General features: G+C 40.6%; 3 protein-coding genes across 5 annotated transcripts; 1 reads left to right on the forward strand and 2 right to left on the reverse strand.

Moving 5' to 3' along the window:
- Positions 1-28484: 28484 nt before the first annotated feature.
- On the forward strand, positions 28485-29300 carry H1-7 (H1.7 linker histone). The gene has a single exon (XM_060025959.1). The coding sequence runs from the start codon at positions 28485-28487 to the stop codon at positions 29298-29300; it is 816 nt and encodes a 271-aa protein (XP_059881942.1).
- A 7485-nt stretch (positions 29301-36785) lies between these two features.
- ZNF641 (zinc finger protein 641) lies at positions 36786-47533 on the reverse strand. Of its 3 annotated transcripts, none has more exons than XM_060024675.1 (6): positions 47314-47533; positions 44438-44646; positions 43722-43813; positions 42401-42530; positions 41489-41602; positions 36786-40619 (listed from the first exon to the last, which is right to left on the reverse strand). In XM_060024675.1, exons 2-6 carry the CDS (start codon positions 44619-44621, stop codon positions 39865-39867), a joined length of 1275 nt encoding a protein of 424 aa, XP_059880658.1. In that variant the 5' UTR covers positions 44622-44646; positions 47314-47533; the 3' UTR covers positions 36786-39864. The 3 variants fall into 3 exon arrangements, with proteins under 3 accessions (XP_059880658.1, XP_059880659.1, XP_059880656.1); XM_060024676.1 differs by lacking the exon at positions 47314-47533 and adding an exon at positions 46409-47152; XM_060024673.1 differs by lacking the exon at positions 47314-47533 and adding an exon at positions 46319-47152.
- A 22534-nt stretch (positions 47534-70067) lies between these two features.
- On the reverse strand, positions 70068-70799 carry LOC132434512 (olfactory receptor 8S1-like). The gene has a single exon (XM_060026186.1). The coding sequence runs from the start codon at positions 70797-70799 to the stop codon at positions 70068-70070; it is 732 nt and encodes a 243-aa protein (XP_059882169.1).
- Between the last annotated feature and the right edge of the window lie 1290 nt (positions 70800-72089).

Genomic DNA, 72089 nt, shown 5'->3' on the forward strand with positions numbered 1-72089 from the left:
TATCCTAATAAATAGAATCTACTTAAGTAATTATTAAAATATACTCATGAAAAATATATTCTTAAATAAAATCACGAGAAGTCTTCATATTCCAGAATACATTCTTATTACTCTATTATTTTTATGATCTTTAATCTCTTCCTCTATCTGTCCCTCAAAATCTAGCTATAGTAGCAAGAGATGGGGTAAAGAAAACAAAACATTATTTAAAACACTGTTAGGCAACAAATAATTTTTAAAAAGCTTTAAATAGTAGTATATAGTTAAAATAAAGAGGTAAATTTGTTGAAATGATGATTTGGTGAATTGACAATTTGGCAAACTGGCCATTTGCTTTTGTTGAACTGGCATTCTACATATTGTTAGTGAATTAACTGAGGGCCAACCAGAGAGGTCAAAGTTTATGGGAGCCAGAAGACTGTAATCTGAACACAAACATTTAATTTTGCTCTCTCCTAAACCTTGCATAAACTATAGGAAAGAGGGTTTTGGTTTTTTTTTTTCCAAAAGATACAAACTCCAAAAGAGTAAACAAAAGATAAAACAGCAACAATATATTTTGGAAACTGAAGGTAGATAGATGTGTGGTATCTGATTTTGCAGAGATAAGAAAGATAAATTCCAGGCCAGTAGCTAGGCAGGGGTATGGAACTGAGAATAAACTGATGTCTACTGCAAAATCCTCTGGAATTGGGAGTGAAAGGTATGAGGTAAAGGCTAAAATAGGAAGAACTGGTTGAAAGCTACCTTAAAAACTTTTCAATCCTTTCATCCCTTTCCCCATTGCACACTGTTGTGAGATCATCTCTCACTCACCCTAGCAGAAAATTGGGAGTTTATTCTTTGCAGAGAAGAAGCAGTGATTTGGTCTCAGACACACTAGGTCTACTTGAAAGCATTAATATTATGCTTAAAATAGGAGGGATTAAAGAAACATATGCTTCCTAAATGCTAAGAGGCCCAGATCTCTTTCCCACCTTAACTTCCAGATGCTGACAGCCACGTCTTAAGCCTCCAGGTAGAAGACTGGAAGAGTCTTCTCTGAGGAATCAGAGCAGCCTAAGAGGAAAGGCCTAAATGTATTGACATCAGGGCTTCTTAACCAAAGACCCAACCAAATTAAACAATTAAAAAACCCTCAAAGTTGACAAGTCCCAGCAAAGAACTTGGAATTTCATCCATATTTTCGTCTTCCACTGTAAATATGAACAGGCAACAAAGTATTACTAGGCAAATGGGGAAAGCTTTCAATATGAAAGATAAAGACCAAATCAAACTAATAGAAAAAAAAAGAGCAGCTAGAAGAAACAGACAATATGCAGAGAGAAGAAAACCAAAAGACAACACCCAGAGAGATGAAATGCATCCATGAAGCAAGTATAAAAAGGAATATTTAGAAAACAAAGAAAGGGCTCTTAGCATTAAATATGATAACAGAAATGAAAATTTCAATAGAATTGGAAAACAAAGTTAAAGATATCTCCCAGGAAGTAAGGCAAAGAGCCAAAGAGGCTACCACGTGGGAGAAAACCATCACCATGATAATTTTTTTTCTTAGAACCTAACAGTTTCTTACACTGCATGAATTTTCAGATTGAAGGGTTCTTTATCATTGTGATAAAGAAAATAAAAAAACATTGAAGTACACCACTGTAAAATTATAGTACACCACTGTAAAATTATAGTACACTGGCACAAAGAAAATTCTATAAGCTTCCAGATAGATAGAAATATGGAAAAATAGGATAGAAATAATAAGTTAAAAAGAATCATAAACCGAAAATGTTTTTGTACTTCTCAAAAGTTACTACAGAATCTAGAAAACAATGGATAAATACCAAAGAAAAATAGTATTTCCAAACTAAAATACTGTATCCTGTGAAACTACCAATCAAATGAGAGGGTATAATAAACACATTTTTGACATGCAAGTTCTTACATTTATCTTCTTTGCACTTTTTTCTCAGTAGATACTAGAGGACAGTTTACTTCAGAAAAAGGGAGTAAACTAAGAGGAAGATATGGGATGCAGAAGACAGGAGATCCAGCAGAAGTGAGAGGTGAAAAGAAATCCCCAAGGATGAAGAGATATCCTAAAATGAGAATTTTGTACCAGATTAGAGCAGTGCCACTCAAAAAAATACATATTAAGGGCTGTCATCCCCATTCCCTGTCATTATTCCATTTTTTAATCTTCACAAAGCTACCAGTAAGTGTATTCCCCCCCCCAAAACACAAAGGCATGAGATCCAGGAAACAGGGAATCCAAATCAGAAGAAAGCCAAAGGGAATTCCTAGGATGGCAGTAAAAGGAAGTCCCAGGATCATAGTTTCAGAGCAGGACCAAAAAGCAATCAGGGCAGAATGAATCTCTTGGAAGAGTCTTAAGTAACTGTCTGTGTGTCTGTCTCTCTCTCAATCCCCCATAGACTCACACACACACACACACACACTCTGGAACTGATATATTAGCTGATAAAATTGCTCTTGTGGAAAATTATAGTGAGAGATTATTGGAAGATATGAGAAGAAATAGCAATCAGTAAAAGAAAAATTATGTAAAAACTGCGAAAAAAACAAAGCAATTATTTTTTTAACATCTTTACTGGAGTATAATTTCTTTACAATGTTGTGTTAGTCTCTGCTTAACAAAGTGAATCAGCTATATGTATACATATATCCCCTCCCTCTTGCATCTCCCTCCCACCCTCCCTATCCCACGCCTCTAGGTGGTCACAAAGCACCTACCTGATCTCCCAGCGCTATGTGGCTGCTTCCCACTAGCTATCTATTTTACATTTGGTAGTGTATATATGTCAGTGCTACTCTCTCACTTCGTCCCAGCTTACCCTTCCCCCTCCCCATGTACTTTAGGAAAAGACATAAGAATGTAATCCTAGTACCTTACAATAATATGATAGACATATCTGGACAGACAATAATCATATAAATACTGAATACTGATTAATAAAAAACTATACTATAACTCCACTGGGAGGATGGGGAAGGAAAAGCCAGAGAGGATGGAAGCACACCAGAGCTAAATCCTCTCTCTACCATTCCTATCTACCAAAATAGGATGTCAAAGGACAATGTCAAAAATAAATGAATGAACAAGATTAGAAATTTGGAGATAAGTAAATGGAGATGTATAAAAGCCAGAAGACACAGCTAGAAAAGGAGTCAGAAGTTGTTGCTTCTGAGGAGGAGGACTTGGGGAAGCAAAGAGGAGCGGGGTAGTCACTATATTTACACTAAGTCTTTCAGTACTATTTGATAACTCTTTATACTTAGTGCGTGTATTATGTTAATCAAAATCAAAAGTAATATTTAAAATTCCTGGGTTCCAAGAGAGGCCATAATACCTGATTTTGGCCTATATATAAATTGGATATTCACTCTGAATATCCAGCTTGCTCTCCCCTTGTAAATGCCCACAGCTTACACTCCCCTCTTTATGTCCCAAAATGCACAAAGAAATCTCATGGACATAGAATATGGGTGGGCAAACTATACCCCTTAGGGAAAATCAGTCTGCCACCTGTTTTAGTATGACCTATGAGGTAAGAATGGTTTTTACAATTTTAAGCAGCTGAAAAAAATCAAAAGAAGAATATTTTATGACACATAAAATTATATGAAATTCATATTACGGCGTTCACACTCACTTGTTTATTTTTTGCCCATGGCTTTTTTTTTTTTTTTTTTTTTTTTTTTTTTTTTGCTACTAGTAGAGCTGAGTAGTTATGACAGTGACTGTGGCCAGAAAAGTAAAGAATATTTGCTATCTGGCCCTCTACAGAAAAGGTTTGTATAACCATAACCTGGAAGCTTAGTATCACAGGATGGGTACACATAGGACCATCCTTCCTCTTTTAGCACCTTTCTGAAATCATATTCCAGAAATACATGCACATATAAGCGAACACACACTCTAAACTATCAGAAAATCATCTCCTTTAGCTTCACTACTGAAGCTTTTTGTCAAATTTCATCACCGAAATTTCCTTGCAGTCCCCATTTCCCAGCACTATGATTTTGGAATCATTAACTTAGTCTGTCATCTTCTCAATTAAGAACAGAGAAAAACTGAGGACCTGACTGTAAGAAAACTAGGGATGCCATATTCCAGTCTAGTATTACTGTCAGTAGGAAGAGAGGGAAACTAGGAAGGTGGATGATCCATAAAAGAAAGTAATTAGAAAAAAGCAATATTTTGATTTTTTTCATTACAAGAGGGTCTATCTCCCCAAAGGTACTACTATTAGCGACCCTAAGAAAATGAAAACTGAAATGTAGCTTTTTTTATCATTAATTTGAAATCTAGATCCACTCTCCATAAAATTGATTCTAGAAAGTTAGTTTGGTTGGTCCCAATCTGAATATGCTTCTCAGAAAGTGAGATTAAAAAGTTTTGGGTGGGGACAAAGGATAGACGTCATAAACAGTTCTCTGTCCCATGAGTCCATATCGGGCTTAAACTTCTGAAACTTCCACTCACTTACCTAGGCCTTCCCTCTTCCTCTAATCTGGGATACAGATGTTGTGACTCCTCTTCTTCTTCAGGTTATGGTACAGTTTTCGCTACTGGGGAACTCAGTGATGCTAACTCCACCAAAAGAACTCTCTGATCCTATTTCTGGATTGTGACCTGAACACCATTCCTTGTTTGCTGTAGCATTCAGGATTGAGGCTTCTTGAAAAAAGTGACCTGACTTTTGAATAGAATAAGAGAAGGGAAAACAGAAAATAAAGTCCTGTTTTCAGGGGTTGTTAAGGAGAATAAAGAAATTTCCAAAAACTTCTGGCCTAAAGCTTGAGCTAGGATCTACTAAGATACAGGGTAATGAGAGTTAGCGGGACCTTCCAGTCACTACTCTACTTGCCCTCTAGTTTCATTCATACCTATCATGACCTCTGCTGTGCTTCAATATTTAATAACTTCAAGCAAAGAAACAAGTCAATACTGGGGGCTAATGGGCCTCAGGAAAGAATCACTAACCTCTTCTCTCAAAAGATTAGGGGCCCAAAAGAAATATAAATCTTCGTAACATGAAGGAAGGGTACTGGCCCAAACATAAACTCCTTCCTCTCTGTTCATTGTTTTCCTTTCTGGGAGAAAATTCTCAAAAACATTTACAAGTATTCTTCATACTGTATTTGTATGTGTCCTTACAGAAAACAAAGAGGCAATGAGCTCCATTCCTTTTCTCCAACTCTGCCCTTCTAGCCCCGCACCCCCCCTTAATACGAGTACCCCATTTCATCTACTGTGTGAGCTTCCAGGACTCTTTCTGCAAGTTTTCTCTTATGTCATGGTCACAAATTCTTCACCACATTTTGGATGCTGCTACTGAACCCAGGACTAGATATTCTTGGGCAGAATTGTTCCTTGGTGTGGTTCTGACCTGAACTCAAGGCATAGCTGCCAGAATTGAGTCAGAACTAATCCAAAGAAGCTATGGCAGAAAATATTGGGGCCAAAAGAGATCCCACTTAGGCTGAACTTCTGATTCCATGGGGGCAATGTTCCTGAGTTTCACTGCAGGTACCCTTCTGGCTCCAATGCCTGGCCCTAAAGGCATTACCTAGCTCAGAGAACAACTTCAGGCCAGGGGGAAGCCAGCTTTTTTTTTCAATTATTATTTTTTTTAATTAATTTTTTTGGAGTATAGTTTCTTTACAATGTTGTGTTAGTTTCTACTGTACAGCACAGTGAATCGGCTATACATATAAATGTATCCTCTCCTTTTTGGATTTCCTTCCCATTTAGGTCAGCACAGAGCACAGAAAAGAGCTCCCTGAGCTATACAGTGGGTTCTCATTAGTTATCTATTTTATACATAGTATCAACAGTGTATATATGTCAATCCCAATCTCCCAATTCATCCCACCCCCCTCCCACCGTGGTGTCCATACATTTGTTCTCTACTTGTATGTCTCTATTTCTGCTTTGCAAATAAGTTCATCTGTACCATTTTCTAAATTCCACATACAAGCGATATTATATTTGTTTTTCTCTTTCTGTCTTATGTCACTCTGTATGACAGTCTCTACGTCTATCCATGTCTCTGCAAATGGCACTATTTCTTTCCTTTTTATGACTGAGTAATATTCCATTGTATATATGTACCTCATCTTCTTTACCCATTCCTCTGTTGATGGACATTTAGGTTGCTTCCATGTCCTGGATATTGTAAATAGTGCTGCTATGAACATTGGGGTGCATGTGTCTTTTTGAATTATGGTTTTCTCTGAGTATATGCCCATTGCTGGGTCATATGGTAGTTCTATTTTTAGTTTTTGAAGGAATTTCCATACTATTCTCCATAGTGGCTGTATCAATTTACATTCCCACCAACAGTGCAAGAGGGTTCCCTTTTCTCCACACCCTCTCCAGCATTTATTGTTTGTAGATTTTTTAAATGATGGCCATTCTAACCAGTGTGAGGTGATACCTCATTGTAGTTTTGATTTGTATTTCTCTAATAATTAGTGATGTTGAGCAGCTTTTCATGTGCCTCTTGGCCATCTGTATGTCTTCTTTGGAGAAATGTCCATTTTGGTCTTCTACCCATTTTTTGATTGGGTTGTTTGCTTTTTTAATATTGAGCTGTATGGGCTATTTGTATATTTTGTAGATTAATCCTTTGTCCGTTGCTTCATTTGCAAATATTTTCTCCCATTCTGAGGGTTGTCTTTTGGTCTTGTTTATGGTTTCCTTTGCTGTGCAAAAGCTTTTAAGTTTCATTAGGTCTCATTAGTTTATTTTTGGTTTTGTTTTCATTACTCTAGGAGGTGGGTCAAAAAGGATCTGCTGTGATTTATGTCAAAGAGTGTTCTGCCTATGTTTTCCTCTAAGAGTTTTATAGTGTCTGGTATTACATTTAGGTCTTTAATCCATTTTGAGTTTATTTTTGTGTATGGTGTTAGGTAGTGTTCTAATTTCATTCGTTTACATGTAGCTGTCCAGTTTTCCCAGCACCACTTATTGAAGATACTGTCTTTTCTCCATTGTATATCCTTGCCTCCTTTGTCACAGATTAGTTGACCATAGGTGCGTGTGTTTATCTCTGGGCTTTCTATCCTGTTCCATTGGTCTATATTTCTGTTTTCGTGCCAGTACCATACTGTCTTGATTACTGTCGCTTTGTAATATAGTCTGAAGTTAAGGAGACTGATTCCTCCAGCTCTGTTTTTCTTTCTCAAGATTGCCTTGGCTATCTGGGGTCTTTTGTGTTTCCATACAAATTGTAAAATTTTCTGTTCTAGTTGTGTGAAAACTGCCATTGGTAATTTGATAGGAATTGCATTGAATCTGTAGATTGCTTTGGGTAGTATATTCATTTTCACAATATTGATTCTTCCAATCCAAGAACATGGTATATCTCTCCATCTGTTTGTGTCACCTTTGATTTCTTTCATCAGTATCTTATAGTTTTCTGCATACAGGTCTTTGGCCTCCTTAGGCCTCCTTTATTCCCAGGTGAAAAGAGATACAGGCTTCAGAAGTGCAGCCCTGTGAATACAGGAGCTATATGGAAATTAAACACTATCTCAGTCTATGTGATAGCATTCCAAATTTCTGTCATACACTGTTCCCTCAGGGAGAAAGATCTTCTTCCAGGATTTCCTCTAAAAGCGTTTATTTGTGTATCCTGCTTTTCTAGTTCTTCAACTATAATTCATGGACATTTGGGGACCAGAGAGAAGCCAAGTTCAAAATCCTTGAAACCAGTGTGCTTTCTACCATGTGTTAGTGCTTTACTCTGATAAAAATCTCATTTGTGAGGTTTTTTTTCAAGACTATCTACCACAGCCTTATGAAGTATTTGTATCCCCATTTAGTAGATGAGAAAACTCAGAGAAGTAACTTGATTATGTCAGATTTAATGATAGAGCTGCGATTTGAATCTAGGCTTTTCTAAGACCAAGGCCTCTGTTCTTTCGATTTTCCATGTTGGGGGTCATCACTCAATTAGAAATTCAATTTCTAAAGTTATCTAGGAAAGAAAGAATGAAACCCTCTAAACCCATCATTTCAGAGGTTAGTTTAGAATTGATAAGAATCATTAAGATGAGGAAGAGACAGGAAATGGAAAGGATAATCTAGCTTAGGCCGGACTGTGTGATACAGCTGAATATGTCCACTTTACTAATTTCATGTGTCCCAAGTTCCTTGTCACTGGGGATTCAAACAGTTAATCCTCCTGTCCTGAAGCTCAAAGGAAGGGTAAGCTCTCTTTGTAGAGCCAAGCTACACAACATATTCCCTAAGAGCAGGAGGCTTCCATTTGTCTAGGCAGAAAACCCAGATTCTAACATTACCTTTCCCTGACACTGCCTGCCTGGCCTTTATGCACCTCCGGAGGTGTGAGAAGCTGATTTCCATACTTCATTGGCTCACTTAGAGCTAAGTCATTGGAGGGAGAGCCCTGGGTACTAGTTTCAATATTTTTGCTATACAGTGGTGGAACCCTGGGCGGGACCTTTTATCTCTGTTTTCTCTTCTGTGAAATGAGAGAGCTGGCCAAGACCTACTGTAAGTAGTCAAGCAATGGACAAGGGCAGATCCATGGAGCCTCTGACCCACACCATATATTGCTCCCTTCCAAGGTCCTAACCCATAATGGGTAATACTTTTATTCCCAGAGCCCTTTACCATGTTAGGGTACAAACAAACACCAATATCTACTAGCTTTTTGTGCCAAGCACTGTGCTGAGCACCTTCACATATTTGGGGCTTTCCAATTGGCACTCTCAGGGAGAAACAAAAACTAAACACATCCTCACTTCCACACCTAATGCTTGGGTGAACAAAATAAAAGTCCTAGTCAGATTCTGGAACACTCCGCGGTTCCAAGGCAAGAGACTGAAGGAGAGTAGGGCCTGTTCAGGAGGGTGAAACTTAGGAGGCTGCCAAATTCTACTCCAGATTGTCTATAGCTATCTTTCTACCTATTTCTTATTCTTCTCTGTCTCATTAATAAGGAGCACAGCAGCCTTTTTCCTTCAGAGGCAAATGACCACGACAGCATCTTGAGGCTTAGCGGCCTCTCAGGCTCCACATCAGCCCCAGGCTACAGGAGGCTCTGAGACTACATTTCCCAGAAACCACCGCTCCGCTTGTGGTCTCAGAACAGCTTTTTGAGGGGGCGCGCATGCTCTGACCATTAGCACCAGATTCTCCTCCGCCCCCTATCTCCCCCAACCCCGCGATTGGAGTATTGACAAGTTAGACCCACCCAGCCTTCAGAGTACCGGAAAGGGGTGAGCAACAAGACCGGAGCTTTTGGCTTTCACCCACTCCAGGCGCCCAGTCTTTCTCCACCTCTTTTGGTAGTCCCGGGACCCCACATCGTCCCTCTTTTCGATGCCCGTCGTCCTTTGAGGACGGGAGTCCGCTGCGTGCGTCCCCTCAGCCTTAAGACAAGAAGGAGGAGCCAAAGCCCCACAAAAGGGGCTTTGGCGAATCTTCATGGAAATTATTCCTGCAGCTTGCATAATTTTAGTTTTAAGTGTAGTAGGTGGGGAGAAAATTGTTAACAAGAATGAGATAAGCAGTCAATTTTTTATCCAATTGTAATGCACAAGTGCAGTTGCAGGCCTGAAAGGCCCGCCCCGTTACCAAGGCAACATAAATAGCCCAGGGACAAAAATTTCTCTTTTCTTTCATTCTCAGATCAACAAACACCGGTAGAGGCCCATCAAATAAGATCTGGCCCTTGTTCTCTAGGAGACGAAGTAAAGATGACAGTCAATCGATAAATATTTATTAAACTCCTATGTTGGCAACACATTAGACACGGAGGTAAAACAATAAATAAAGTGCTGCCCTTGCTCCCCTGCAAACTATTCTAAGACAGAAGCGATGATTGTTGTGACGTGTGGTATGGGAACAAAAGGCAAAGATTCCTAACCACCATTAAAATGGAGGGGGAGAGAGTCAAGGAAAGCCGTCCAGAGAAAGTGATGGATGTGAATTAAGTTCTGAAGTGACCTATATTTGTAAAGAACTTCAATCCTCATTATCTGTACACAAAATTAAAGTCCAAAAAAGAAATTGAAGTCCAGATGATTAAAGAGCTAAACATTAAAAAAAATAAAGTAAAAGTATTAAAAGAAAATATAGGATACTAATACTCTTTCTATGATCTAAGGCAGGGAAACAAGTCACAAAACTAAGAAGTCATCAAGGAGAAGACTGATAAAACTGGCAACATAGAACATACTGTATGGCACAAGGAACTCTACTTAATGCAATGTGGTGACCAAAATGGGAAGGAAATCCAAAAGAAAAGGGGATATATGTATATGTATAGCTGATTCATTTTGCTGTACAGTAGAAACTAACACAACATTGTAAAGCAACTATGCTCCAATAAAAATTAATTAAAAAAACTGACAACATAAAATTAGAAACTTATCAATAACAGAAAATACCACAAACAAGGTTAAGAGACAAGAGACAGACAAGGAAAAAAATATCTGTGTCATGCACGAGAGCAATCAACATCCAGATGTTTGTGCCCACCAGCCAAAAGTACCAGGAAACACAACAGTAGGCAAGCAGAGTTGAGTCTAATACTTACTGCAGCAAGGAAGACTGCACACCATGGGCAACAAGGGGGACATTTCCGTAAGATGGGGTTAAGAGGGGATTGTTTTGTGATTTGGGCTTGTGTTACATTTGCGGAGAGTCTTTCAGAAATCGGGGCAATTCTATGATTGGATATCTTCATTTTTATCTAGGATGTGACAGAAACCGAATGGAGCTGAAGCTGTAATTGGTAAAGCAGCAGCAGGCCCTCCTGTTCCCTGGGAGAAGGGGATGTTTGGTCAATTTTTGTGATTTGTACAGTGTTCTTCTTTTTATCTGTGCTCAGATAATTTCCGAACGGTTGTATTGTTGTCCTGCTCCATTGGAATCACAGAATAACCTTGTCTGACACTGGTTATTCTCTGTAGTTGTTTATATTAAGTAGGGAACGCCTGGGCCTAGGTACTAGTTGCAGGCTAGCTCCTTCTATCTGACACCTGTCATTTTTGTTTCTCATAGAAGTCAGTAACAAAACAATAGACAACACAATAAAACATTAGGGAAGTATAAGAACAATAATTCACAAAAGAAAAAATAAAAATGCATAATTAAACACATGAAAAGATGCTCAACTGCACCAATAGAAAAATGCAAATTAAAACAGTAAAACACTGTTGGTGTTCATTTAAATTGGTCCAGGCTTTTTGGATGGCAATTTGACAATATCTACCAAAATATTATACGCAAGTACCTTTCAACCAGGAATTCCATTTCTTGAAATCTCTCCTAGAGAATTATATGCACATGTACACAAAGAGGAGTATAAAAGGATATTTATTGTAGCATGTTTATAATAGTAAAAACTGGAAAACCTAAATAACTGGCAAAAAGGAATAATTCACAGTAGTTTAAGTTTGATCTTATTTAACTTTGTTATTTAATTTAAAAAAAAACACTTGAAAGTCAATATTTATGGCTCTAAGTAGCAACATAGGAACACAATTATGACATAACATTTAATAAGGAAAGCAGCACTCATAGTTATACATCAGTATGATTCTATTTTAAAAAAAATTTCCAAAGGAAAAAAAAAAGATTTAGGAAATACTCCTAAATACGAATAGTATATTTAGATGGAGGGGCTATGGGAAATTTTTTCCCTTCTTTCTAATTTTCAGTATTTCCAAACTGTGATTAATTAGTATGCATTTCTTTTAGAAATGAATAGGAACATTTAAAAAATGTAGCAGCCTACAACACGTCAGCAAGTACTAATCCAGACTAGCTGGACTGGCTAAACGATTGTCAAAAAATAGTCCCTATGCAGAGAAGAGTTCACAAGGAAAAACAAGATTTTCCAAAAGTACCCACACTCCATGACCCATTTTAAAATCTGGTTGCTCTTATGCACAGGTGCTGCCATGTTCCAAACTGATTTAGTGACCCTGGTGACATGTTAATACTGATTTATAAAGTTTTTGTTATTTTTAATTACCAAGCATCAGGCCCTATTATTTTTATCACTAAGCCTTACCCAAATCCTTGGCTTTATTCCAATTCTGAGCTTTGCCAAATAGGGTCAAGGACTGGGTGAGATTTCAGGAATGAGGTTAGGGAAAAATTTGTAATATACTAATAGGATATAAATCTATTCATGATAAAATATTTAAAACTGTTTCTATATGCTTAACTTTCACTGAAGCTTAATTTTCATATTTTCACTTCCTTCTGGAATATCTCCTTTTATTAACTCAAATGCAAAATGCTCAAAACCAAATATATCATTTCCTCTCACCATGAGCCATTATTTAATAATTAACACAGAACTTGGAGAAGAATATGATCAAACTCCAGGCCTTTTAAAATTTTGACAAAAGTGTATCCCACGGTTGCAGATATCATCTGAGCTTATGGAAGTAATTCCACCATAAATAAGAAGAGAATAGAAAATGTAACCAAGAAGCAAGTCTAAGGAAGTCCAACTGGTAAAGAGGCGTAAGAGCAGGGCTCACACATATTTCAGGGTTATGGTGTGGTAAGGGTCAGGCTCCAAGTGAAACTGCCACATAGACTTTGAAATGGTTTTATAGAGAGGGGTAAGAATAAGGGCTTCAGTGGGTTTGCTGAAGGAGTTCACTATAGAACACTGTGATGGCAGGTTAAACTTGATGGTAGAAAGCTTATGAGCATAATCAAAAGTTTAGACCCATTTAAAAGATATAAGCAAGGTACAGCTGCTGTAATATGACTGGATCCAAACAGTATTATACCTCATTGCTGGTATAGCTCTAGAGAATGAGATGAATGGGTAATTTCATTTGGGTAAAAGGATATTCTCATATCCTTATGAGAATAATAATAGTGATAACAATAAATATAATAACCAACAGTTTTGAATGCTAAATATGTTGTAAGGCCATGATAAGTGCTTTACATTCAATCATTTAACCAATATTTATTGAGCACCTGGTATGTGCTAGTAGGCACTGTGCTAGTGAGAATAGGGTGGTTAACAACTTGGACAAGATTCTTGCTTTCACTGGGCTTATTTTCTAGTAGAGTTCATGAGTTATCTTATATAATCCTTCCAACAATGTCTCATAGGTATTATTAAACCTATTTTATAGATAAGGAAACCTGACGAACAGAGAAATTAAACAACTTTCTAAAAATCACAAAGCCAGCAAGTGTCAGAGTTGAGAAATAAACCTAGATGGCCTGACTCCAAGGTCACTTTAAAACCTTTATGTTATGACCATGGTTAATTAATCAAGGGTAATAAAATATTTCTATCTACATGTATATCAAGGAGTTCTTATACTGCTCAAAATGCAAAACTTTTGAGGGGAGAAGAAAGTTCCCAAAAGGAAAAATTTTTCTTAGTTCCAAGACCAATTAGAGAGTCCTCCAACACTTATTTGTGATAGCCTAAATTTTAGAGTTCAACAACAAGAGCAAAGCAAAACTACCTTTTATAATTTTTGAATTAGAAACATCAAATGAGGTTTTTATAAGTGAAATGTGGTGAGAAAGAAAAAAAAAACTACCCTTAATATCCAGGAACCGATTTGATACAGCTAGGCTATGTTGTCCCTGGACATAAACAATCTCACAAGAACATCCACTTCAGATAAGATTATTCAACAACCCCACAAAATACCAAATATTTCCCTGTCACCTAAATGAATGATTGCTTCTTCTTTACCATTATAGTAAATGTTATATATATACCTTTGCTCTAGTTTCCTCTCCCTATAGATAAAATTTATTGATATATCCAATCACAGTGTTGTCCCTGCTTTTTGACACCACCAAATCTAGAATGTCCGCTTCCTTAGACTCTCCCCAAAATTATCAAAGTCAAAATCCCAGAATAAGTTTTTGCTAACATTCTCTTACTGAGACACCGCACAGCTTCCCATGGTGTGTGTCTACCTTGCTACAATGAGTAATAGATTCAACTAATTTAACTGCAGGTGTTCCTGTAGCTTTTGGCTGAAGAGCGTAGACAGCATAAATATAAAAGTAACTGGTGATAAATTCCACTAGACATGTATTGACCCTATATTATATGCAAGGTAATGTGTTAGGTTCTAGGAAGCATTTGTGCCAAGGAGCTTATAATCTACTGAGGGACAAAAGGAGCACACTAATGAGGCACAAAATGCTTGAATTTTAAGCAGAAGCAAAGGTTATATTATATTGAGGGAAATCAGAACAACTTCATGAAGAGGTATATTTTGAAACTGGTCTCAAAGTAGAGGAGAATTTATGATTTCCACATGTTGAATGAGATGGAGGATATTAAGAGCTAAGGTAAAAGACTACTGTATTTGCTTTCTTAAATGATAACAACACTGTCTATAAAGCACTGAGCGCTCTAGAAATATTAGCCTTATTTATTCCTCAAAATATCTACATTTTGTAGATGAAATTGAGAGGTTTAAGTCCCTTCCCCAAGGTCACACAGCAAATAAGTGACAGAGCTATGATTCAAACCCAAGTCGGCCCAACTCCAAAGTCTATGCTTTTAAACATGACAACAGTGCAAGCCAGGCTTTGTGGCTGAAGTTTGTGCTCTGACTCTTGGAACTGGGCTCCAGATCCCAAGCAAGGTGTTGATATAAACTGAATTTCATTTTTCTGAACTCCATTTTCACTTCTCATTCCTATTTCATCTCTGGGCCAAAGTAAAGAAACAGAGATATCTATGGAATTATCCTACAGACTCAAGCCTTGGTCAAGCCAATTATAATTGATGTAGTACAAGTTTCCATAACCTTATGTCAGCACTAAGCCTATAGGAAGCCAGACCTTCAGAGAATCATAGTATTAGGAAGAATAACCTTGAAAATCAAACATTTCTGGGATGTCAAGCCTGTGGTCTCCAAATCTGTAGGAATTCATAAACAATTTTCAATATTTCAAATGTTCTCATAGAAATCACATAGCTACCTAAGTCTGTGCATGCTAAATCAAACCTTGTTTTTTGGTTTTGACTGACATAGCAACTCAGGGTGGCAATCATGTTTATCTTATGCTAATCAGAAACAAAAATTTCTTTAATTAATAAGAAATAGAAAACAGTTTCTTAATAAATATGGTATGTACCTTACAAGACAGAATCTTTCAAAGCATGAGACCCAAGGAGGAAAAATAGTAACAAGTTAGGGTTCCTGATGGTCTCACTGCTGTAGTCAACCTGCCCATTTTGAGGATACCTAGGCTTGGAGAGGTGAAATAATTTGCCCAAAGCTACTCTCCTAGGGAACACAGTTCAACAAAGGTATGTAAACAAATGTTTTTTACTGTGTTAAAATATACATAACATAAAGTTTACCATCTTAACCATTTTTAAGTGTACAGTTGAGTGGTATTATATATACATTCATTCACATTACTGTGCAGCCATCACCACCATCCAACCCCATAACTTTTTCATCTTGTAAAACTGAAACTCTATACCTATAAACAATAACTCCCCATTCTCCCCTCCCACTCACCCCTGGCAACCACCATTCTACTTTCTGTCTATGATTTTGACAACTCTAATAAGTACCTCAAATAAGCGGAATCATATGGTATTTGTCTTTTTGTTACTGGCTTATTCCATTTAGCATAATGTCCTCAAGGTTCATCCATGTTGCAGCATATGTCAGAATTGCCTTCCTGTTTATGGGTGAAAAATATTCATTAGATATATATACCACATTTTGCTTATCCATTTATTATCAATGAACATTTGGATTGCTTCCATGTTTTAGCTATTATGAATAATGCTGCTATGAACACGGGTATACAACTATCTCTTTGAGACCCTGCTTTCAATTCTTTTGGATATATACACAAAAGTGGAATTGCTGGATCATATGGTAATTCTATTTTTAATTTTTTGAAGAACAATACGGTTTTCCATAGCAGCTATACCATTTTATATTCCCACTAACAGAGCACAAGGGCTCCAATTTTTCCACATCACTTGTTTTCTGTTTGTTTGTTTTCAGCAGTAGCCACCCTAATGGGTGTGAGGCTGTATCTCATTGCAGTTTTGATTTGCATTTCCCCAATTCTTAGTGTTGTTGACCATCTTTTCATGTGCTTATTGGCCATTCCTATATCTTCTATGAAGAAAAGTCTATTCAAGTCCTTTGCCCATTTTTGAATCAGGTTGTTTGCTTTTTTGTTGTTGAATTTTAGGAGTTCTCTGTATATTCTGGATATTAATCCTTTATCAGATATACGATTTGAAAATATTTTGTCCCATTCTGTAGGTTGCCTTTTTACTCTGTGGATAGTGGTTTTTGATGTACAAATTTAAAAAATTTTTGTAAGTCCAATTTGTCTATTTTTTCTTTTGTTACATGCCTTTGGTGTCATATCCAATAAATCATTACCAAGTCCAATGTTGTGAAGCTTTGGTCCTATGTTTTCTTCTAAGAGTTTTATTATTTGAGGTCTTACATCTGGGTCCTTGATCCATTTTGAATTAATTTTTGTATATGGTATTAGGTAAAGGTCCACCTTCATTCTTTTGCATGTAGATATACAGTTTTACCGGCACTATTTGTTTAAAGACTATCCTTCTCTAGTCAATGATCTTGGCACCCTTATCAAAAATCATTTGACTGGGGCTTCCCTGGTGGCGCAGTGGCTGAGAGTCCGCCTGCCGATGCAGGGGACACGGGTTCGTGCCCCGGTCTGGGAGGATCCCACATGCCGCGGGGCGGCTGGGCCCGTGAGCCATGGCGGCTGAGCCTGTGCGTCTGGAGCCTGCATATCCGGAGCCTGTGCTCCGCAACGGGAGAGGCCACAACAGTGAGAGGCCCATGTACCGCAAAAAAAAAAAAAAAATCATTTGACTGTATGGGAGGGTTTATTTCTGGGCTCTCTATTCTGTCCCAGTAGTGTATATGCCTGTCTTTATCTGCACAGGTATTTTAAACCATAGGGCAATAGTGTTCTGTGACTGTTTATTCTTTAGATCAGAGAAGAATGTGAAGCTGGTGGCTGGCCTGAAGGTGGAGAGGTGTGTTTTTTGTAAACTCCAGTAGCCTTCTCTGAGAATGAATAATATCAGTCATTATGTTCAGTCAGGTTTCTTCTGCTGTTAGAGAAATATTAACCCCTATCTGTTACAGTTTTTTTGTTTGTTTTTTTTGTTTTGTTTTTTTGCGGTACGCGGGCCTCTCACTGCCGTGGCCTCTCCCGTTGCGGAGCACAGGCTCCGGACGCGCAGGCTCAGTGGCCATGGCTCACGGGCCCAGCCGCTCCGCGGCATGTGGGATCTTCCCAGACCGGGGCACGAACCCGTGTCCCCTGCAACGGCAGGCGGACCCTCAACCACTGCGCCACCAGGGAAGCCCTCTGTTACAGTTTTTATAAGAATTTCATGTAAAATAAACCACTCATTTAGTAGAATGCCTGAAATTCAATAAATTTTACCAATTAGATATGCTAGACAAGTAGTTCTCAAAATGTGGTTCCCAGAACAGCAACAGCATCAGCTGGGAATTTATTAAAAATGCAAATTATTAAGACATAAAGATGGCTAACAGGTACAGAAAAAATGCCCAACATCACTAATCATCAGGGAAATACAACTCAAAACCACAATGAGCTATCACCTCACACCTGTCAGAGTGGCTATTACCAAAAACAGAAGAAATAATGAGTATTGGCAAGGACATGGAGAAAAGGGAACCCTCGTGCACTGCTGTTGGTATTGTAAATTGGTGCAGCCACTATGGAAAACAGTATGGAGGTTCCTCAAAAATTAAAACTAGAACTACCATATGTTCCAGCAATACCACTCCTAGAAATTAATCTGAAGAAAGCGAAAACACTAATTAGAAAAGATATATGCACCTCTAATTTCATCACAGCTTTATTTACAATAGCCAAGATATGGAAGCAACCTAAGTGCCCATCAACAGGTGAATGGATAAAGAAGATGAGGTATGTACATGTGTACACACACACACACACACACACACACACAATGGCATATTACTCAGCCTTTTATGGCTGAGTAATGAAATGAAATCTTGCCATTTGCGACAACAAGCATGGATGTGGAAGTATTATGCTCAGACAGAGAAAGATAAACACCATATGAGCTCACTTATCTGTGGAATCTAAAAAAAAAAGCACAAGCTCATAGATACAGAGAACAGACTGGTGGTTGCCAGAAGTGGGGGGTGTGGGTGGGTGAAATAAGTGAAGGGGGTCAAAATGTGCAAATTTCCAGTTATAAAATAGCTAAGTCATGGGGTTGTAATGTACAGCATGGTGACTAGAGTTAATTATACTGCATTGCATATTTGAAAGTTGCTAAGAGTAGATCTTAAAAGTTCTCATTATAAGAAAAACAATTTTGTAACTATATAGATGGTAACTAGACAATATATACAAATATAGAATCACTATGTTGTACACCTGAAACTCATATAATGCTATATGTTAATGATATAAAAACAAACAAAATGCAAATTCTTGGGCCTAACCCTAAATGTACTAAACTAGAAACTTCTGGAGTAGGACCCAGCAATGTTTTTTTAACAGGCTCTTCAAGTGATTCTAATATATATAGTTTGAGAATTAGTTCCCAGCATGACAAAAAACCCGAAATTCTCCTGAAGATATATTTACAAGTACCTTGTTTATCATTTATACATTCTCAAAGGCATAAACTAGCAGTAATACGGGAGTTAATTTTAATAACACTGCTTGTCAAAACTTGCTGATGGGCAGGAGAATGAGGTAAAGAGAAAGCCTGCGTGCTCAAGGCCACTACAAGCACGCTAGATGGAGAGCCTGTAGTGGGAAAGAACATCAAAAGGCGGAGGAAACGCAGGAAGGGAAAGGGTATTTTCGTTAATTATTCAGAAATCTCTAAGCGCTGGGGAAAGGCCGTCTCCTGGCTCTGCCCACGCCATTCATTCTGACTAAATGCCTTGTTTCCTTTTCTCTGCCCAGCCTAGTCCTTTGATAAGCAACTCTTCCTCACCTCAGGAGTCTCCTGAGCTGTCCACTTGGCCAGCGTGTTCCTCTCCCCGGCCTAGCGAAGTAACCTTTGTTCTCTGCGTTCCTTTTGCTCTTTGGCCTTACCCTAATAGAGACTTTTCACGCCTTAACTGTTCGTCTTTTTTTTTGCTCCGGGTATCCCTCTCGGCACGTGCTCTTCGCCAGCGGTTACCAATTCCCTTCACAATTCCCGTTCTAGGCTCTGAGGCGCCTCCTACCTACCGCCTCGGAGCAAAGGGTGGGAACACAGCAGGGGCGGGGCCAGGGGAAAGCTGCTCTCATTGGCCAACGTTTGCTTCCCTGCCCCCCCACCTTTGGGGAGGGGGTGGTTCCTGGGAGGGGAAGCACTGCCCTAATTACTGGACTTCACTGCTATTGGGCGCATGGTTTCCCGGTCCTCAAGGCACTGGGTTACCTTCCTCTGTGGGCGGGGCAGCTCCGGGAGGTTCTACCCTCTCTCTGAAGGAGGTTTTCTGGAAACCATCGTTTTAATGTGGATTACTCTGAGCTCCTGAGCGCCCCGCAACCTCCCTGGCAAGCCTTCTGCCTACATCACTCACAGGACTTCCTGTTGTGACCCCTCGCTTCTGGAGGTGAGAAAGATTAAGAATTTTTGAAACCGGGTTTTAGAAGACCCGTTAATGGAGGTTTTCTGACGGTTTTTTGATGTTCTTTCCCACTACAGGCTCTCCATTTAGCGTGCTTGTAGTGGCCTTGAGCACTCACGCTTTCTCTTTACCTCATTCTCCTGCCCATCAGCAAGTTTTGACAAGTAGTGTTATTAAAATTAACTCCCAGTGTTACTGCTAGTTTATGCCTTTGAGAATGTATAAATGATAAACAACTGTGGAAGGAATGGAAGAGGCAGATGGAGATTCATTATGTAATCAGTGCGGGTAAAGCGAACAGGAGGAAGATTCACTTTTTTGAGAAAATTTCTCAAATTTTCTTTGAGAAAATTTCCCTGTCTTTTATGGATTGAAAACCCCTACATCTTTGTGACCACGGGAGGAGCAGTCCTCCTTGGAGTCTTAATTTATTTGGGCATTCTTTCCCTGTCCTTAATTTTCTCTTTCTAAAAAAGGCCTACCCTAACTTCTTCAGAGTAGATGCTTTCATTTTTAAGGCTCCTTTAGGAATACTCTTATTTATTTATCTATTTTTATAAATTTATTTATTTTTTATTTTTATTTTTGTCTGCATTGGGTCCTCGTTGCTGCGCACAGGCTTTCTCTGGTTGCGGCGAGCAGGGGCTACTCTTCGTTGCGGTGCGCGGGCTTCTGATTGCGGTGACTTCTCTTGTTGCGGAGCACGGGCTCTAGGCGTGCGGGCTTCAGTAGTTGTGACACGTGGGCTCAGTAGTTGTGGCATGCGAGCTGTAGAGCGCAGGCTCAGTAGTTGTGGCGCACAGGCTTAGTTGCTCTGCAGCATGTGGGATCTTCCTGGACCAGGGCTTGAACCTGTGTCACCTGCATTGGCAGGCGGATTCTTAACCACTGCGCCACCAGGGAAGCCCCTATTTATTTATTTATCTGTAGCACTTTTTGTATTTTCCACATTCTTAATAATGCACCTATATGAATCAGAAAAATAGGATATAAATATTATTTGAAAAGAAAAATAACTGTTGAAGTTCAGAGGCTGCAGACAGGGCAGAATTAGTTTATCTAACATATTGTTTCAATTTTTTAGGACTCAAGGTGCCTTCTTCAACCTTATCCAGCTACAGGCACAAAGAGACTTGGTACTGTATCTTAAGGATCTTAAGGCAACTGAATCCTGGCGAAAGGACACAGGTGAGGAACATATGAAGAATCGCTTGATAAAAGCAACTAGTAGATTAGGAAAAAGGAGCAGCTGTATCTGAAAGTTCTTAAAGTGCCGAAATAATAGTTCTCAGCAGACTAGGTATTTTATCTGTAGCCTGGTCCTTTTCTTCTGGAAAGTCATATTTTAGAATTCTGATATATGAAATGAATGTGATTTTACCCTCTTTTGGATAATTAAGGGCTTTGGATACTAATCTTGAAACCTAATTTTTTTGCTAATGTTTAAACATACTTTATTGACAGAGACCCTAGAGGCTTTTTCCCTATTGGTTTTAAAAATAGTTAAAAAATAAGTTTAAACCATAACTTTTACTCTTTTGATGGTTGAAGGAGGAAGCATGTAAGAAAGTGGGACAGGAACTATAAAGGGGAATGTTTCCCAAGCATCCAATAAGGGAAATTGGAAATGAGTGGCAAAGAAAGAGTATCTCGGTTTTCCTGAAATCTATGAAAGGTGGAATCTGATAGGCCAACAGGAATCCAGTGTAAGAGGAAAAGCTTGCCAAGTATTTTATATATGAAAACTTTGGGTTGATTTCAAGTTGGAGTTATCCTTGAGTGTTGGACCATCATATCTGTTGTTTTAGAAGAGCAGTGTAGTTGTTGAAGGATAAAACTACTTCTGGTGGTGATGAGGGTGGGGATTGAAATATGTGGGATTTGTTTCCAACATGTGCTGTTTTGTGTCAGTTTATGCTAGATAAATGATTCTCTAGCACATAATATGAATAGTAGAATTCTATGTTTTTAATAGTATAACTTCTGAATCAGTTTAAGTGCTTTGTAAAGTTAGTTCTTTAATCTGTTAAGTTTGTAGCCGTCTTGCAGTTGTAGTATTGGTAGATAATCCAGATTTCTAGCCTAGGTCCACAGGTCCATGTATTTATTTCTTTTAGTATTTGTAGAGAAAGTTGCACCTCTTTTTGGCATAGTTTTTGTATATTAGTGTCAAAGGAGACTTTTTTGTATAATACTTAGCTGTAAAAATAATTTCAGAACTCTCATATATATATTGATATAGAGAATTTGTCCCCAAGAGGCAGGGGGTGGTATGAGGCAAGACCATGCATGAGCTTCCAGGCTTCCAGCTCATGCTTAATTGTCCCATACAATTTCACTTACCAGACACAAATTAAAAAATAAAGTTATTAAGAATTTTAAGATAGCAACCTCAGTATTAAACTTCACACATGGAGCCCTGTGTGACTGCACTAGTCACATGCCCAAGAACCTGGCCCTGCTAATTACATTAAAGAAATTTTCTCCAGTGTAAAAGATGAGGGATACGCATTCCTTATGTATTCCTGTTGTGTTATTTATCTTGTGCAAAATAGAAGGCTCATTCACACTGATGACATTCAAAGTGTTTCTCCATGGTGTGACTGCTCATCCATTACCTAAGGATAGAGAAATTGCCCCCTACTCATTGGTAACATTCATAAGATTTCTGTCCAATGTGAATTCTCTTAGATTGTCTAAGGGATGAAAGATCAATAAGTGCTTTTCAACACTCATTGCATTCATAGGAATTCTCCCTACTGAGTACTCTCTTATGCACAGTGAACAAAGAACTTCAGTGGAAGGATTTTCTCTACTGATTACATTCATAGGGCTTTTCTCTGATGTGGTTTGTCGTGTTTCCTAGGGGATAAAGTAGCACTGAAGGCTTTCCCACAGTCAGTGAATTCCATTTTGTGTTCTGTTTTACACAATAAGGGAAAAGCTACTCCTGAAGGATTTTTCATATTGATTATAAGCATAGGGTTTTCTCAGGTGTGAGTTCTCATGAGTGCTTCCTGAATATTGTTTCACAATCATGGCATTCATAGAGTTTCTCACCAGTCTTTTGTGTGCAGTGTAGGTAGAATTTACACTGAAAGCCTTTCCATATCAATTACATATATAGGGATTGTACCCAGTATGAATTCTCATGCCCTCCAGGGACAGATCTAATGCTAAAGACTCAAAAACACACTTATGTTCATAGTGTTCTATTCTAGTGTGAATTCTCATATGTATCCAAAGGGATGAGTGATAACCAAAGGCCTTCCTATAGTTCTTACACTCTTAGGGTTTCCCTTCATTATGTATTCCCATATGCATAGAAAGTTAAGAGTAGTACTGAAACATCTTCCACATTAATTACATTCACAGCATTTCTCACCAGTAGGAATTTTCTTGTGTTGAGTAAAGGAGGAAAAACCCTTTCCTCCTGCAGTGTCTCTCCAGTGCCCTCTACTGACAAGGCTTAACATCATGTCAGCTGGAAAGGGAAAAGTATTTAAAAGGCCCAGATCCATTTTCACATATCCCACAACAAAGGGTGAATTTGGTGGAGAGGCAATAAACTGGTAACTGGAATAGCTAGTATGGTAGAAATTATGGTAGGAAAAGGAGAATATGTATTGCTTGTTCAAAGCTTTGGTTAGTGAAATGATATAAGAAAAGAGAGATGGTGCTGCAATTTCTCTTCCCTAGGTGGAAGAGGAAAATTTGAGATCCTTGTTGGGTTTACTTGTGAGATGTGGAGAATTCTCATTCTGAAATTTTTCTTTTATACACCATTTACCTTCTCATCTGTAAATGTGAATAATATTATCCACTTGTCAGTGTTGTTGAAAGAATTAGTGATAATTTATAACTAATTGTAATGCCTGGTCCATAGGCCTTCAATAAATAGTAGCTCTTCTTCCCTAGATGGATCAAAGGCTGACAAAAATCCATGGGAGAGTAGTTGTGTTAAAATTTTAAAATGGGTATTATTTTCCCAGGAAATGGAGAATTGTTTTTTTGGTTTGTTTTGTGGTACGCGGGCCTCTCACTCTTGTGGCCTCTCCCCTTGCGGAGCACAGGCTCCCGATGCGCAGGCTCAGCAGCCATGGCTCACGGGCCCAGCCACTCTGCGGCATGTGGGATCTTCCCAGACCGGGCCACGAACCCATGTCCCCTGCATCGGCAGGCGGACTCTCAACCACTGCGCCACCAGGGAAGCCCGAGAATTGTTTTTTGAATTGAAATATTTAGAACTGGAATTTTGAAGAAAAAATTGGGGGAAGTTATACAGTATAATACAAGAATGTGTATTGTTAAATGGGAATGCAAATAAAGCCTGCTTTTGGCTGTATTCTTTAGCATGGAAAAAAAAAGCAATTTTTAATAAGTGAATTCAGTTTTGTGGAACTTTAGGTGTTTAGAGATTAGGATAGAAATAAAGTTCTTCATGGTGGGATTGGTATATCAAATTGGGCATGTAGGTATGAGATGTTTTAATTCTCGGACTATAGGAGTTAACATATACATGGTAAATGATTGCTACTTTGCAAATTTCTGTTTCTGCTTTGGCTTCATTTGTACAATATTCTGGGAATCTGAAAAGGGGTGGATGGCTGGGAATTATGATAACAGAATTGAATGATCCCCAGGATGTAGTGTTATTGGGGGGCTGCAGTATGACTGTGTCTTACGATTTCCCAAGCCTCATGTTGAAAGTATAAATCCTCAGAGAAATGGGTTTTCAGCTTGAGATGTAACTGACTGTAGTAGAACAGTTCTTAGATGTCCCATATTTTAGACTCATGGAAAGACTTAACTATTAATAAGCCTTGGATGAAAGACTTAATTTGTATAGCATATCTTTGTTTGGGTTAGATTTCAGTAATACCAAAGCCCATATTTCTTTCTTGCTGTCATTTTTTGGGGGGATATAGATTTTATGTATGTGGGGATGGGTATTCTTAGAGCTTCTTGGGAGGGGTTAGGGAGACCAGATCTTCATATCTGCAGGCTAATTGCTGAGAGGTTTGCCTGGCCCTCCAGTAAGATCACCTGGATCTAGATTCTCTGTACTCACTTCTGAACAGTTGGGCTGAGGATTAAAATGATGATGTCCAATTGCCAGACTGTCTCCATGCTTTTAAGGAATCTTGATATTTTATCTTTGCATTCCTTTTTGTGAAACCACTTTAGTCCTCCCGAAAGCCATGAGTGGACTAGTGGGCTTATTTGCTCAGATAACTGTTGTGGGGTTCTTTGCATTAAAGTGGAAGGCACAATAGTTCAGGAGAGGAAAAGGGTTTTAGAATATAAAACAAAATGAGATGGCAAGTTACTTTTGCAAAAAAAGAGCTAGCAGTTTAAGGTCAGTTGTAATAGATTGTTGAACAGGTTTCTGTCATTCAGTTTGGGGAGAGATAAATCAAATCAGTGCAAGATAACTGAGTCAGAAAGACCTAGCCCCTGGGAACCCCAGGCCTGTGGATCAGGGAAGGGCAGTGAGATATAGATTGAGGTTAGATCAGAGTGTGCTACTAAATTTTGCTGTGCTCTGACATGGAGTTATCCTTGGTGACGTTAGAGTTATATAACTCTGTATGAGGGAATGAGATTAATAAAACCTTGATGTTCTTAGAATTTAGTATAGTAATTAAAGGTTGCTTATTGTCTAAATCAACGAAGATACTCTATAGACACCTCATAGAGGCATGACTACCCTAGAGGAAGGGTCTTGTTTCCAACCAAGGACAAAACGATCTTGCTCTGGAACTTGAAGCAGAAGGATTACGACCAGACATTATTCCCAAGTATACTTTTTCCTCTCCCCCCACCCCCTGCCACCTCCAGCCCCCAGGACTTCCAGAAATTAAGAGCTATTGTTCTTTCTCACAACAGGGTGGTGCTGTCCTCTCTAGGTGATAAATTCTAGTTTGTAATCATAGACTATTAAAATTGGAAGGGATAGTTCAGTCTTATATTTCTGCAGCTGGGGTTGGTAATTCCTGATTGGGGGTATGATGTTGGTTTGCACTGACTGTTTTCCTGAAGAAATCATTTTTTCCTGAAGTATCTTTTCCTTTTGGGGTGTCAGATAATGGGGGTTAGCAAGTAGATTTATTCTAAAGAGGGAGGGATTGGTGCTATGGAAAATGTCAACTGGCTTTCTTGCCCTCTGAACCAGCTGAGTGGTGGTGGGGCATTTGTTTCCTACCTCCCATTTTTGGTTATTCCTCTATTACTTACAGCATATTTATACAGAAATCTATGTGAAATGAATGGTTATATATAAATCAAAATGTTTGCTCTTTTTTGCCATAGGTGTTTTTGATATTTTTTTCATGTATTTCTTTTCCTTTGATTTCAACCTCTCCCAAAGGTTTCCAGTTGGCCTCCTTTCTAATCACAGGGGTATCAATAAACATGGTTGTTTGATCTGGTTCTTGTCTTTCTTTTGTGATGATACCATTATGTGCAGCCAACCTGTTTTTACCTGGAGTCAGCTGATTTGAAGGTCAGACTTCATTGACTTTCCTCCTATTCTCAAAGCAAACGCTTTTGTTTCTTTTTTTCTCTGGTGGTTGCCCCATCCTGTGACCACTGGCCTATGCAGCCATGAAGAATAGCCACAAATGGGAGAAATCAGCACCATGTGGTTCTGCCTCTACATCTGGCAACTCTTCCTTGATGCACTGTCCCTGTGCTGATGTGTTAGCCCCTGCCCCTGGAGATCCTCAGCGTCACAGTACTCTGCCCTGATTAAAAGATTGGGAGAAGGTACAGTGAGTGCTTATAGATACTCTTGATTCTGAGCTGTGATTATAAACTTCCCTCTAGTCTATAATGGAGATGTATAAGGGGGTGGGGAGGGTCAACCTTGGAGAAAAGGAAACCTAGCATAGTAGTTTTAAGAGCTCAGGCCTTAGAATTAAGTAGACTTAGGTTTAAATCCAAACTCTGCCATATACTACTGTGTGACCACTGACATCTGTGTCATTATTATTGTATCTGTCCTTCACACCTTGGCCCTAACCCACCTTTCCAGCCTCATCTCCTGCCACTTCCCTTCTCATTGTCTACTCTCCCCCACCCCCCAACACTTGTGTTTTAACCAGGAACTACCTGGGAGCTTGTTGGAAAGGTAAAATCTCTGGATCCATCCCAGATCTAATGTATTGGAATCTGTACTTTATGAAGTAAGTGCACATTAAAGTTTAAGAAGCACTGGTCTAAGCAACTTCCTGGAACTCTGATTCCTGGAAGAAACAATGCCACAGTCTAGCCTATGACTGCAGATTATATGTGAATGTTCTCTGGAAAAGTATGATATGCTTTGCAATTTGACGTATTCTTTGAATTATTCCCAGCTAAACTGTGTCCAGAATAAGAGGTCCTTGAGCAACTGGCTTCCTTGGTTGCCTTCATTTCCAGTCCTTTGAAATTCATCCTGCTCTTTTCTCCTGATTTTCTGGGAGTTTCCTTCTGAATCCAGAGAAAGCCTCCTCACCAGCAAGGAACTTAAGCAGACTCAATCAAATGCCTGCTATATATAATGAAGGATAGTGTTAGGTACAGCATGGGGCATAGAAATTCAAAGACTGTCTGACTCTCAAGGACCTTTTTATTTAGTTGGAAAGACATTAACATTCAGAGTAAAATAACTTTATGCTAATTTTATGCTTTATATTTGAGTAGCCCTTTGTTATCTACCATCACCTCTTTTGAATCTTTGCAATAATTCTGTGATATTGGTAGGAAGGGATTATTAAGCCTTTTTATTTTATTTTTTTAGATAAACAAGTAGGATTCAAAAATATTAAGGGATTATTAATGTCATATGGCTATTAAAGAGCTAGGATATGTATCCATATCTTCCAGGTGCAGGTTTTTTTCTTTTTTTAAATATTGTGCCACATTGTACCATCTAATACCAAATTAATTTAAGATAAAGAAAAAACAGTATAGGATTGCAGAAGTAATTGTGGGAGTTAAAAGGAGAGAAATTATTTGACTGAAAGAGTCTGAGGAGGCTTCAGTGAAGGAAGCATTTAGTAGGACTTTGAAAGATGAGCAGGATTTATCTGGACAGGGAAGGGATAGGCAATCAGGACAAGAAGCAGAAAAGCACAAAGTCTGTTCAGAGAATAATGATTAGACCAATGTTCTTAGGCTATTTGGAATCTGGATTGTTCCAATCCAATTAAATGAAGCATCTGAACTTCCTAGGTGTGGGAATTATGTTTAGGATAGAGGGACCACAGTGGGTTCTTCCTTTGTTTCATAGTCTTGCAAAAAATCGACCGTGCAGAGAGTCAGGGAGATATGACTGCATGTATCTATCTGGTGGGACCTAAAGGTGGGAGTTTCTCGGCCGGGTTGTGTTTTATAGACTACTACACCTACTTTCTGAAGGCATCGTATTACTTGTGGGTGGTTGGGAGCAACTTCTCTCACTTTGGAGAATGTGGGTAGATGGCGTGCAGGACCACAGGAAAAATAGTGACCTTCAGAAAGCAGCTGAGATCAAGATCAATGAGAAGTATGAACATAAGAGCAGGAAACAAAACCCTGGACATTATGAAGGTGATTCTTTAGGTCTGCATAGGCTCTGAAAATCCGGATTGGTTTAGACCTAGAAGGAAGTGGCGTCTGGTTGGCTATTCAAAGTGAGAAAGACCCGCTACCTGGTTGGAATCTGCCGCCCTCTTACTAGGACGTGACGTACCTGCCTTTGTGACGTGGCCCAGCCAGCCTCAGCCTTAGCTCACACCTTGGTGAGTGAGGTCCAAAGCCAGCGGCCCCGCGGAAGTGGGAGCGGGGCCATGGCTGAGGGGGCCGAGACCATGGGCGAATCCCAAGGTGCTGACGTTAAAACCCAGCAGACCACGGAAAACGTCCTCGGGGGACCGCCGAGGCGGGGCCCGCTCTCCGTGCTCAAAGTGTCCCAGCTGTTGCTCCAAGCCATCGCTGCACACAAAGGGCTGACTCTGGCAGCTCTCAAAAAGGAGCTCAGAAATGCCGGCTACAGAGTGAGCAGGAACTGCGGCCACCACTTGCACGAAGGGTCCGGGTCTCGTGTGAAGGGCACCCTCCTCCGGGTCAGCGGCAGCGACGCCGCCGGCTGCTTCAGGGTCTGGAAGATTACGAAGTCGAAGAGAAAGCCGGGACGCCAGAGTTTGGAGGAGGGTGTCCGCTCGCCCAGGAGAACCCTTCTCTGGACGCGGAGCCCACACAGGCGCTGCGGGAGACGCAGGGCGGCCAAGAAGGCTCAGGAAGTGTGGAGACAGAGCTTGAGGGCAGACATGAGGATGAGGAGGCTAAGGCCAAGGGCCAGGGAACTGGTGAGTTCCAGAGCCAAGGAGGAAGGGAGGGCCAAGGCAGTGGACGAGGGGAGAGGACGGACCGAGAAGGAAGACATAAGGCCCAGGACCCCAGACAAGAAGAGGCCACGCTCGAAGCCCAGGGAAGCAAAGAAACAGGCCCCGGAGAAGCCGGTGAAATGTACCATCCAGAAGCCAACCTCCGTTAAAACCGACAGGGCTTCGAATAGGCGGGGGAGGACTCGTGACCCAAGGGCTGCTCGCACAAAGACTTCCGTTAAATCTGAAGGTCCTCAGAATGCAGCCAGGAATCCATAGTGCGGGAGCAACTTCCCTTCCTCCGGGCACAGATGCCTTTCCCCGCAGGCTCCAATGAGAGCAGCTCCATACTCACTGAAATGGGCAAAACTATTTACAAGACCTTTCCACCACATTGTGTCTGTTTCCTCTCTGCCGCACCTGGAAGGGAAAGGGTGGGTATTGAGGTGAGACCTGTAGCAGAAGCTTGACGGGTGAAGAGAGAAAAAGGAGTTGAGATTCGGTTCCTGTTGCAGGAGCCAAGAAAACGCCTTTCAGAAGGAAAGAAAACAGGTAGAAGAAAGCCAGCAACTTCATGGGATTAGACGAAGTGTTGAATTAATGTTAGATACCCTAGCAAATACATATTGAGTTCTGGGGGGACGGGCATGTAAGCAGAGAAGTGTGGGGATCACTGGGGCAAGAGAAGAATAGACAGCCTTTAGGCTAAGTGGTCCCACTGATCCAAAGTGTTCTTACCTGAAATTCCTTTTAGGAAAAAATCCCTTCTCCCAAAATTGATTGTAATGGGTTGGTAGTTTTTGCCCTGATTTGATAATTGTTTTAACTTAGAAAATATGTCTCATATGTTAATCCTTCGTTAAGTAACAGTGTGTGTGAAAGCTAGCACAAGGCTTGACACATGGTAGGTGCTTATCACAGAGAGTTAAATATGAGTATAACTAATTTGTGATGGAGTGATAATGTGCTATAGCAGAAAACTACACTGGATCAGTACTTAATGAGACCAGGATTCTAGTCAGAGTTCTGCCACTCTGACCTTAGCTGAGTTATTCACTTAATCATTCATGGTCTTGGTTTCCTTCTCTGTAAAAAAAAGTTGGAATTGGACTAGGATTATTTTAGGTGATATTAAGTGTCAGCAAAATGATAAGAGGGACTTAGACATCATGGTATATGCTTTGATTGACAAAATGCATTAAGGGAATTATCAACTGGGAAAGTAATAGCTCCTAGAGAGGAAACTATTAAGATATACAGAATGCATATCAGAAATATAAGACGGAGAAGGCTAAATAATGAATAGCTAGGTCTTTGCTCTTCTTAAAAAAACAACATGTACTAAGCATTATATACCAAATTGGAGCAAATGTACGATTTCTTTGGGTTCTGAAAGCAGGGCTTAAGCACAGTGCGAGAGTAGTTCTCAGGCCATAGGCCATGACAGGACACAGAAATGATGCCTAGGGAAGTAAACATCAGTGTTTTTTTAGAGTATACCTGACCAGTCTTTCCCCAGGAAAGTCTGATATCTTCTACAAGGGGGAACAGGATTTGTATTTAAAACAAACAGACTTAAGTGATGCTGATATTCACTCTCACACCCTTAAATGGAATCACTGCTTTAAGCCTATACAGTGTAACAGCAAAATGCTTGCAGTGTATCTCATCAATAGATGATTTGAACTTTGAAATCTGCCCCTGCTGTAGTTAGGTTTATTGTGCACTTGAATTGTCTGTGAGTGGCAGAATGAAGCAAACAGTCAGAAAATAGACACCTGAAAAGAGGTAATGAGAAACATTGTCTATTGAACACAGAACAAAATTAATCAAATGCTCTTGTGATAGCCAGATGTATTGCTCCTTTATAGTCCCAGGATGTTTTTACCTAAAGAACAAGATGGTCTGGAATTAGAAATCCTTTTCCCCTAAGTTAGGATGGGAAGGACACTGACAACAATTTGTTTTCTAGATTTCCTAAGAATCTTCATGCTTCTGTTTGTATTATGATGATTTCTTCATTTAAGCAAACTTCATTCACTCAGTAAACTTATCAAATTTATTAAGTGCCAGACTTATATAACTTACATAGCTAACAATGGTCATTTCAGATTATTTTTCATTGATAAGCTTTAGGGTGGTTCTGATGAAATATGAGAAATGACCTTAACTCATAGGTAGGCTATCCAGATTATCTAGACCATACTTCTGTGGAAGAAATTCCTAAGAATAACTCATCTCATCCCTATTGTTCACAAATGACTAAGTGTCTGCGAGAGTCTAAACCCTTTGCTGGGACTAAAGATGGATAAAACATAATCCCCACTTTTCAGTGCTCACATTCTAGTGGCATATTCGGGTATTTAACCTTGGTCAGAGCAAATAGGACATCCCTGACATCAATTCTTTGCTCTTCTTTTATCTCAACTGCCTAGTGTAACGATGATCAGAAAATTGTTGGACCTTAGAGTTGTAATGTCCTCTAGCATCAAATATTCAATAGTTGTTGAAAAAAAATACAAATGGCCTTTAAAAATGTGAAAAAAGTGGGCTTCCCTGGTGGCGCAGTGGTTGAGAGTCTGCCTGCCGATGCAGGGGACGCGGGTTCATGCCCCGGTCTGGGAGGATCCCACGTGCCGCCGAGCCGCCGGGCCCGTGAGCCATGGCCACTGAGCCTGCGCGTCCGGAGCCTGTGCTCCGCAACGGGAGAGGGCACAACAGTGAGAGGCCCGCGTATACCACACACACACACACACACACACACACACACACACACACACACAAAAAATATATATATATATATATATATATATGAAAAAAGTGTAACTTTACTCATAAGGGAAATGCACATTAAAACAATAAGACAGCATTTTTAATCTAAAATGTTTAAGAACCTACTCCATTGGTGAGGCTGTGGGGAAACAGGCACTCACATACAATGCTAGTGGGAGTGTAAATCTCCATGACCCCAGTGGAAGAAATTTGGCTTTCAGAATTACAAATTCAGATGTCCTTTGACCCAGTGGAACCACTTTTAGGAATTTACCTTTTAGATATTAATGCATTTGTGAAAAGACTTATGTCCAAGGTATTTCCTGCAGCATTGCACTAAATGATATTAATGGAAATATCACTAGGGGACTGGTTAAACTGTGAACCTTCAATACAGTGAAACAGCATACAGCTACAAAAAGGGGGAGATTCTCTATGTATTGTTATGACAAGCTCCCCAAGATAAATTAAGTGGAAAAAATTCAAGACATTGAGTATACAGACTACCTTTTGTGTAAAATGAAGGAAAACATATCTCTTTGCAATTGTATAAAGAAACTCTGGAAGATTACACACAAAAAATCTAAGTGGTTCTCTATTGTGAGGGAAGGTGATGGGAATTGTAGGAAACACATAGAAATGTGTTTCATTTAACACATTTTCAGATTCGTATAAATTGTAACTTGTTCAAAAAGAAGGTAGAAATTTCCACATAATTGTCAGTTATAGCTTTTTCGTTTATAAGGTGGTTTATACTTTCGCATGCACTATTTCATTTTACTTCACTACAATCTCTTAGATTTTAAATTAAAAAGCTAATGTTTAGAAAATGTACAATTTAGAAATTGACTTTTAACTGCAAACCCAGTGCTCTCTTCACTACAGTTATAGATGTTGAGTGGGGCCTCACCATCTACTCATTAGCTCTACATCTTTTTTTATGTAGGGAAAGGTCAGAAGTTTAGAATTCATTTATACACTTGAGTGTTTTAATAATTTAGCGGTTTCTTGTAGGGAAAAGTGTTCTCCAACACATTGGGGGGAGTGTGTTTTCAGAACATGAAAATATTTCCATTTGTCAGTGGTCTCAAAGCAATAGATTTCTCCTATTCTTCTTTCTCCTCTGAGGACTTCTAACATGGCAAGGCTGTCTGGTTGGGCTGCAGATCCAGCCAAAACCTAAGGGCCTAGCAAGGACAGGAAGACAGGTTGCTTGGGGAATTAATTGATGGACACCATGCTGGAAAGGACTTTAAAAAAGCCAAAGAATTTGGAAGAGAGGAACTGCAGACTGACGGAGTGTCAGCATGAGTCCTGTCAATGCTAGGAAAGACACTGATAGGAGAGTAAGTAGAAGGAAGTCAGGATTTCAGTCGACCACTGGAACTGGCTGAGAGAACAGGCCCATCAATGAACAATCACAGTTGTGTTTCTCCTCCCTCTGTCAGTTCCTTCCCTCTTCCCCTTTTTGGTTAGGGGAAAGATCAGACATGTCAAACGTTTTACTCCAAGTGCCTGGCGGGGGGGAAGTAAGAGTGAACGCAAGAAAATAATGAAACATATGCTGTACGAGGCAGGTAGCAAAACAGCCTGGCTGGTGTTAAGAAAGCTGCAGAGGCAGATCACCCCCTAAGCAGTAGGACTGAAGCTCTTGAAGGCAACTCCCATGAAGAAGAGCAAAGCCTTTGGGCTGCACCCAATGCCTGCAAAGTGATTCCCTCTCCCCACCCCAGTGAAGCTCCATGGGTGAGAGGCCATGTCAGTGGGTCACAGGATGGTGGTTTTACCCAGGCCAGGTTTCCATGTTTCTTCCCCACACTGTTTCTTACCCTGTCCTCTTGATACCCTCTACCAGATGCCCATCCTCTTCACCCTCAAAGGTGAATGCATCTGGTGGACCCAGTTCCTGTCTAACCCCATCTGTGCAGGTTTCCTCTGGCTCCCCCCAAACCTCCAATAATTGCAAATTTGTCTAGGGGGTCAGTTCAGTCACCACCACCACCTCAGGCTCCAGACTCAGGCTCAGCACTCTAAGGGTCTCTCAAGAGTGGATCAGCCCTTAAACGACCCTGAGATGGAAGGCGTCCTTAAATTCATGTGCTAGGCCCTCACTCAGCTCACCCTTGGCCCGGCCTGCTCAGCACTCTGCTCCCTGAGGCTCCAGAATGGGTTGCCTCCCTAGCTGTTGGGAGTGACATCTGGGAGCCAAGACACTAGGAGGGAGGTGGGGAGACCTAACTTGTGGTATCTTGAGGTGTGTGTTTTGGGAGGGGCAGCGAGGGGGCTCCTGCATGGCTGCGTGACTCCCCCTGGAGCCATCTGGTGTTTCCCACTCTGCTGCAGCCTTTTTATCAGGAGAGAAGAGCTGAGAATGGAAGGGAGAGGAGAGGATGGAGAAAGGAAGTCAGCGACACAGCCAATACATCCTTTATTCAACTGACAGGGATCATACTGTATTATAGATCTCTAAAGATACAGATGAAGGTCCCTGGTTGGGTAATCAATGGGAAGTTCACTGTCCATCAGAGGGAACCAAGTCAGACAATAGCTAGAAATCTGGCAGGCACTAGGCTGTTGGGCTGGATGGCCAGTGGGCATACACCCCCAGAGTTGCCTGGAAGAGGGTCCCTTGGCGCACAGTGTCCTGAGGTGTGGCAGGAAAGTGGTGGCAGTGGAGGGGTCGGCTGAGGAACATGCTAAGTACAGGGGCCATCACCATACTCAGTCTCCCAGGCCTGGGACCGCCAGTGCCTGGGACGTAGTAAGCACGCCAAAAATGGAAACTTCATCAAGGGCAGAAGAGCCTGTAGGGAGGGAGTAAAGAGCCTGGATTTGGCAGTACAGGCAACCTTGGCCAAGCCCAGATGTGCGGAGATGTGTATGAGAGAGAGAGGTAGAGTGGGGAGATGGCAGCTGAGATGCTACAGCCAAGCCAAGAATCTGAGGGAAGAAAGTGGGAAATAGGAGCAATGGACTCTACTTAGGCTTGAAGATGACAGAAAAGAAACGCGACAATAGGCAGAGGGACAGGTAGCAAGTGGGCTCACGATGGAATGGAATTGGCTAGAAACGTGAAGTGAGAAACTATAATGGAAGAAGGAGAGGAATTGGGAAGAACAAATACCCTTGGAAAGGTGTGGCATTCCCCAGGCAAAACAAAACAGAAAGCCAAACCAAACCAAACCAACTGAAAAACAGAAGTGGGAGTGAAGAGTGGAGGAAGAGCTCTGCTTACTGGATGGAGGCTGTGGCAGGAAAGGAGAGAGGGAGAGCCTGAGGCCTGGAATTGAAGAAAGCTGTAGCCACCCTTCTCTGCCTTAGGAGACAGGGGTTGATTGCCTCCCCTAAAGAAACCTGGGTTCACTCTAACCTTCTGACGCTGCAGAGCCCCACAGAGGTGGCAGGTTTGCAACTATCTTCATGGGTATGTCTAGGAGAGGGGGTGGAGGAGGTATCAGGGCCAGGGCCTGCAAGACAGATCCCTTCCTGTAGCCTGAACTGGACAGAATCTTCAAAGCAGGAGGAAGCAGTTTTGACATAGGTACCATGGCTTAATTGGTTACAACCTCTACCTAGTAAACAGAGTCTAGGTTCAAATCTTGCTTGTGTCATATCTTACTAAATGACCCTGGTTTCCTCTTATGTCCTGGGGGCTCTCTAATACTCCTGCTGCCCTTGCCCATGATTTGGGTTGGCCAAATCATGGTTAGGAATCCTCTGCATGGCCCCTTATTGGTCTCCAGTGCAATTGTGGGGTAGGAATACGTGGGTCCTTAGGGGCTTGGGACAGATGGCCTTACTCTCTACCTTTGTGCTAAATGCCCACCCCGCCTACCTCCAGGGCAACTTATTAGGCCTGAAAAAGGACCAGATAACTAACAAAGGAGGACCATTTCTTTGGATTTTTCGGTTTTACATTGGATTTACCTTCTTTGAGGTGTCTGCTCCTTTTTGTCTTTTCAGATTTCTAGACCCATGAATTCTCAATACCCATTTAAGAAGCTCCAGCCCCAACCAATTACAACAGCTTGGTAGTTACCCCACCACAGTTTCTGAAATTGGTGACTAACCCAGTTCTTTCACTGACTTAAGGGTGGGGGAATAACTTGGGACTCGAGAGGAATTGAACTGAGGAGCAACTAGCCTAGGATTTTGCAGAAAATAAATCTGAGAACAGGGGTGTGAAGATTCCATCTCTCCCTATTTGAAGACGGTGAGGAACCACTGATTAAAATGGAATTTGAATCTCCTAGCCAGTGGTTCTTAAACTTAAGCCTACATCAAATACCCTGGTTAAAAGGCATGTTAAAAGACCGATTCCTGGGTTCCATCCCCAAAGTTTCTGATTCAGTTTGTCCAGGGTGAGAATTTGCATTTCTAAGACAAGTTTCAGGTGATATTGATGCTTCTGGTCCGAAGATTGCATTTTGAGATCCATGGCCTAGTACAGCACTCTGAGGAATAGAAGTAAACTTTGCCATCTCAGGATCTCTAAGGGGCCTAAGGGAATAGATTTCACTTTTCCGTTGTTGCCCAACCCCACTCACCCCCATCCAGTGTACTCAACTTAACAGAGATGGAAAGAACTTGTCTTCTGGAACCTCTGGTTCTGAGTCAGGGCTCACCTTGCCCTTGATGGAAATAGGAAACAGTGGTTTGACTGTAGGAGTGCTGGAAAAGGGAGGATTTTGTCCCCAGTCATCACCCCTTTGCTCCCTGAAGGCGTAACATCACTTTAACAAGGGAAAATCTTTTCCCTTTTCCACTTCCACTATCAGAACTACAGTTTAAAATGTAGATAGTTCTGAGAAAGCTAACCCTTTGGTTACAATCTCCATTGTAAGGGATTCTTTGCAGAGATACTCTGATGGGGTGGAAAGGCAAGGATACTTGGGCTCTGAATAGGGTAGAGGCACCACACAGAGGGAAAAAGGTGACAGGTCCCTAAAGATGGACTTCCCTATTTTACATTTTGCTCAGAGAGAACACGGAGATATTTTTTATTTAAAGGGGATAGGATAGGGTAGACATGTGGCAGAGGCAGTTGGGAGGAAGATGGGAGTGTTCCCTGTGGGAAAAACCACTCAAATCTCTTTGCCCAGCTGATGGCTGTTGCTTATTTTATTTTTCGTCCAAGGGAAGTGGTGTTGGACGGAGGTAGAGAAGACAGCAGTACAGCAGAAATGACCTAAAGGGATGCCCCTTCTGCAGAATGCCCTTAGACGCCATGCTGCCTTTCAGTTGGGTGCTATGAGTGCACCTACACTTTGGGGGCTTCACTTTCTCACCTTACAATTACTAAAACAGATCAAAGGCTGGAGGTTAACACCTGGTCGTTAAGAGGCATGATCCGATGGTACGGACAGTCACCTCATACAAGTCTTTAAAACAAGGTTCGTGAGGAGCTGGATTTGTCAGCATGTCATATGAATTTTTTAAAAAACATAGAGTAGAATGTAAGCACTACCCTTCAAGTCATTAAAGACTAGACACTCCTTATATCCTATTGCCTCTGGTATCTTAGTCCTTAAAATGTTTAGTGATCCTTGCCTTGTAATTCTTGACACAAATATATAATGACCATATTGGGTCAGGGTGACTCCCTTTCTGTGACCCCTGTTTAGTGACTCCATGGATGAGCTCTGAACCTGTTAAATGTGTATGCAAAACTAAGTGAATTACTAAGATCTTTTTTTCCTCAAAAGTGAGTTTCTGGTTTTTATCAGATTCTCAAAAGGGCCTGTGATCCAAAACAGGTACTGAACCATTGCTCACAAAGAGCTGATGTGTATTAATGAATGAGGCATAGTGGGAGGGTAAAAGAAATGGCATAGTCCAGTTTTGCCAGTGGAACCCAATATTTTCCTGTGCCCTGGGGCATCTCCTAATACTGATCCTAAAATGCTCCTGTCTCTGAGGACCTGGGACAAGGATGCCTTACAAAGGGCTGGCCACTTTGCTCTATTCATAGGAACATAAGCAAGAGAAGTACATTCTGGGCAAAGAGGGAAGGTTGCTCTGAGTAGAAGGGAGGTAGGGGCTGGGTTGCTCAAGTCATATCCACTCTAAGAAGCCCAGTGAGCAAAATGACCCTATTTTTGGCTCCATTTGGGCCCAGGACTCTAAGGAGCTATGATTCACCCAGTTTTTCCTAAGCAAGTGGAAGAGTCATTAAACTAGACTGTTGCAGCTAACTTCCTCTTGCCTCTCTGGTTAATTCCACCAACTGTGGTTGAGAAACGTGTGTTAAGGAAAAACCGGAATCTAAGCATTAAAGAGAAAATATCCCACTTCCATCCTCTTTGCTTTTCTCCCTCCCTAACCCCAAACTGTTCTTACATACAAGGTAATTTTTAAATGATAAGATTGGTATTAACACATCATCAACAAAGAGAAACAATGACCAACTCATCAACTAATGGATGCTAGAATACTTATGCAAGTTCTGGAGTTAAGAGTCTTAGTGCAGATACCTTTCCAGAATTGGGAGGAAAATCAACCAGAAATCTCATTACCCTGCATCAGCTGAATAGCTAAGCCACAGCCATTTCCCCTAAAGTTCTGTTTAGGGGAATGAGATCCACAAGAATAACTCTGCCCCCTTGATGAGGCAGTCAAGGTCAAACAAGAGTGATGATAACAACCTGCAGGCACTGTGACTCCTGCCTTAATTTCGCAGCACTTCAAACAAGACCAAAAAATCCACTAAGCACAAAGCTTCTATATGTACCTTGCTTAAAATCAATTAAGAAACAGCTCACCTCACTGAGGATGTCTCTTTCTCTCTCCACTTTGGCAAAAAGAATCTGTGGCCCAGAGATTCAGACCTAGACTTAAATATCCACAGTTGTCTTGATCTCAGTGATACTGGGGAAGGCTTTATATCTCAACTCCCACAACTTAACCCTTTCCACTAGGGCTCCCTTGATCACTCAGCTTACTTACTATCTTGAAACAAAACAAAAAAATCCTTACAATCCCCACTACCCTCATCCCCAGAACACAGCCCCTAGAAAATCTAGCTTATACAGTTTGCACTTTGCATGCTCTCTTCAAAGACCCTGCACACAGATACACAGACACATAAAGACACTGTCAAGAGGAAAGGGGTCTGTTCAAGGGGATAAAGTATTTTTCTTCTGTGTGGGCCTGGGTTACTTGGGGGTATGAGGTCCACCTCTTAGCACTGTAGTGTGGTCGCTCAGCTGGATATATGTAAACGCAGGGTGAAGGGAGCAGGAATAGGGGTGAGAAGGTTATTGTTTCTGTTTTTCAGCAGGTTGGGTGAGAGGTGTGGATGTATGTTCAGATGATCGGTGTAAGGATGATGGGCCCACACAATAAGAAGGTCGGCCCCTCAGCTTTCATCTGGATAAAAAAGGGGGCTCTGGGTGCCTGATCACTATCTCTTTCCTGTTTCCTCGTTACTCTCTAACCCAGTGTTCACCAGTATGTTTCATGGAGTCACCAGTTCTGTGGGATGTGAGATAAAAAGGATACTGAAGTCAAATAAATTTAGGAAACACTGCATTAAAAGAGGCTTAACCATCTGCTCTACTGCATAAATTTTCAGAGCCTTTAATATGCCAATATGGTCTTTCTCTTCATATATATATATATATATGTATATATATAGATAGATAGATATAGATATAGAGAGAGAGAGAAAGAGAAAGAGAGAGAGAGAGAGAGAATAGTTATGTTACGGAAGGGTGATACTCAAAATATTTAACGACTGGTATGGCATAAGCTCCAACCAACCAATCCAAGCAGTTTGGGCCTTAGCCAAAAACTGCTGGTACCACTGTACCCTGCAGAATGGGCTCAGGCTGAATATCAGCCCATGCAGTAGGCACTGTTTCCCAAAAGTTTTGCCCAAAGAACTCTACTTTATGTGGCATCTCATAGAACTGGTGAGAAATACTCTGGCCAATGCTGGAACCTCATCTTTCTAGGGATGGACTGGGACTCATGACTCTGGCCACGGGGGTGCAGGAGAGGGTCAGCTCTGGCAGAGACTCCTGGTAGCACCGGTTGAAAGATGTGACCACAGCTGCAACAGAAACAGATTTTAAAAGACAGATGTCCCTCTGTCCCAGCTGCTCCGGGGACTCTGTCCCTGGTGGGTCAGCAGGTGCCTGTCCAGGTGATGTTTACGGCCGAAGCTCTTCTCACAGCGCGGGCACTGGAAGGGCTTCTCCCCGGTGTGCGTCAGCCAGTGTCTCACGAGGTGGTGCCGTCGGCCAAAGCTCTTCCCACACTCAGTGCACACGTGGCACTTCGGCACTGGGGGAGCGCGCTGCCGCTTCCGAGCCCCAGGGCTCTCTCCAACCTCTTGGCCCTTGCAGGACTTGCCTTCTGCATGTACTCTCTGGTGGCTGGCCAGATGGGAGTTGCATCGGAAATTCTTGCCACACTCAGAGCACTTGCTGGGTTTGTCATGTAGGTGGGTTTTCTGGTGTCGGATCAGGTGATGTCTTCTCCCAAAGCTCTTCTCACACTTGAGGCAGCTGTAGGGCCTCTCCCCAGTGTGTGTTTGCTGGTGCCTGGCAAGGTGGGAGCCCCACACAAACTGTTTCCCACACTGGGGGCACGTGTGCGGTCTTAACAGGGAATCCATTTCTGTGCTACACAGAAGGTTTGAGAAGCTATCTTCCTGAAGAAATGGTGGGCCAAGGAGCATGCCTCTGGAGCTCCTGGGCATGGAATCCCAGCTCTCATCCTGCTCTGGGTTCCAGAGAACGGTATCTTCAGACACACTAGATAACATTCTGGGAGGTTCTGCTTCTAGTTCAGGGGTATCCCCTTCGTGCTCACTTCCATCTCCTGTGGAAAAGGGAAAATACCGACCCCAAGAGGGGAGTCACAAGGGAGTACCCCAGGACCTGAGTCAGAGGTGAGGTTGTATGATGCCTATTAGGGCCTAAACCTCACCCCATAAAGGCTGAGAGAACAGATTTTAATGTTGTATAAGACAGTGCAAGAGGTACAGAGGTTAAAAGCCTAGGCTTAGGAGACAGATACCCAATTTCGAATCTCAGCTTTCCCACTTAACTTCTGTAGGCTTTCATTTCTTCTTCTGTAAAATGGGAATCATTATAAGATAGATGTTATAAGACAGATAGTACCTGCATATAGTAAGCACTAGTAAATGGTCTATGCTATTGTTGTTACTTATTTATTACTGTTATTTATTTAGCACTTAAAAAAAAACTATTAATCACCATCTTCCTGCCTAAGCATAGATGGAGAGAGTTAAGAAACGTGCTACAATCATCACTGGCTGGGTGACCACCTGTCAGCACTAGAGACGCTGTGGAAGGCATTTCCACAATGGGTGGCAGGTTGAACAACCACAACAATTAACATTTACTGAGTGCTTATTATGTGGCTGGTACTGTTCTACTACGGTTACATATTTAAATCTCACGATAATTTATAGATGAGGAACCCAAAGATAAGTTAATTACTTTTCCAAGGTTCCACAGGTATGGTCCTGGATTCAGATCCACAAAGTTTAGCTCCAGAGCCTGCCCTCTAAACCACTGTGTTACACCGTCTTGCTTTTGAAGAAAAAGATCTCTAAACCTTTCAGTACTGTAACTCTCTGAGGCAGAGGACGGATTAGAGGGCCGTGTAATGATGAAACTCCAAAAGGGGTGAAGGCCGTGGCTGAGTGTGTTCTACGTCATTACCTGTATATGTGACCTTCAGAATGTCCCTCTCTTCTAAGTCCTGGGGGTCAGGAACCCATTGCTCTTCCCCTCCTTCTAGTTGAGAAAGCATGTCCAGTTTGGGGATTGGAAATCCTGCCCATGGGAAAGGAAAACAGAGATGTCAATTAGTTCAACCGTAATTCTCATTTCTGAAAAAAGCTGTTTCCTAGATTATTCCCTGGAACTCTATAGATAAAAGAAAGGCCAGGGGACTTCCCTGGTGGTACAGCGGTTAAGACTCCATGCTCCCAAGGCAGGGGGCCCCGGTTCGATCCCTGGTCAGGGAACTAGATCCCGTGTGCCGCAGCTAAGACACAGCGCAACCACATCAGCAGAGAAATATTAAAACATGAAAAGATAGAAGGCCAGATACAAGCCTTTCCCTCTTCCCCCCTCCCGTTTCTGTTCAGTCCCTCTTCTTTCTTTCAGAAAATCATACTTTCTTCCCAATGAGTGCTCTCTTCCACTCAAATTTCAAATACTTCCAGTCCCACTGTCTTTTCTGGTCATAACTTCACTTAATTAGCCCTACTGCAGCTGTCTCACCACCTACACTCCCATCTTTCCCTAGGTGGTTTCTGAGTTTCCAAGGACTCAGTTCCATCTCTTAGATGTCCTTCTCTCTGCTTTGAAAGAACCTCCCAATTCCCAACCAAGAAGAGCCTAAAGTTCTCTTCTCTAATAATTCACATCATTTTGTTGTTTTTAAAAATATGACACTTTACTTCCATTCCCTTTGAATTAACTCTAGCATTCTTTCTCTAGTGGAAGCTTAGACAGATTCTCTGCCTAGAAAAGAACCCCAAATAGACGCTCTCCAACAGCCCTGGAGCAGACGACTCCATTCTCCCAGAGCACAGTCATTTAGTGGCTGGGGAAGGTCATGCTTACTTAGAGAGACTACTATCCCACAGTTTTCCTGCATGACGTATTCTCCATAAAAGTCTGTCTGAGAAGGGTCCAGGCTCCGCCACTCCTCCTGAGAGAAACACAGTGACACATCCTTGATGGTTACCAGGCCCTGAAACAAAATGTAGCATCATCTGTCAGCAGCTGTTCCTTAAGGGAAATGGGTTCTCAGTATAAAAGGCTGAGGTAGTAGTAGAGGGGAGAGGGCAAGAGAGTGTCTAGAAAAAGAACTGCCCAGAGGTCCCTGGGCAGGGCACATGGTTTTGGTGAAGAGGAAATGAGGAAAGGGGTAAAGGTAATGGTCTGTGAATGAGTGAGGAAAACGGCTGTAGAGGATTTTCCCAAATTGGGACCATGAGAAGTTGGAGGCACCACAAACTCTTTGGTCCCTCTGTTTAGTTACAGGTGTCTGCCCAGTCTCTTCTCACCGGCCTTATTCTTTTCCTTGTAGAAATTGTGTCCTAGCTCCTCCTTTCTCCACTTGACCTTTCCTTTCCTATCAGCACAAAAGAATATAGAGAAAATATTCTTTCTTGCCCCCTTCCCCTATTATGCCATATCCTTGTCTTTTAAGGCAGCATAGTGTGGCAGTTAGGAGCCCAGATTCTGGAGCCAAATGACTCCTAGCTCTGCCACTTATTAGCAGTATGACCTTACACAAGTGCCTTAATCTTTTCCTGTCCAATTTTCTCATCTGTAAAATGGGGATAACTGAGTTTCTCTCAGGGTAAAATGAATTAATATACATAAAGCACTCAGAGAACAGCAAGCATGGTAAGCACTTTGGGAGTATGGATACTACTACTACTATTATTACTGTCTTCCCACGGCTCTCCCCTTGCCTTCTGAGTCTAAACCTGTTTTCTCTCTCTGGCTCTGCCCCTTTTTACATCTTTCTATCTTCTATTCTTTTCCATAAATGCTCTATCATCCACCCAATCCTGTCTACTTTATGTTCTTCTAAGCTTCCTTCAGGTCCTCTTTTCCTAATATTTCCAGATTCATTTCTTAAAGGACATTAATGAATTATTCTTAAATTCCCCCTGTGGATAGCACAGCCATCCATTAAAAAAAAAAAAAAAAACACCTAACCTCTAGGAATTCCCTTCTTCTCATCATGCCTCCATTCATTTTTTAAAAGGGTATTATGAGCCCCTTGGAAAGGGACAGAATCTGTTCAGACATAAAATGGACATACCATTAGTGGTCATGTGAAATGACAAATCAATGGAATGATGCAAAGGCTGTAGAAAGGCAGCGTTGAGAAAACCCTGAGAGAGGCCAAAGGAAGAACACAGCCCACCTGTGATCCAGCTGCAAGCAGTGCAGCTGCCATCTCCCAATCTCCAGTGCTCCCTTCCTGGGGAATGGCAGGAACCCAGGGAGCCGACTGAGCTGGTGAGGGGAGAGAGGAACCATTAGACATGGAGCATCCATCTTTCCCAGTTAGAGTCTGGGCCCTATTTTAGAGGGGCTTAAGGGTCACTTTTTTTTTTCTATATTTATACCCATTGGTAAGACTCCAATGCATAAATGTAGTAGAAAAGACCCTCCCTCAAAATATCCTGAAAGGGTACTGAGTGGTTGTTAGTAGAGTATTTATCTCATCCATTTCTACTCGACTAGCTGTGGTTTGAACTTATATTATTTGAATGTAATTTTCATCTTGTAAAGTGCATTTTACTGAGTGTGTTTTCCAACAGCAGTCAGTGTTTCTGTCACTTCCTTTGTCTCCCATATTTGTTACCACTAACCATGTAGCACGTGGAGGGAGTGATTATGCAAGAAACGGGAGAAGCCCAGTTACATGGTTTGCAGAATCCAGGTGTTCATTATATTAGTATTTCTGTGACCAGAGTCCAGAAGTTCCTTATATTTCTGTGACCTAGTCCTGGTACTGACTATGCTGTGCAGTCAGTCCATGGCGATTTGGGGATTTTTAACTCTACTTTTTCAACAGAGATTAGAAGACTATTCTCTGCACTGTGCTTCCCACACACACCCCCTCCGGGCTCTCACCCTTCTCCTGAAGCGACTGTGGCTCCTCTTCAAGGTCACAGCACAGGTGCTCCAGTGGCCCTGGTGCTGTCCTCCATGGCCCCTCTTCCTGGCTTCCCCTTTCCACCTGGGGCTCTGCTCCATCCAGCTGAACACTCATTGACTCCCATCCTGTCCCCAAGGCTGCAGTCTGTTCTGAAAGCATCTTTGCTACAAACCCAAATTGTGACCTGGAACAAATTCATATCAGTTATGCCCATGAAAATGGAAAGGGGTGATATTCCTAAGGGAGTTATGGAGAACAGCCCAGGGATAAAAGATGACACTGGATAGGAGGAGCTTGATGAAAGATGAACTTTAAAAGCTTGATGTGTTCCAATCAATTGAAGCTGAGCCAGAAAAGAGCAGGTGCTACATAGCAAAGTCACAAATGGTTATTTTGGGGCTGGAAGAACTTCATTTTAAAAAAAAAGAACAATTCTGGAAATTCAAAAGCTATCAATTAATTTCAACAACTGAAAATACTTAACTGGAAATTTCAACCACTGAGTGTAAGCAATCTGGAAATATGCAGGACAGGATGCAAACAGACTTGCACTCAACAAAAACAGATGTAATTACACATAAGATTTTCTGCCACAAATCCCATTCTCATCAGTTAGTTTAGAATGAAATGATTACTATAGGTAGAAATCCTAGTCAAAGGGTGTATTTTTTATGAGGCTGTACCAAATGGTGCCTTACTTAGGACAAGCCTCAACAGACAGACATATAACTTGTCACTCTGTTGCAGAAAATGAGAACTGGTAGTAAATATGGTAGAAAGATCAATAACTTGGAAAGCAAGTATAAGACTCTAAAGCAACCCTAAAAGATAAGAGAAACTGTTGGTCAGTGAGGAGCTAATGTCTGATTGGGAAAAGAAAAAAAGAAAGGGTTTGGACTAGGTAGAAAAGGGGAAGCAGGTGCTGCTAGCATGACCCTGGGGTGAATTAACAGCCCTGTGATTTAAGACACAGGAAAGAACCTGAGACACAGGATAGAACCAGTCAGATCTCATTATAAAAATGTACTCAATTTTAAAGAAGCGTATGGTCAAGCCAGAGTGTGTTCCATCAGAAGAAACAAAAGTGAAGAAAGGGATGGGAAATATGTACACTGGGGGAAAGTTCAAAACAGTGGACATAGTCTTCTCTTGACTAGGGAAGAAGGCTGATGAATGATGCTGCCAATGAATAAAAAGAGATGTTTTCTATCTGTATGTAGATCTCTTCTCTTGATTGCAAGAGAAGAGATTTAGGTTAGATTAAAAAAACATTCCTAATAATCCTGCAGTGCATAGGACCTGGTTGAAGGCTTTTTGCTCTGGACATCTTTGGAGCAGGACAGGTTGTGTTGTGATAGCGGTCTCCCTGCCTTACAGCAGGGAAATAGTCTATGAGACTGTGAAGAGTCCCTTTTTGCTTGGCAACGTCATATTTTTGTGATTCTTACTCACTGCCCAAGCAGTCAGAGCCAGTGAAAGTCTTCCAAAAACAGGTCAGAACCTTGGTAACTGTTCTGGCTCACTCATATCCACCCAAAAACATTTGCAAGAATCCAGGAGCCCAGGATTGGTAATGACAACTGTCAAGTTGTTTATTTTCTTGCCTATTTGTCTTCGACAAAAGAGGTAGGTGGGAACTCTAAGCTCAATGCACAGGAAGGGAACAAATTTCCCTTTCATCTCAGAAGTCCAGAGATGTCTCAGGGCCTCATGGGAGCATCCTGGACTGATTCCCAGCTTACAAGGTTTCCTTTTCAGAGAATTCTCATGAGAAAGGACAATTCCCAATAAAGCAATAAAGGAAAAGTTCCATTTTAGCTTTTTCCTCTGAATTCCAGCCCCTGTATTCACTTAACTTTTAACATGTAAAGCATGGATTCCCTCTCTTCACCAGATGTCTTCCTCATTCTCTAGCTCCGTTTGAAAGTCCTCTTTCAGGACGTTACCTCTAGGTAAATATCTGGACACCTCTGAGACCCACTTCTCCATCTCTCCAGCAGCAGAGTCCCTTGATAGGAAGCCTCTTTCACAGGCCAGATGTGAGCCTCTCCAGACCACTGACAGAAAACCTGTGGAAGTGCTAGCAGAAATATCAGCAAAGGAGGGGGCAGGTACTTGTCCTCAAACTGCATTTGCTAAAATATTTGCTCTCTCAGAGCCAGCATCTGGGCAGTTAAGGTGTCAGCCCTAACCCGGTTTCTCCCGGCTCCAGGATGATCCCAGGCCTACTGGAGTCGGGGTTCTAAGACTTTCACTTCCCCCTTTTCCTCACATATCTGGGGGGCATAGCACCTGCAGAAGTTGGTTTCTGCAGCAAGTGTTGTTGGATAGAGAAAGGGCCATGCTACCGAAATGAGTAGTCCAAGGACACAGGGACAGTCGCGCTGTCAGAGAAGCCTGGCCCCTGTCCCGGGCGGGGCGTGGGCGGGACGGGCGCCCGCTCCAGAGTAAGGTTGCTTCTGCCCTCCTTGTCACAGTGCCCCTGGAGAGGGTCAGATTTCAGAGAACCCGAGAGAGGCAGAGCTGGAGCAGGGGAAGTGAGGTCAGAAAACAGGTTTCTCGTGAACTGGGGCATGAGCAAGTGAAGAAAAAGGAGCCGCGGGGTAACCTGCGAGCGGTGACAGCGGTGCGAACCCGCGGGGCCTGACAGCGACGATGGGGGGACGGGGAGACGGGAGGGGCGAGCACAGAGTGTCAGTGTGGCCGACCCACATCCCCCCAGAATGGCAGCGACCCAGAGGCCGCGACGACCCTCCTCCCCGCCCCCACGGGTGACCGGCCCCACTCACCGCCCCGGGAAGCCAGGCGTCCCTCCCTCCAGCCGCGACTCCCTCCGCCCGGCCCCACTCACCCCGGTCGTCTTGGCCTGTGGCCCGGTGCCTCCCTCCCGGACGCCGCCTGCCCCTCCCCTCTGCCCTCGCTTCCTCGGAGCCGGCGGCCGCGGAGCCAGCGACAGGCGGAGACGGCGGCCCAGCGGGCGCGGGCGGGGCGGGCACAGGAAATCCCCGCCCGCTTCCGGGGCTCGGCGGCCGCGGCGGCGCCGAGGGGCGTGGGGGCCGGGGCGGGGTACGGGCTGCGCCTCCAGGGCCCCCAGGCGGCCCGGACCCGCATCTCGGCGCCCGACGCCCCTGGACGCCGTGGGCCCAGGCGCCAGGATCCCGGCCGACCTTGGCGGCTCGACCCCGCCTTCTCCCTGACTGACCATCTTCCGTCCTGGCCACGCGGCCTCCCGTGGGGTCCTTTGCACACAGGTTCATTAATTACCTCGACATTTAACAACCTATCCTCACATGCCAACGATCGATGTGAGAGAGATTTCTCGAGACAACGGTCTGGAATTCCTCAAGGAGCTCACCTTCTAGGTTTCAGGATAGCCAGGGTGATGATAAGGGGCTGGAGAGAGCGTTGAGGAGGAGTCACTAATTCTGAACGAGGTTGACTTCACCAAGACGTGTGTCTGAAGTCGGCCTTGCGCCTGCATTGTCCAATTTGCGGGAGCCACCAGCCTCCGGATTGAGGTGTGTTGTAACATACACACCAGATTTAGAAGACTTAATTAACAAAATGTACAATAGCTAATAAGCAATATTTTGAATATGTTCGGCTAAAATGTATTGTTGATATTCACTTCACCTACTTCTTTCAACTTTTTTTTTAATACTTTATTTTTTTAACATCTTTATTGGGGTATAATTGCTTTACAATGGTGTGTTAATTTCTGCTTTATAACAAAGTGAATCAGTTATACATATACATATGTTCCCATATCTCTTCCCTCTTGCATCTCCCTCCCTCCCACCCTCCCTATCCCACCCCTCCAGGCGGTCACAAAGCACCGAGCTGATATCCCTGTGCCATGCGGCTGCTTCCCACTAGCTATCTACCTTACGTTTGGTACTGTATATATGTCCATGCCTCTCTCGCGCTTTGTCACAGCTCACCCTTCCACCTCCCCATATCCTCAAGTCCGTTCTCCAGTACGTCTGTGTCTTTATTCCTGTCTTACCCCTAGGTTTTTCATGACGTTTTTTTCTTAAATTCCATATATATGTGTTAACATACCGTATTTGTCTTTCTCTTTCTGACTTACTTCACTCTGTGTGACAGACTCTGGGTCTATCCACCTCATTACAAATAGCTCGATTTCATTTCTTTTTATGGCTGAGTAATATTCCATTGTATATATGTGCCACATCTTCTTTATCCATTCATCTGATGATGGGCACTTAGGTTGTTTCCATCTCTGGGCTATTGTAAATAGAGCTGCAATGAACATTTTGGTACATGACTCTTTTTGAATTATGGTTTTCTCAGGGTATATGCCCAGTAATGGGATTGCTGGGTCATATGGTAGTTCTATTTGTAGCTTTTTAAGGAACCTCCATACTGTTCTCCATAGTGGTTGTATCAATTCACATTCCCACCAGCAGTGCAGAAGTGTTCCCTTTTCTCCACACCCTATCCAGCATTTATTGTTTCTAGATTTTTTGATGATGGCCATTCTGACTGGTGTGAGATGATATCTCATTGTAGTTTTGATTTGCATTTCTCTAATGATTAATGATGTTGAGCATTCTTTCATGTGTTTGTTGGCAGTCTGTATATCTTCTTTGGAGAAATGTCTATTTAGGTATTCTGCCCATTTTTGGATTGGGTTGTTTGTTTTTTTGTTATTGAGCTGCATGAGCTGCTTGTAAATTTTGGAAATTAATCCTTTGTCAGTTGCTTCATTTGAAAATATTTTCTCCCATTCTGAGGGCTGTCTTTTGGTCTTGTTTATGGTTTCCTTTGCTGTGCAGAAGCTTTTACGTTTCATTAAGCTTCATACGTTTCATTGTTTATTTTTGTTTTTATTTCCATTTCTGTAGGAGGAGGTGGGTCAAAAAGGATCTTTGCTGTGATTTATGTCATAGAGTGTTCTTCCTATGTTTTCCTCTAAGAGTTTGATAGTTTCTGGCCTTACATTTAGGTCTTTAATCCATTTTGAGCTTATTTTTGTGTATGGTGTTAGGGAGTGATCTAATCTCATACTTTTTTTTTTTAACATCTTTATTGGGTAATCTCATACTTTTACATGTACCTGTCCAGTTTTCCCAGCACCACTTATTGAAGAGGCTGTCCTTTCTCCACTGTACATTCGTGCCTCCTTTATCAAAGATAAGGTGACCATATGTGCGTGGGTTTATCTCTGGGCTTTCTATTCTGTTCCATTGATCTTTCTGTTTTTGTGCCAGTACCATACTGTCTTGATTACTGTAGCTTTGTAGTGTAGTCTGAAGTCAGGGAGCCTGATTCCTCCAGCTAGGTTTTTCGTTCTCAAGATTGCTTTGTCTATTCGGGGTCTTTTGTGTTTCCATACAAATTGTGAAATTTTTTGTTCTAGTTCTGTGAAAAATGACAGTGGTAGTTTGATAGGGATTGCATTCAATTTGTAGATTGCTTTGGGTAGTAGAGTCATTTTCACAATGTTGATTCTTTCTTTCAACTTTTAAAATTATGGGTACTAAGGTGTTTATATTTGCCGCTTACATTTTATTTCTACTGGACAAAGCTACCTCGAAGCATTAGACAGATTTGACTGGAAAAGATGAGAAAGGGCCTACAAAACAGAATAAACAGATTACTGTTAGAATCTGTTTATAATCTACAAATCACATTCATTACTTCATCATCTGAACAATTCTGTACAATTTTATTTTATAGACTTAAAAAATAAGTGACTCACTTAAGGTCATAGGTGACAAACATTCCTTTAATATATATTTATTTTTTGCTATGTGCCAGGCACTGTAACTAAATCCTGGAAGTCAAAGGTCCCAAAGGAATTGTCTGTCTGTGGATTCAAGAACTCAGTCTGTGGAAACACATGTCAACAAATATTTGCAATAAAATGTGACAAATGCTGAAGTAGAGGAATATACTTTGCACTAGGAGCAAAGAAGTAAACATGTATGGGTGGGAGGTCAGAGATAGGCCTGACAGAAGTCTTGAGGGAGAGAAGAGTGGGGATGTCTCCATTAATGAAAAAGAGGAGAATGTGGGCTTCCCTGGTGGCGCAGTGGTTGAGAGTCCAATGCAGGGGAGACAGGTTCGTGCCCCGGTCCGGGAAGATCCCACATGCCACGGAGCGGCTGGGCCCGTGATCCATGGCAGCTGAGCCTGCGCCTCTGGAGCCTGTGCTCCGCAACAGGAGAGGCCACAACAGTGAGAGGCCCGCGTACCAGAAAAAAAAAAAAAAAAGAGGAGAATGTGCTAGACATGCAGTTGAGGAAGGGTATAGACCATGTTGTAGAGCAGATCATAGGGTATTTGGGGGAGGTGTTAAGCCAGGATTTGTATCTCAGGTCCTGGAACTAAGTCCAGGGGTTCTTTGCATTTATGTTTCCACAGGTGAGAAATACAAGGTATGTTAATCTGGGTATGTTAACAATACCAGTGTCTCAATGGTTTAACATAATAAAAGCTTATGTTTCACATAAGTCACAGTGTGTAGCAGGCTTGTTGGAGCCAGTGGGTGGGGTGTCTGCTCCTTGCAATCATGGAAAGACCAGGTTTCTTCTATCTTGTGGTTCTACCATCCCCTGTTGCCTTGGAATCATCCAATCTGTGGGCCTCAGATAAAGGAGGAAAGCTGTGGCTGACATATTGGAGATATCAGGGACAAGCCCTGGAAGTGCTCTCCATCATTTTCACACATTTCCTTAGCCAGAATTCATGACTAAGGTGCATGCTCATATGGTTCCACCTAACTGCAGGGTGGCTGTACAGTGTGTGCACCCCAGTAGAAAAGGAAATGGGGTTTGATGAACAATTAGCATTGCCTCTGTCACACATATAATTAAATTAAGTTAAATAACCAAGCTGTCTTTACTTGAAAGAGAGATTTGGGGAGAGCTGGCAGATTATATCAAAAGAGGAAAGAAAAAGGAGGCAAAATAGTCATCTTTGGCCTGATGGCCCAATAATGGGTCATTAATATTTAATAAACATCTACTTTATGCCAGAACTTTGTTTTTTAACATCACAGGGAAAAAAATATAAAATACCTTTATATTTAGCTTATTAGCTTTAATGTGCCATCTCTTTAGCTTTCAGTCAGCAAACTGCAGATATTATCTCAGCGTGGGTTTAGGAGCATCCAGTGAGCCAAAAGGCAAAATTAGGACTTGAACCCTGGCCTTAGACTTATAATCTGGTGCACCTGTCACCAGAGTGGCACTTTACCTTTCACAGTAATATATGGACAAGTCCAAACTCCTGTGTAAGGTGGGGTAATTAAATATGCAGTGAGTAGCAGGCAGGTGATTCCATCTTTTTAAGACTTTCTGGTGGAAGAGTTTCAAGATCAGCTTTGAGGGCAAAATGTAGGAACAGCATCTTGGGTAGAATCAGAAGGCAGAAGTGTACCTGCTGTGGGGTGAAGAACACACAGGTGTGGACATGCCTATCTAGAGTAGAGAAGAAATGGGGAAATTGATAGAAAGATTAGAATAGTGGGTCAAGGATTTTTAATTTGCCATATCAAGTAATAGAGAGTCACTATATTTAGTGTTATAAGGAAGCGATATACCTGGTGGGTCCAATTATATCATTCTAAGGAAACTTGGTCATCCAGGGCTGCCCTGTTGATAGAGTTCCGAACGACTGAATGGGATGAGTTGGAGCCAAAGCCAGATTCTAGTGTGTGCAGTACAGTTCCTCAGGACACAGCTGTGTTCTTCCTGGGGCTCAGGGAGAGGTCACAATCATTTAAGGTTCCAAGTTCTCCTTTGGACTTCAAAAGACCTTAAGAGACTCAGTCTCTTGCCTGTCAGCCTTAGCTCCTTCATTTCTGAACTCTTGTTCTGCTGTGGTTTGAATAAAAACATATAATGCAGGTGTTCACCAGTTTAGGATTGTGTTATAAGAGTTTCTTTATTAGTCAGTTGATTGCAATGAATTAGCAGCTTGGCTTACAAAAACCTTTTCCGCTATAATAAACCATACCTCCAGTTGCTAATTAGAGTCTAATCACCATTTATAACACTGCTTTTCTTCCATTCAAAGTTTTGAAGCTTGATGTCAGAGATGAGTTTTCTACCAACAGGGCAGTGCAGCTGTTTGTGTCCACTATGTCTAGGACTATAAAAGAAAGAGGAAGGTTGAGGGAAGTGTCAGGTTAGGATTCCTGTGGAAAGAAAGGGTAAGGGTCCCCTAGTCAGTAGTCGATAATTAAAACTGGTATTTGTAGAGCACTTCACAATTTACAAAATGCTTTTTTGTACATGTGATCTTCACAACTCAGGGAGATAGATAAATTATCTTTATCCCTAGTTTATTTTTAAGGAAATAGTGGTTCAGACATTTAAAATCGTAGAATCTCACTTTTTATTTTTATAATCCTGGGCAGATTTATGTAGATATACCTATTTCCTAATTAATAAAATGAAAATCATTATACCTACTTTGTAGGGTTGTTGTGAAGAGTAAATGAGATGATGTAAATTGCCACCTTAAAATTGTCACTCGTTGGGCTTCCCTGGTGGCGCAGTGGTTGAGAGTCCGCTTGCCGATGCAGGGGACATGGGTTCGTGCCCCGGTCTGGGAAGATCCCACATGCCGCGGAGTGGCTGGGCCCGTGAGCCATGGCCACTGAGCCTGCGCGTCTGGAGCCTGTGCTCCGCAACGGGAGAGGCCACAGCAGTGAGAGGCCCACATACTGCAAAAAAAAAAAAAAAAAAAAAATTGTCACTCGCCATCTGCCTCTACAAGGATTAGGTCACTAGCCACTGTAGTTGCTGACCTTCAACACACCCTAAAAGGAGTTCAGGGTGGAGGTCAGGAATGAGGCACTCTGTGCTCTGGGAAAAACTGACAGAACAGGCCTTCAGATAGATATTTTTAGGAGAAGGTTTTAATGAGCCCAATTTTTTGCATCTTCTCATATCTAGGAAAGCACTAAAATCATTAATGGAGACATCTACTCCTTGTGACTATCAGCAACCTTCTTGTGACCAGCAGTAACCTTCTGCCAAAATGTGTGCTTGATTGCACGTATCGCCCTTCAGCAAAATCACATATATACTGACCTCCCCCACACACACCTCTTTGAAGCAATTCCTCAGAGCTATCTGAGCGGCTGTCTCCCAGGCTATAGTCCTCATTTTGCCCCAAATAAAACTTAACTCGCAACTTTCACATTGTGCACTTTTTTTCAGTTGACAAAATAGACAATTTAATACATAGTAAGAATAGAGTAAATGATAAGACTTAGGAATTGAAGCTGCATAATGGGTGAAAAGAAGACTTCAGTAGCGTGGGACAGAGCAAAGATGGGATGAAAGATAAATTTTATTCCTGAGTCACAGTGAGGTAGACAAATTGGTTGAAGCTGAAGGTGTAGGTGGCAGAGTAGGATGCTTTAACTGGAGATTAGGATGGGGGTTGCAGTTGTTGGTACTAACTAGATATAGGATATGATTGTGAAAGTGGGTGACTGAGGTGGTAGACAAGATCATTTAAGGTAAGAAAAAGTCAAAGAACTGGGAGGCTTGGTATTAGCAGGGATAGTAATCAAAATATTTAACTGCCAGTACTAGGGGTAGGCATGGATCCATCAAAATGAATGTAGGCTATCGTGCTATGCAGGGTCTTGGAGGCACTAGTGGCTATGAAAATGTTTCAGTATTTTAATGATCATACTTGTGCAGTTGAACCCAGGCCATAAGATGGATCGTCCACATGGATATTACCAGGAATGATGATGGGGTTATGGAGAGTGAGATAGCAAGCTAGTTGAGGGAGTCTTTAATGAAAGAAGGAGAATGACCAGGACTATGGTAGGTGATAATAACAAGGAAGGGTAGTGTGTGGTATGGCTTGATGTCTCAAAGGATCAGGACATTATTTAGGGAGGAAGGAGGAAAGTGGTACTTGAGGCAGCAATGAAGAGCAAAGAGAATATTTACTTGATTTTACTGATGACAAATCCTGAATTCCAGAGGTCACAGTGGAAGGAGTTAGATGTTATTTGGGGGGTTAGAGTCTAATTCAAATTAGGCAGTGTAGAGGACTATGATAGGGTAAGAATCTCTATGATGAGGAATGATCTGGAGGCCAAGGATTCTTGTGTTGTAAGCAGAGATATAGGACATGAGGGGATTAGTACTCTCAGGGGTAGGTGGATAATCAGTTCTAATTATAGCCCCCTTCTTGGGACTGGTCTAGTCATCTTGTCAGTGGTGAGGTAAGGTATAAGGGTTGGCTGGGAGTGAGTAGATGAGGTGTGTGTGGTAGAATGAGGATCTCATTAGAAGTGTGCTGCACTTGTGGACCCTCTTCCAATCCTATTGTGGACAGAGTTAAGGCTAGAGGGGCTGTCTTTCCAGAAGTGCCAGAGTTCCGAGGTCCCTTAAATCATGCTTGGCAATGGTGGTGATGGTGTCAAGGCTTAGGGAGTTCTGTGGCTTACCCTTAAGTCCTATTGTCCTTGATATTGAGGGGGAGGAAAGGAGTGGCCTTACAAGGAGTTAACAGTTTCTTGTGTACTCTTTAAATAGGAAAATTTTAATTTAAAAGATAGTGCTAAATTGAATGGTGGGCACAAAGTTGTGCTAGAAATAGCACTAAACTAAGAACCAGAAGATTTGTTTTTAGTTCTGGCTTTGCCTCTGGGTGACAGATTAGAGCCTTAACCTCATCAATCAAATTGGTGTAATATCATGCCATTTTTTCCTTAAAAGCTGTTGTGAGGACTAAATTAAGGAAAAATATAGGCATATGGTATAAAACTTATAAAGCACTATTTAAAGGCAAGAAGTTGGCAATTGGCACTACTTGGCAGAAATAATTTGTAGTCAGTGTAAATAGTGAACCAAGTACAGGCAGCTGTCAGTTAGTGACAGCTGGTGTTGCAGTCAGGGTAAGACTAGATGTTTCATAAGATTTAAAGTTTTTTTGATGATGGGACACAACTCAAAGACAGATAGATGAAAGGCAGAACTCTTTGTTACTTATAGCTCCAAACTAGACAAGGCTGTCACACAGGGCCACACAGGAATTTGCACCCAGGGATAGGTAACAGTAAGCTGGAACTGCAGGAAATGCTTATGTATGGCAAACAGGAGTAGCTAGGTTTCATAGGCTTCTAGGGTATTGGGTATTTTGAATAATTCTTCAGGCCTAAGAAAGAAGGGGCTGTCCCTCGGTATAGGTATGGAGAAGGGGGCCTCTGGCAGTTGGGTATATATGTATTATAACCCAAGAGTGGGCACTTCCCTGGTGGTCCAGTGGTAGAGAATCCGCCTTCCAATGCAGGTGATGCGGGTTCATCCCTGGTCGGGGAACTAAGATCCCGCGTGCCGTGGGGCAACTAAGCCAGCGTGCCACAACTACTGAGCTCGTACGCCTCAACGAGAGAGCCTGCGTGCCACAAACTACAGAGCCCACGTGCTCTGCAGCCTGCATGCCACAAACTACAGAGCCCATGCACTCTGGAGCCCATGCGTCACAACTAGAGAGAGAAAACCTGCAGGCCATAACTAGAGAGAAGCCCGCGAGCCACAACAAAGATCCCGCAGGCTGCAACGAAGACCACTCAGGCCGCAACTAAGACCTGACACAGCCAAAAAAATAAAGAAAAAGAAATAACCCAGTAATGTTAGAGCCTGATAAGGGAAGTAGTTGGGATGGGGATTTGACAAATTGCAGGTTAAGTGGAATAGAGGGTTTCAGTCATGGCAGGAAGACTGGGTCAAGACAGCACTTGGTTTTTTTTTTTTGGCCATGCTGTGAGGCTTGCAAAATCTTAGTTCCCTGACCAGGGGTCGAACCCAGGCCCCCTGCAGTGGAAGCACGGAGTCCTAGCCACAGGATCACCAGGGAATTCTAGCACTTGTGAAATATCATGTTACAGGCAGACGGCTTCAAAGTGGTGTAATCTCAAATTGCCATTATTTTATAGTGCACAAACTTACTCTAAGCAGATTTCTCATTGACATAGTATAGTTTCTTAATTTAGTTATTTGTTGTCTTTTTTTAAATTGAAGTATAGTTGATTTACAATATTATATTAGTTTCAGGTGTACAGCAGTGATTTAATATTTTTATAGATTTTACCCCATTTAAAGTAAATATAATATATTGGCTATACTCCCTGTGCTGTACAATATATTTGCCTTTCTTATTTAGTTTATACCTACTAGTTTGTACCTCTTAATCCCTTTCCCCTATCTTGCCTCTCCCCTCACCCCTCTCCTCACTGGTAACCACTAGTTTGTTCTCTGTACCTCTGAGTATGTTTCTGTGTTGTTATATTCATTCATTTGTTTTATTTTTAACATTCCACATATAAGTGAAAACATACAGTATTTGTCTTTCTGTCTGCCTTATGTCACCAAGCATAATACTCTTCCGGTCCATCCATGTTGTTGCAAATGGCAAATTTTCATGCTCGTTTTTATGGCTGAGTAATATGCCATTGTGTGTGTGTGTGTGTGTGTGTGTGTGTGTGTGTGTATGTATGATTTTATATATATATATATATATATATATATATATATATAATCACAGCTTCTTTATCCATTCATCTGTTGGTGGACACTTAGATTGCTTCCATATCTTGGCTATTGTGAATAATGCTGCTATAAACATTGGGGTGCATATATCTTTTCCAATTAGTGTTTTCTCATTTTCTTTGGATATATAACCAGGAGTGGAGTTGCTGAATAATATGATAGTTCTATTTTTATTTTTGAGGAAACTCCATACTGTTTTCCACAGGGGCTGTACCAATGTACATTCCCACCAACAGTGTACTAGGGCTCCCTTTTCTCCACATTCTGGCCAACATTTATTATTTGTTGTCTTTTTGCTGATAGCCATTCTGACAGGTGTGAGGTAATAACCCAGTGTGGTTTTGATTTGCAGTTCCCTGATTATTAGTGATGTTGAGCATGTTTGCATGTGCCTGTTGGCCACCTGTATCTCTTCTTTGGAAAAATGTCTATTCAGGCAATCTACCCATTTTTAATCAGGTTGGTCTTTTGATATTGAGTTGTATGAGCTTTTTACATGTTTTAGATATTGCCCCTTATCAGACATACCAATGTAAATATTTTCTCCAAATTCGGTAGGTTGTCCTTTTGTTTTGTTGATGCTTTCTAAGCTTCTAAGTTTAATCAGGTCTCATTTGTTTGTTTATTTTTGCTTTTGTTTTTCTTGCCTAAGGAGACCGATCCATAAAAAATATTGCTAAGACTTATGTCAAAGAGTGTACTGCCTATGTTTTCCTCTAAGAGTTTTATGGTTTCTGGTCTTACATTTAGATCTTTAATACAAATTGAGGGTTTATTTTTGTATATGGCATGAGAAAATGTTCTAATTTCATTCTTTTACATGTAGCTGTCCAGTTTTCCTGGCACCAGCTATTGAAGAGACTGTCTTTTTCCCATTGTATGTTTTTTCCACCTTTGTCATAGATTAATTTACCGCAGTGCATGGATTTATTTTTGGGCTTTCTATTCTGTTCCATTGATCTATGTGTCTGTGCTTGTGCCAGTACCATACTGTTTTGATTACTGTAGCTTTGAAGTATAATCTGAAGTCAGGGGGCATGATTCCTCCAGTTTTGTTCTTCTTTCTCAAGATTGATTTGGCTATTTTAGGGTCTTTTGTGGTTCCCTATAAATTTTAGGATTGTTTGTTCTTGTTCTGTGAAAAACATCCTGGGTATTTTGATAGGGATTGCATTACATCTGTAGATTGTTTTGGGTAGTATGGCCATTTTAACAATATTACTTTTTCTAATTGTAATTCATGAACATGGCTGTCTTTCCATTTATTTGTATCATCTTCACTTTCCTTCATCAATGTCTTATATTTCTCAGAGTACAGGTCTTTCACCTCCTTGGTTAAGTTTATTCCTAGGTATTTTATTCTTTTTGATGTGATATTGAATGGGTTTTTTTGCTTTCTCTTTTTGATAGCTCATTATTAGTGTATAGAGAAGCAATGGATTTCTGTATATTAATTTTGTATCCTGCAACTTTCCTAAATTCATTTATTCTAAATTTTTTTGGTAGAGATTTTAGGGTTTTCTATATATAGCATCATGTCACCTGCAAATAGTTACAGTTTTATTTCTTCCCTTCCAACTTGGATGCCATTTATTCCTTTTTCTTGTCTGATTGCTGTGGCTAGGACTTCCAATACTATATTAAATAGAAATGGTGAGAGTGGGCATCATTGTCTTGTTCCTGATTTTAGAGGAAAAGCTTTCAGCTTTCACCATTGAGTATGATGCTAGCTTTGATTTTGTCATAAATGGACTTTGCTATGTTGAGATATGTTCCCTCTATACCAAATTTGTTGAGGTTTTTTATCATTAGAGATGTTGAATTTTGCCAAATGCTTTTTCTGTGTCAATTGATATGATCATGTGATTTTTATCCTTTGCTTTGTTAATGTGGTGTATCACATTGATTGACTTGTGAATATTAAACCATCCTTGCACCCTTGGAATAATCCCACTTCATCACGGTGTACGATTCATTTTATATATTGTTGAATTCAGCTTGCTAATATATTGTTGAGGATTTATATATATTAATCATGGATATTGGCCTATAGTTTTCATTATTTTTGGTAGTGTCTTTGTCTGGTTGTGGTATCAGGGTAATGGTGAACTCATAGAATGAATTTGGTAGTATTCTGTCCTCTCCAGTTTTTTTGAATAGTTTGAGAAGGATAGGTATTAGCTCTTCTTTATATGTTTGGTATATTTCCCCTTGAAGCTCTCTGGTCCTGGACTTTTGTTTCTTAGGAGTTTTTTTCATTCTGATTCAATTTCAATACTAGTAATCAGTCTGTTCAGATTATCTGTTTTTTCCTGGTTAAGTTTTGGAAGATTGTATGTTTCTAGGAATCTATCCATTCCTTCTAGTATGTCCAATTTGTAGGCATGTAATTGTTTGTAGTATTTTCTCATGAATACTACATGAATACATTGCTTGTAGTATTTGTATCTCTGTGATATTGGTTGTAATTTCTCCTCTTTCATTTCTTATTTTATTTGGGCCCTCTCTTTTTTCTTGATGAGCCTGGCTAAAGGCTTATCAATTTTGTTTATCTTTCCAAAGAACCAACTCTTGGTTTCATTAATCTTTTCTATTATTTTGGTCTCTATTTTATTTATTTCCTCTCTGATCCTTATTATTTCCTTCCTTCCCCTGACTTTGGGCTTTGTTTTTTCTCTTTTTTCTAATTTCTTTAGGTGGTAGTTTAAGTTGTTTGAGATTTTTCTTGTTTCTTAAGGTATGCCCATATCACTATAAATTTCCCTCTTAAACTGCTTTTACTGCATCCCATAGACTTGGAAAGTTGTATTTTTGTTTTCATTTGTCTCAAGCTATTTTCTAATTTCCTCTTTGATATCTTTGTTGACCCGTTGGATTTTTAGTAGCATGTTGTTTAGTCTTCACTTGTTTGTGTTTTTTCCATTTTTCATCCTGTGATTGATTTCTAGTTTCATGCAATTATAGTTGGAAAATGTGCTTGATATAATTTCTATCCTATTACATTTGTTGAGACTTGCTTTGTGATCTAGCATGTGAGGTATCCCAGAGAAAGTTCCATGTGCACTTGAAAAGAATATGTATTCTGCTGTTTTTTGTTTGTTTGTTTTATTCTGCCGTTTTTTGATGGAATGCCCTGTGGATATCTATTAAGTCCAACTGGTCTAATGTGTCATTTAAGGCCATAGTTTTCTTAGTGGATTTCTGTCTGGATGATCTGTCCATTGATGTAAGTGGGGTGTTAAAGTGTCCTCTTATTATTGTATTATTTTCAATTTCTCCCTTTATGTCTGTTAGTACTTGTTTTATATTAAAGTGCTCTTATATTAGGTGCATATTTATGAGTGTTATATCCTCTTTTTGTATCGATGCCTTTATCATTACATGATGCCCTTCTTTGTCTTTTATTATAGACTTCGTTTTAAAGTCTATTTTGCCTGACATGAGTATTGCTACTCCAGCTTTCTGTTTCCATTTGCTTGGAGTATATTTTTCCATCCCTGCACTTTCATTCTGTGTCTTTATCTCTGAAATAAGTCTCTTATAGCAGCATATAGATGGGTCTTGTTTTTTATACAAACAACCCATCCTGTTTCTTTTGATTGGAGCATTTAGTTCATTGACATTTAAAGTGATTATTGATAGGTATGTACTTATTAACATTTTGTTAGTTGTTTTCTAGTTGTTTTGGTAGTTCTCCTCTGTTCTTTTCTTCTTTTAGTCTCTTCCCTTGTGGTTTGATGATTTTCTTTAGTGGTACGCTTGTATTCTTTTCTCTCTAGTTTTTATGTATCTATTGGAGGTTTTTGATTTGTGGTTACCATAGAGTTCATATATGTTGACCTATTATAGCTTACCTACTCGTTTTAATCTTGTTATTTCAGTTCAAACACATTCTGAAAGCTCTACATTTTTACCCTCCCCCACTATGTTTTGTGTTTTCAGTATCATGTTTTACACCTTTGTGTCTATCCTTTAACTGTTTATTGTAGTTATAGTTGATTTTACAATTTATCTTTTAATCTTTGTACTAACTTATTTAAGTGGTTGATCCACAGCCTTACCATATATTTGCCTTTACATGTGGGATTTTTCCTTTCCTATAATGTCTTATTTTTGTTGTAGTCTTTTCTATTTCAGTTAAAGAAGACCCTTAAACACTTTGTAAGGTCAGTTTAGTTTTGATTAACTCTTTAGATCTTGCTTGTCTGAGAAGCTCTTTATCTTTCCTTTAATTCTGAATGATAACCTTGCTGGGTAGAGTATCCTAGATTGTAGGTTTTTCTCTTTCAGCACATTAAACATATTATTCCACTCCCTTTTGGCCTGCAAAATTTCTGCAGAAAAATCAGCTGATAGCGTTACGGGGGTTCCCTTGTATGTGACCCTTTGTTTTTCTCTTGCTGCCTTTAAAATTATCTCTTTAACTTTTTGGCATTTTAATTATGACATGTCTTGGTGTGGGTCTTTTTGGTTTCATCTTGTTTAGGACTCTCTTTGCTTCCTGTACCTGGACATCTATTTCTTTCTTTAGGTTCAGGAAGTTTTCAACTGTAATTTCATCAAATACATTTTCTACCCCCTTTTGTCTCTCTCTTCTCCTTCTTGGTGTATGTTTGACATTGTCATAGAGGTCCCTTAAACTATCCTTATTTTTTTAATGTGTTTTTCTTTTTGCTGTTCTGATAAGGTTGTTTCCATTATTCTATCTTCCAGATCACTTGTGTGTTCTGTATCATTAAGCTGCTGTTAATTCCTTCTAGTGTAATTTTTATTTCAGTTATTGTATTCTTCAGCTCTGACTGGCTCTTTTTTTATATTTTCTAGTTCTTTTTAAGAATTCTTGCTGTGTTCATTTATTCTTTTCCCAAGTTCAGTTAGCATTCTTAATACTATTGCTTTGAACTCTTTATCAGGTAAATTACTTATCTTTGTTTCATTAGGGTGGTTTTTTTCTTGTTCTTTTGTTTGAAACATATTCCTTTGTCTTCTCATCTTGTTTTTAACTTTCTCTTTCTTTATGAAATTAGGTGAAGCAGTTACCTATCTCAGTCTTGAAGTCATTTCCTTGTGTGGGAGCATCCCTATGTAGTCTGCATGTGCCCAGTGGCTTTGGTAGGAGAGCTGGATATGAAGTGAGCATGGGCCACATCTTACCCTGGGTTCTGCTGGCAACCACCACCTTGGTGGGAAGTAGGGATGGATTTGAAGGGCTAGAGCCAGAGCCAAGTGTGATCAGGACTTTTCCTATGCTTAATGGCTATTACCACCCTGTTGGAGGCAGGTTTGGGGCCCAAGGTGCTGGAGCAGGACCCCTGAAGCAGTTGTATTTCTCCTGGGTGTGATGGTAGTCTTTGCCTTGGTTGGGTTATGGCTGGGGCCTGAGGGACTGCACTTCTATGCTGGTTTCACTTTTTCCTCTGTGTATATGCCTTAGTTAGAGGCTGGGTTGGGGCCTCAGTGCCTGGCGCTACACTATTAAGCTGGTTTTTCTCCTACAGGCTTTGGTGGTCTCCACCCTGGAACTAGTTTTGCTACTCCCAAATGTAGGCAGGGACACATACACTGGAAAGGTTGCTTCTGCCCTGGTCAGAGGCAGGTCTGGAGTTCAAGTCAACTCTTTTCCCTCTATGTGTGCACACTCTTATTGGCAATGGCAGCCTTTGCCTTAGTTTAAAAGTAAAAGGATGGGAAAGGATATAACATTATATACAATTATGAGAAAGTGAAGGCGTTATAGAAATCTAGGGCAAAGTAGACTTCAGAACAAGCCATAGTATAGGGAAAAGTATACTTCAGAACAAGCCATACTACTAGGGATAAATAAGGACACTTCATGATAATAAAAAAATCAATTTTCCAAGAAGACACAACAGAGCTTCAAAATAATGAAGGAAAAACTAATGGAATTGAAAGAAGAAATAGACAAATTCTCAATGATACTTGTGAATTTATTTTAACTCTCCTTTCTCACTAATTAATACAAAAAGTAGACAGAAAATCAGTAAGGATATAGAAGACTTGAATAACATAACCACAAACTTTATCTAGTAGACATTTATAGAACACTCCACTCAACAACAGCTGAATACACATGGAACAGTCTGAAGCTAGAACTATGATTATCCATTAAGGAAATTGATCACAACGGAACTAAATTATAAATCAATATTTGAAAGTATATGGAAAATCCCAAAATAGTTAAATGTCAAACAACATACTTTCAAATAACCCCAGAGGTCAAAGAAGAAACCACAAAGGAAATAGTAAATTATTTTTTAACTGAATGAAAATGAAAACATCAGCATTTGTGGGGTACAGCTAAATTAATACTTAAAGGGAAATTAAATGCTTATATTAGAAAAGAAGAAAGGTCTAAAATCCATCTTAAGAGGTCAGAAAAAATCAACGTAGACTGAAAATAAATATAAAGAAACAAAGTTGAAGTCAACAAAATAAGAAACAATAAAGAAAATGAATTAAACCAAAAACTTTTTTAAAAAATCAGTAAAGTTAATAAACCTCCATTAGATTGATTAAGAGAAAAAGAGAAAAGACAAATTATCAGTATCAGGAATAAAAGAGTGTATCACTACAGATCCTTCACAGACTTAAAACCTAATAAGAGAATGTTATAAATGATTTTATGCCAATTTAGTTGAATTTGACAATTTAGTTGAAGTGGACAGATTCTTTGAAAGACACAAATTACCAAATTACAAGAAAATATAGGAAACCACAGTAGTCCCATATCAACTAAATAAATTGAATTTGTAACCATAAATCAGAAGGAAACCCAAGGTCCAGGTGGTTTTCCTGGCGTATTTGATCAAGCTTAAACAAAAGGATAGTAATTCTACAAACATTTGTTTTCAGAAATTTTTATACAGATCTTGTTTTATGACACTAAATATAGTTTTAGTCATACAAATTCTATACCTGTTTTGGTTAAATTTATTACTAGTTATTTTATGATTTTGTTGCTAATGTGAATGGATTTTCTCCTATTTTCAGTTCAAATTGATTATTAATAGGATAGTGAAAGACTATTTTTTGTGTATTTATTTTTTGTGTTGCCAAATTAATCTCTCTTATTAATTCTCATTCTTCCCCCCAACCCTCAGCCTATTGAGTCCAAGAATATAATCATATCATGTGCATACAAAATAAGTAATTTGGTATTTTATAATTATTCTAAGTATTTCATCTTCATGTCTATTACATTAGTTATAACTTTCAAAACAATGTTAGGAAATAGTGGAGAAAACAGGCATCTCTGCCCAATATCTGGTTTTAATAGAAATTATTTTAGTATTTCACCATTTATCTTGTTGTTTACAGTTTATTCAAGAAAGTAAAATATGCCATATATACTGAAAAGTACACACAACATATATGTACAATTTAACAAATAATTGTAAAGCAAAGATCTATGTGACCACTGTACAAGAAAAAATTTTAAAGGTTAAGAGATAGTACATTACCAGCACTGGGACTGTACACAACTCTGCTACAAGAACCCTGTTCCTTCTCCTCTTAGTGATAATACAGGTTGCCCTAACATTCTTACTGACTTCCTTACTTTTTAAATAGTTTTTTCATTTATACGTGCAACCCTAAATAATATAGTCCTGTTTGCCTTTATTTGAACTTTATATGAATGGAATAATGTTTTATGTATCATTTTGTTCAATATTATATCTAAGATTGATCCATGCTACTTCATGTGAAAAGGTTTATTCATTTTCTTTGGTTGTATTCACTTCACAGTATGGATATATCAAAATTTATCTTTTAATTTCTATTGTACGTGTCCATGAGTTATTTCCTATATTTGGTTATTACAAACATGGCTACCATGAACATTTTTGTACATTTATTTTGGTACAGTGTGTATGAGTTTCTCTAGGATAAATCCCTAATAGTACAATTTTGGGCCGAATTAACTTTACTACATAATGGGTAACTAAACCTTTTTCCCAAATGAGAGTTAACATTGTTCTACATTAATGCTCCAACCAAAAGACATAGACTGGCTGAATGGATACAAAAACAAGACGCATATATTTGCTGTCTACAAGAGACCCACTTCAGACCTAGGGACACATACAGACTGAAAGTGAGGGGATGGAAAAAGATATTCCATGCAAATGGAAATCAAAAGAAAGCTGGAGTAGCAATTCTCGTATCAGTCAAAATAGACTTTAAAATAAAGACTATTACAAGAGGCAAAGAAGGACACTACATAATGATCAAGGGATCAATCCAAGAAGAAGATATAACAATCATAAACAAATATGCACCTAATATAAGTGCTGTTTTCTACAGCCACTGTACCAATTTACATTCCCACCAACGGAGTAGATGGTTCCAATTTCTCCAGATCCTTGACAACACTTTTTATCTTTTGTTTGTTTTTGTAATAGTCATTCTAATAGGTTTGAGGTGATATCTCACTGTTTTTGATTTGCATTTCCCTGATGATTACTGATATTTAGCACTTTTTCATATACTTGTTGACCATTTGTATGTTTTCTGTGGAAAATGTCTATTCAGTTCTGTTGCCCATTTTTTAATGTGGTTATTTACTTTTTCTGATAATCTCTTTATTTATATTGGCCAGTTAAGGTTTTCTATTTCTTCTTTTGTTTTTCTGGAAGACTTTATCTTGCCTTTATTTCTAAGGAACAGTTTTACTGGGTACAGTATTCTTGGTTGTTAATTTTTTTCTTTCAGCACTTTGAATATATCATCTCAATCTTTCCTGGATTGAGAGGTTTCTGCTGAGAAATCCACTGATAGCCTTATGGGGTTCCCTTATATGTGATGAGTTGCTTTTCTCTTGCTGCTTTGAAATTTCTTTCTTTATCTTTGAAAATGTGATTATAATGTATCAGTATAGACTTCTTGGTTTCTTCTATTTGACATCCTTTGGCATCCTGAATGTGGATGCCCATTTCTCTCTCCACATCTGGGAAGTTTTCAGCCATTATTTCCTTAAATAAGCTTTCTGCCCCTTTATCTCTTCTCTTTCAGGACTCCTAAAATGTGTACATTGGCTCAGTTGATGGAGTTCCCTGAGCCCTTTAGGCTTTCTTCACCTTTTTCATTCTTTTTCCTTTTTGATCCTCTGGCTGTATAATTTAAATGCTCTGTCTTTGAGTTCACTGATTGCTTCTTCTGTTTTTTTTCTAAGTCTGCTGTTGAATTTTTCACTGCAGTCATTGCACTCTTCAGCTCCAGTATTTTTATTTTATTTTATTAGTTTCTTTTACAGGGTATGGCAGATTCTATTTTCTAAAGATGATGCAGTATCTCCTTTGACATTCTCACTGATTAGTGGGTCTGCTCTTGACCTCAAATCTGAGTGGGCTTAGACTCACTTGTAATCAGAGTGAAGTAGAAGTGATGCTGGATGACTTCCTAGGTAAGGCCAGAAAAGTCCATGCTACTTTTACCTTCTTCTCTTGAACTCTCATACTCAGAGCCCAGGAATGCCATGCATAAGTCTGACTATCCAAAGGGTACCATGCAGTGATGAAGCCAAACCACTCTGATGGGCATTCTCTGTCATCAAGTCCTCCCAGCCTATGTGTCAGATTCTGTGACTGAAGGAGCATATAGGTAATCTCAGCTCCCAGCTGTTGAGTCACCCCAAGCCTTTGACTCCTCCTAGCTGAAGCCCAGATGGGGTGAAGCACATAAAAGTCATCCTTACTGTGCCCTTTCCAATTTCTGACCCACAGAATCCCTCTTTCTGCTGTGTTGTTTCTGGGACTTGTTTCTGAATTAAAGGAGAGATAGATGCTAATGAGATTAGGAGGTGGAAGAGAAGGTAAATAATAGAACTTTAGTTCTCTCTGCCTCAGTAGGTGTTTGTTTATGGTCAGCAGAGTACCTGCATACTGGAGTTAAATGCAGACAGTGTGGGTAGGGGATGCCAAATTTTCCCTGGGTTTTGACATCTGTCATGTTTCAGAGGGAAGGGCTCATGAAAAGTAGTTTAAAAGTATGTTTTCAGTCCATCATCAATGAAACAGTTGGTTGAAATTCCACCTGGATTTTAGCAACTGTTCCTCTCTCATTTAAAATCCATAGTGTTGTTGCCAGTTTTTCTCCTTTTCTGTATCTTTATGGTCATTTTTTAAATGGTGAGGTTTTTTTTTTTAATTGAGATATTGACATATAACATTGTGTTCGTTTTAGGTGTACAACATAATGGTTGATATATGTATATACTGCAAAATGATCACCGCAATAAGTTTAGCTAGCATCCATCACCACACAGAGTTACGTTTTTTTTTCCTCTTGTGATGAGAACTTTTAAGGTTACTCTCTTAGCAACTTTCAAGTATACAATAGAGTATTAACATATTCGTCATGCTGTACATTACATCCCCAGGAGTTATTTTATAACTGGAAGTTTGTACCTTTTGACACCATCACCCATTTTATCGAACCCCCATCCCCCACTTCTGGCAACCACCAATCTGCTCTCATCTCCAGTATTTCTGAGTGGTTCTTTTTATTGTTTCTATCTCTTTATTGATGTTTTTCATTTTGTTCATATATCATTTTCCTGAATTCGCTTAATTGACTGAGTTCTACTGTAACTCACTGAGCTTCTTTTAGAAGATTGTTTTGAATTTTGTCAGCAAATTCATAGATCTCTATTTCTTTAGGGTCAGTTACTAGAGATTTATTTTTCTCCTTTGACTATGTTATATTTTCCTGAAAGATCAGTCGAGTCCCTTGTAGCTTTGTGCTGATGTCTGCATTTTTTGAAGACACAGACACTCTAAATTGCTCCAGATGACCAGCCTTTTTTTTTTTTTTTAATGGAGGCTGTAATCTCTCATTCCCTCTGGTGTCTAACTTTGCTGGTTCTGTCAGCACTTGATGTGAGGCTACACAGAAGCTAGTGCCGTGGGTAGGACCCTGAAAGGTAAAGACATTGGAGGCATGCCCTACTCCTCTGCCTCCCTTCTGAGGGAGAAGCCTCAGTTCTGCACATTTTCCCAATCTTGAAGATCCTTGCTAGCTGTAGGAAGCCACCCTCTGCTTTTCCTTTGTTCTTAGCTGCCCCAGGCATCTGGACTATGCTAGTTCCTTTAGCACTTGGTGTGAGGTGAGACAGGACCTGGACCCTTGGGGAGTGAGTGCACTGAAAGGCTCGGAGGCTGAGCGCACACTCTAATCTCTTTTCCCCACCATGGGAGAAGTCATTGGCTGAGGAGATCTCTCTTGGCCCTGGGCTGTGCAGTTTGCAGGGAGGGGCTAATGCAGTTAAAGTGAAATTGCTCTTCTTACCCATTTCAGCGTGGCTGTTCTTGGTTTTTGTGCTTATCTGGGGTGCTGAAACTTCTTATTTGGAATCTGGAATTCTCATAAAGGTATTTTGGTTCATGTATAATTTTTACATCGCTGTTTCTATGGGGGAACAACGATTGAGTATTCCTATTTCTTCATTTTGCTGATGTCACTCGCAGTTTGATCTTTAAGGAACAGATTATTTCGTGATACTGTGGTGGAATATGTGTAGTGATGAATTTAGCCAGGGTAGCTACAATGACTAGTGGGACAGTGTGCATCTTCATTTAGGGGAAGGTGTAAGAACTTCTTCACTTATAATAACAGTGGTGTTTTAAAACCTGTATGATCATGTTATAACTCTTAACATTGATACATATAACTAGATTGATTTATGAAAGGTTTAGCTAAAATAAAACATGGTCAACAATGTATACACATATCTGTGTGCCCATTTTATCATTGTATTTCTTGATATTTCTTTATGTTAAGATAAATATAAAAATAATGCTCTCTTGATGTTTTAATTTGCTTTAATTTACTTCTGCTTTTTTTTGTTTACAGAATGTTTATACATCAAATACAAATGCTGCATTTTATAATGTATGCCTTCAGGCAAGAGGCTGTAGCAGAATGAAAAATCAATTTTTAGCATAACAATATGTTCAATCTTCTTATATATATATTTATTTTTATTGTGGTAAAAAACACAAAACATAAATTTTACCCTCTTAACAAATTTTAACTGTACAGTATTGTTAACTATATGCATATTGCTGTGTAGAAGATCTTCAGAACTATTTTTATCTTCTTGACTGAAACTCTATACCCAATGAGTAGCAACTTCCCAGTTCCCCCTTTCCCCTAGTCCCTGGCAACCACCATTCTGCGTTCTGCTTCTGTGAGTTTGCTTTAGATATCTCATATAAGTAGAGCTACACAGTATTTCTCCTGCGACTGGCTTCTCTCACTTAACACAATGGCCTCAATCTATGTTGTCACACACTGTAGAATTGCCTTCTTGTTTTAAAGCTGAATAATACTCCATTGTATGTATATATCACATTTTCTTTATCCAGTCACCTGTTCATGGACATTTAATATGTTCATTCTTTGTGTTCACTATTCTTTGACTATTTGCAGGCACACATGCCATTTGATGCCTATGGTGCCACCAGGTCAGGTGAATGGAGGGTGCTGAACTGTCTTATCCTGGAGCATTGTCTGCGTGTAGTTTACTTGTTCTGTGCCCTTCTACTAATGGGTTCCTTTGTGTAACTCCACAGGTAAAAGTCCTGGGCTCAGAATCTTAGTTCTTGTCAGAGTCTTTGTTCTGGTTCAGCATCCTCAACTGTAGTGAAGTCATTGTTTCTGGATTAGTTTCCAAAGGCTATGGTAGGAGCTAATGTCTGTGAACCTTTCCCCTAAAACCCAGGATGGGCCAAATACTTCTCTGACTATATTGCTTATCTTTTGGAAGTTACTTAACTTTGAATAAGAAATAAAAACAGTTGAATTTAATTAAAAATCAAGTTATACATGAGCTCTAAGCTTACAAAGTTCTCAGCCCTTGTAGATTGGTTCTCTTATAGAACAAACATCATGTTGAGGTTTCTTACCCTGAGACACATATTTGCTGCCTCAGCATCCTCTGCAGAGCTGCCTTTACCTCCTAGTTCTTGAAGCTGTAAATGAGAGGGTTTAATAAGGAAGTGATCACACCATACCGTATAGAGATAACTCACTACAGTACTGGTCCTGAAGAGGGGCTGATGTACCTGAATAGAGCCGTCCCATAGAACAAGAGCACCATGGTGAGATGGGAGTAGCAGGTGGAGAAGGCTTCACCTTGGCTTTTAGAGGAAGAGGTACTTAGAATGGCAAGAATAATTTTTGAGTAAGAGAAGAGAATCAGGGGAAGTGTCACAAGTCCTAGAAATGCAAAAAACCTAGCCAGCAGGATGGTGTTAGGTGTGGTATCACTGCAGGACAGAGGGAAGTGTGAAGGCAGTTCACAACTGAAATGGGAGATGAGATTGGGACCATAGAACTGTAAGTTCTGAACACAACGATTATTCACTAGTGAGTTCAGAAACCCCATCACCCATGCTGTACCAACGATTGCAGTGCAGAGAGGTCTATTCATGACCACGGTGGAGAGCAGAGGGTGACACATGGCAGCATAGCGATCATAGGCCATAACAGAGAGCAAGCAGCTCTCAGTGATTCCAGAAATCATGAAAAAGAAACTCTGGGTAATGCAGCCCCACACCGAAATGGTTTTCTTCTGAGATAGGAAATTCTGCAGCATCTTGGGCACAGTGACTAAAGAGTAGCATATGTCTAGGAAAGATAAATATCCAAGGAAGAAGTACCTGGGCATGTGGAGGTGAGAATCAGCCCTGATCAACAGGATCATCATCAGGTTCCCTATCAGGGTCAGGAGGTAAATCCCCAGGAAGAGAACAAAGAGCATGGTCTGGATATCCGGGTCACTAGACAATCATAGCAGCACAAATTCATCAATAATGCTAAGATTTGTCATGGTTTCTTAGATATCCTATCCCTGGAGAGAAACAAATACTTATTCATTTGGTGGGACAATGATCTGAGTCACATTCAGTGAATAGGACTTTTTAATCTATAAAAGATCCACTCTTTAAGGCTAAAGTGTCCCAGTATCCAGTTGCGCTGATTTGAGTCTTTTGGTCTCAGCTAAGAGAATCTGGTACTCTTCCTTATCATTTTCCTCTCCTTTTGTCTCCCTCAGTCCTGAGGACAGCGCCTGCCCAGTTTATGTGACTTATATCTCTTTTTTCATCAACTCATTGGTAATCTTGTGCCAGCTGAGCCCTGGAGACAGATGTTGAGTAAGAACTGTTGGGAGCCAGGACCAGTTCACTGCCCATGGGAGAGGCAGCAGTAGCCAGAGCCAAAGTGGTTCTCAGTCCAGAGAGGGACAAGCTACTAGTCCTGCTGTGGCCAGTGGAGGACACAGGACTGCAGAATGCTTCTGGCTATAAATGGCTTTACTATTAGGGGACCAGGTGAACTCCAGTGTGTGAGACTCTGCTTAGAGTCTTTATTCCCTGATAGTCCTAGCATTCTGAAAACACACACACACACACTCCCTCTCTCTCTCTCTCTCTCTCTCTCTCTCTCTCTCTCTCTCTCTCTCTCTCTCCAACCAAGTACATATACTCTCCTTTCTCACTGTGACAAGTTCAGTCATTTCATTACTCTCTTGAAGCTCCCTGCTCCTTTAACCTCACACTCCTAACTCTCAGCTGATAATTGGCAGAGGACATGTTCCTGTTCCTGTTATGGGCGATCTCTAACTCCCTAATCCCCATACATGGAGTTATTCTTCTTTTCTCCCCTCCAGCGCGGGAAGGAGGCCCTTCTCCTTCACCTCTGGTGAGTGCTTCTCTCTGCTCTGTATTCCATCTTAACCCTTCTCTTTGAGCATCTCTCTGAATCAACCATGCTCTTTCACTTCCCTTGTCTCTCCCTTTCCATCAAGCATATCCACTCAGTTTATATGCAGAACTACTCACATTTATCCATTTAAAATAGAGCAGAAACAATTAATAACCTTCTTTCTTCCATAAGAAGCCTTAAAAATATAATAGAATTTGGCACCCTTCCTTGGGTAATAAAATATATTGCCTTTAAAGTTTTCTACATGTAAAAACACTAAGACTTAGATAACTTTTCGTCTGAGACATAAAGTCCACATTAGTGAAAATTTTACTCACCCATCTAG

This window comes from Delphinus delphis, chromosome 11 (assembly GCF_949987515.2).
Source record: "Delphinus delphis chromosome 11, mDelDel1.2, whole genome shotgun sequence".
In the NCBI taxonomy this organism is placed as follows: Eukaryota; Metazoa; Chordata; class Mammalia; order Artiodactyla; family Delphinidae; genus Delphinus; species Delphinus delphis.

What these genes read in the sequence shown, in the direction of transcription:
- LOC132434512 (XM_060026186.1), bottom strand. Translation starts at nt 70,799, where the DNA reads ATGCTCTTTGTTCTCTTCCTGGGGATTTACCTCCTGACCCTGATAGGG.
- H1-7 (XM_060025959.1), top strand. Translation starts at nt 28,485, where the DNA reads ATGGCTGAGGGGGCCGAGACCATGGGCGAATCCCAAGGTGCTGACGTT.
- ZNF641 (XM_060024675.1), bottom strand. Translation starts at nt 44,621, where the DNA reads ATGCTTTCAGAACAGACTGCAGCCTTGGGGACAGGATGGGAGTCAATG. An exon ending in TGGGATAGTAGTCTCTCTAA is followed by an intron (nt 41,603 to 42,400) that starts GTAAGCATGACC and finishes TCCCATGGGCAG; the next exon opens with GATTTCCAATCCCCAAACTG. An exon ending in TCTGAAGGTCACATATACAG is followed by an intron (nt 40,620 to 41,488) that starts GTAATGACGTAG and finishes CCTTTTCCACAG; the next exon opens with GAGATGGAAGTGAGCACGAA.